General features: G+C 49.0%; 2 protein-coding genes, 1 long non-coding RNA gene and 1 pseudogene across 3 annotated transcripts; all 4 read right to left on the bottom strand.

Annotated features, from left to right (window-relative positions):
• Nucleotides 1-235: 235 nt before the first annotated feature.
• LOC149351657 (uncharacterized) lies at nucleotides 236-24,951 on the bottom strand (annotated as a pseudogene).
• Nucleotides 15,719-36,477, bottom strand: LOC149351656 (uncharacterized). The gene is made up of 4 exons (XR_016289502.1): nucleotides 36,046-36,477; nucleotides 24,910-25,133; nucleotides 24,141-24,412; nucleotides 15,719-15,816 (listed from the first exon to the last, which is right to left on the bottom strand). It is a non-coding gene; the product is annotated as an uncharacterized LOC149351656 (long non-coding RNA).
• Nucleotides 36,478-46,995: 10,518 nt separating this feature from the next.
• LOC149351655 (uncharacterized) lies at nucleotides 46,996-48,420 on the bottom strand. Its single transcript, XM_089577070.1, has 2 exons — nucleotides 47,251-48,420; nucleotides 46,996-47,160 (listed from the first exon to the last, which is right to left on the bottom strand). The coding sequence occupies exons 1-2, from the start codon at nucleotides 48,418-48,420 to the stop codon at nucleotides 46,996-46,998; spliced, it is 1,335 nt and encodes a 444-aa protein (XP_089433196.1).
• A 67-nt stretch (nucleotides 48,421-48,487) lies between these two features.
• On the bottom strand, nucleotides 48,488-55,748 carry LOC149351654 (uncharacterized). Its single transcript, XM_089575624.1, has 3 exons — nucleotides 55,546-55,748; nucleotides 49,740-50,391; nucleotides 48,488-48,505 (listed from the first exon to the last, which is right to left on the bottom strand). Exons 2-3 carry the CDS (start codon nucleotides 50,388-50,390, stop codon nucleotides 48,488-48,490), a joined length of 669 nt encoding a protein of 222 aa, XP_089431750.1. The 5' UTR covers nucleotide 50,391; nucleotides 55,546-55,748.
• Between the last annotated feature and the right edge of the window lie 5,200 nt (nucleotides 55,749-60,948).

The raw sequence follows: 60,948 nt of genomic DNA, 5'->3' as shown, positions 1-60,948 counted from the left end.
ACGCGCTGTAATTCAAAAAAAAAAAGAAATCGAAATTGAGACCGCGGGAAACTCCTCCCACCGGCAGCGACCGCCATAGTGAACGCTCGCGTGACGTTGCAAGGGCACAGGATGAGCAGCGTTGTCTGCTATTGTTGCTTGCAATGCGCGCAACGAGGTCTCTAGTCCCTTGTAGTTTCGTGGGCGATCGAAGTAGCAGTCGTCCCTCATATGAGTGACTGGTGTCGTAAAAGTGTCACACTAGGCTGATGCGGCGCCGATCAAAGGTCGGTGGGCCGGCCGGTATGCAGGCGCCGTCGCTGACGCACCGGTCTGTCACACTAGACCGACGGCCCCGTATCGTAGCAGTCTAAAGTGGGAACCAGAAGATTGTGGTGTGGGGGCTAGTTGGTGTGATATTCCATAAACTTAAAAATTAAAAAACTTAAAAACTTAATGGGAAACCTCATGCTAGCCACGGTGACATACGCGACGTGTGTACGTGCGCCAGCGAAGATGTGCTTTCATTCGGCGCTCGCGCATAGAACCGGGCGGCGAGGCAAGCGACACCGGTAAAAACCGCCGCACGACGGTGCCGCCGTCGCTCGGGCTTGTGCGGCCGTGCGAAAGCTTCACGCCCGCTCAAGCAATGCAAAATGTTGCCAGAACGTTGCCTCAATCACTTCAAATGTCAGAACATAAAGTTGTCTTAATGTAGCTAATGTCACCTTTCTTAATCATTAGGTAACGTTAAACGTTACACATTAACTTTAGTATTACATCTGGGTAACATTGATACATGGCATTATCCTGACGTTGGATTGACAAGAAGTGCGAAAAACGGTGCCGCTTAATTTGTGTCACTAGTTGGGTAAAACATACGCACGTCCTACGTGAAAAAAAAAAAATGACCCTCTGCATAGGTGAAGCGCAAAGAAACTTTCAATGCAATTTATCGCAAGGTGCCGATTTCTTTTTACAGAATTAACGCACGTAATTTACATAGTAAATATTTCCTGGGTGATCGAGTCAAACGACCATTCTATGCACGAAACACTGTGCCACAGAAACATTAAGAACCAGAAAACTCCATCGCGATGCGCACACATACACGAGAGAGACTCTCAGCGAGGTTATATCCCCCACATGAGGCCCTCGTTTTAGAGCCAGTGGCACTCGCGAGTCTAGAGAGGTTATTTTGTGGATATTTGAACTTGTAATGGCAAAAATTAGAAAAACAAGTGAGTGCGACTATGTTGCAATACCTTTTCTTAAAAATACATATTAGTCCGCGCTGCCGTATTTGTGCGAACATTTTGCAAATGCATTCGGTAAAAACGTACAGTCTTTGTCAAAATCTCTGTATGGTAAGAAGAACCCCTGTCCTCACCTTCAAAGAACTTTTTGATCTTTAGGGAAGCCGTGAGTGCTCTGTTATACGAGTGAGAATCAAACCAGCCTGGTTACTTTTGACAAAGACTGTACATGCTTCTGAGCCATATTCATACGTTGCTTTAGTATCCTCCAGTTATGCATTGATAGTCTCAGGAGAAGCAGCCGGATTCAATAAACTACAACACTAGTGCACTGTTAGCCTTTTCAGTATTATATTTCAAGTTAATGTTCACAAATGTTGTCTAAACATGGTTAGACACGTTGGCGAGATGTTAGTACCCAACATTGGTGCTAGGTATGCCCTTACTGTGATATAATTTTGGAACATCATGATAAAGTACCTCAGGTAACATTACAGCCACGTAACATTTTCTTGCTCAACGTTTCATGGCAGTTATATATACTTATAGACAACGTTGAGGCAACATACTGCGTCACTGGAGCTGAGAGGCGACGGCCTGAAAAACTGCGCTTGTTCTACCATATCTGAACAGGAAAAAGCTAGAAGAGCGCCTGCGTTTCATATATTTACACTTTAACCCCAATCAGCGGTGAACTTTTGCCAGATTCTTACATTTCCGTCGACGGCGAACTGCTGGCCCCTTTTCTGACGAGGCCTATTGCAAGTCTGCAGGATTCGTGTGTGCGATTTCGGCGATTGCGAAGGGCGAATTCACAATTTTTAGAGCATATAAATGGCCGATGAGCGTAGTTCTAGCTACAGTGACCTCAAAGCGACGATTGCTTACATCGCAGGACGCGCGTACTATAACTAGGGGAGAAGTGCCAATGCGACCTGGTCTGCAGAGCATATGCTGAGGGCAGCCGGCAGCAGTCGTCGGCGTCGACTGTGGACAACAAATTTGACCGTTTTCTTTAATGCAAATGGCCTCCAAATGCATTTTGTAGATAAAGCAATTTAAAATCAAGCGTTGGTGACATAGGAGGAAGCAGATACAATTAGCGGGAAAGCCGGTATTACGCGAAGCGTTCCCCAGGTAGGCGATCGCATCACCGCGTTTAGTGCACTGTTATCGCATCGTGTGTAAACGAATAAAACTACAATTTCCGAGCAAGAGCAGATAATGCTTAAGATAAGGAAGACACATCTTGCGTTTTATGCTATGCAAACGAGCAGTACTGTTTGTGCATAGCTGTGTAAACCTCGGCGCGGGGCTGCAGTTTTCGTAATCGTCGCAATCCTGGGGGAACTTCGCCCACGCACAATAAATACTAAATGGCGTACTATTATCTTGAAACACTCATTTCGCGAATAAATGACTTTTTTGCCTAATAACTGCAGCCAGCGGAAAAAAAATTGCCGACGATTACGTTACTTCCTAATGCGAAATTTGAACGCAGCTCATCAGCTGTTTCATCAGCAAGACATGTATGTACAATTACAGATAACTTGTTATTTTTCCTACATTTTCCTTCTTCAAGAAACACTCCACTAACAGTTCTTGACTGTCATGAAGGAAACTTTGTGGTCGGAGAAATAGATGGATGCTCGATATGCTCGACTTGCTACACCAATGCTTGGTTCTCAAAGACGAGGTCTACTCAAGTATTTCGAGAGGTTGACACAACTGTGGGAGGCGCTACGAGCGAGAGGAACGGGATGTTCTCTCGCGTAAGTGGTAAGAAATTCCTGCTTGTCTTTATATCTACATTAAAATACCCCCCCCCCCCCCCCCCCCCTGCCACCCTGGCAGGCGGCAGGTAATGGTTGATCGCGAGAGCTCGCTCACCGTTGTCAGCACTAACGTATACAGCCCAGATTTCTCTCTCTCTCTCTCAACACCCCACGTACCTGTAAGCGCGATTCAGGCGTCCACTGACCCAGGGAGCCAGTTATGCGCACTTCCTTTCCTTAAAATGATCGGAGTGTAAAACGTGCACAACGTTGTCAATGCCAACGCATGCAGCGCAGATCTGTCACTATACTGTCATTTAGCTTAAAGTACGATTGAGGAGTCCACCGTTCCAAGAGGGCAGTTATGCGCCTTCCCTCTGCTTCAGGTGTCCACCGAGATGTGTGAGACAGATACTGCGCCATTTCCTTTCCTCAAAAGTCAATTTACGAAATTTATTATCTGCTTTCCAAGCTCCCGCTCCTTTGGTTTCGCAGCTTAAAGCGGGACTAAGGTGTCCACTGATGGTTACAACGGACAACGGCGACAGCGACGCCGCGAAACGCAGAAACGGGCGCAAAGGGCTGCGCTCTAAAAGCGAGCAAGATAGCCTCGGGAGCAGTCGCGTGGCGCCGGGGCGAAATGAAGACGGTGACGGATATTCGTCGATGCAGGTCGTGAAACGTTGGGTTTTCCAGCGGCTTCATTTCGCAAAAGGGTTCCACCAGCCGAAAAGAATGTATATATTCAACTACGTTAGCGTAAAACAACAATTTACAGACGTCTTGCTCCCTTGGTGCCCAACACCGGAGCCTATTGTCTTCACGCACCGCGAGCGCGCGTCCTCCTCATCCTCTCCTCGCATCGCTCTCACGGGCACGGAAGAGCCGGCGTTCACAACTAAAACACGCACACATAGCTACTAAAGCGTGCATGCAGCTTGGAAGCCGTCGCATGCGGCACTTTTCTATGCTCCTTTCGTGCTGCAAGCATGATTGATTGATTAATGATTGATTGATTAATGATTGACTGATTGATTGATTAATGATTGATTGACTGACTGATTAATGACTGACTGAATAATAACTGACTGATTGATCGATTAATGATTGATTAATTAATGATTGATTAATGATTGCTTAATAATTGATTGATTGATTGAGTGGTTGACTGACTGATTGACTGATTGACTGACTGACTGATTGATTGAGTGGTTGACTGACTGCCTAACTGACTGACTGATTGAGTGGTTGACTGACTGACTGACTGACTGATTGATTGAGTGGTTGACTGACTGACTGACTGATTGATTGGTTAATTGATTGATTGTTTTACAATACCCCTAAGGGCCCTCGGGCGAGGGCATTACATAGGAGGGGGGGGGGCGATACAAACATAAAAATACGGCACGGGCACTTGAAATAAAACAAATAATGCGTGTCATAACGAAGTATGAAATAAAGCTGGTAAAGTATACAAATAAAACAACAAACAACGCATAAAAAAATACTCAGTAAAAGTATAATGCACATAATACAACAAAAATACAAAATCTTTTAGTCCATGGTTTGCTTTAACGAATGCTGAAAGGATTGTAAGTTAACCTCAGTAGCTATGTGTGATGGCAGGTTATTCCACTCTATTATGGTGCGAGGAATGAATGATTTTGCGCAAAGCGATGAACGGCACGTTATGCGTTTTGTTTTGTTATCGTGGTCACGGCGAATTTAGAGACTGCAGAGTGTGGCAAAAAGAAGTCACCGTGGAGGGTGGGATGATGATACAATTTATGAATAAGGCTAGGCGAGCGAAACGGCGTCGACATGTTAGTGGTTCCAACTAGGCACGTTGTTTTAATGCTGTGACACTGGTGAAGCGTGAATAATCTGAAAAGATGAAGCGAACAGCACGGTTTTGCAGGGATTCAATGTTGTTTAAAGCGTATTCTTGTTGAGGATACCATATGGCAGAAGCGTACTCAACTTTCGGGCGGATTAGCGTGATGTAAGCAAGTTTTTTTAAGTGTGAAGGCGCGTGTTTGAGATTACGCTTAAGAAGGCCGAGTGCGCGGTTTGGTGATGTTAAGATTGTGTTAATATGATATTTACTAACCGCTCCACTCGAATTCCTACAGTCTACTTCCTCAATAACGATAGCGTAGAACTTACAACAACTTACAAGTACCTAGGAGTTCACTTTCAGTCTGACCTAACTTGGCAAATTAACTTTGTTTTAGATGCTTTTACATTAACATGCTAATATTAGTTAATGTTAACATTAACATGCTAATATTAGTTAATGTTAACATTAACATGCTAATGTAACATGTTACATTAGCCAGGAGGAACACCAAGCCGTTACAGCATCAAGATCAGTTTGAAAGGAATGGCGATCGGTTTCATTAGTAATATTACGATTTATAACACAATCATGCGCGAATAACCTAATTTGAGACGATACACACTTGGGTAGATCGTTAATAAAAATTTTAAAAAAGCAGAGGACCAAGTACACTGCCCTGGGAGACTCCAGACCTCACCGGGACAGAATACGAGTTAAAATCATTCACAGAGGTGAATTGTTTTCTATTGTAGGGGAACTGTTTTGTCCACGAAATAACGTTTGGATGGAGATTTTAGTTTGTCAATTTGGATAGAAGCCTGTGATGGGGAACGCGATTAAAAGCTCTAGAAAAGCCTAAAAATACTGCGTTTACCTGTCACCCTGCGTCCACGTAAATCCAGCGAGTTGGGTGTCGCATGAATAACCCCTGCGAAAACCGTGCTGGTATTTGAAAATGATATCGTGCTTCTCTAGATAATTAATGCCTTGAGTATGCATTACGTGCTCGAGGAGTTTACAGATGTTGCTGGTTAATGAGATAGGGCGATAGTTGAGTGGAATAGTGCGGTCTCCAGATTTAAAAATGGGCATTACTTTCGCTGCACGCCAGTCATCAGGAATTGTACCAGATGATAATGATTGTGAAAAAAGCCTTGATAGAGGTTTAGAGAGGCATTTTTTAGTATTTTGTTATTAAAACCAAGGTGGTCAGAGCTACTAGTAATTTTTAGCTTATTCAAAAGGGCAAGAATGCCTGATTCACTAATGATAATTTCTTGCATGGAAGTGACGGAAGATGGCTGTAACATGGGCGAGGAAGTGATGTCTTCATGGGTGAAAACGGATAAGAATGCGTCATTAAGAAGCTGTGCACACTCAGTTTCAGTGACTGGTTCACCGTCAGTATTAATTAGTACTGTTTCGGGGTGGGAACTCTGATTGATGACGCGCCAGAATCTATGAGAGTTATTGGTTAACATGGTGGACAGGTCGTAACTGAAGAAATGATGACGAGTTGTTTTAAGCAGTGACTGCAGATGGTTGCTTGAAGCAGTGACTGCAGCTCTCTACCACCATGCTGCAGATGGTAGACAGCTTGCATGGCGCAGAAAACACTAGATTAATCGTGTGCCTGCTGGCTATTTTCTTCAAATTGTGCGAGAGCTTATGGTGGTACGGGATGACGTGCACAGGACTCCTGTCTTGCTGCCTATCACGCTGTTTCTTGGCCTTGAGCTTTTGCAGAATGCCTTCTGATACACTGGAAATCACATTTGTTGGATACCCTGCATCCCTCAAACGCCTCACCTGGACCTCAAAGCTTTCAATCAATCAATCAATCAATCAATCAATCAATCAATCAATCAATCAATCAATCAATCAATCAATCAATCAATCAATCAATCAATCAATCAACTTTATTCAGCATTTTTTGTCCTGAACAACAGAAAAGAAATGCTAGAGTAGGAGCAAAAAGCTACAAACGCAGTAGCTTGACGGGGCTCCCACCCCTAATTGACAAGGCCAACAGACTGTCACGTTATTACATATATATATATATATATATATATATATATATATATATATATATATATATATATATATATATATATATATATATATATATATATATATATATATGCAAGACTTAGAACCAGCGAGAAAAAAAAGTATGCAAAAGAATGTACAGTAAGACAGGTGCTATATCTGAAATAGTTTTGATGTGAGAAATGAACATGTATCTGTGTTAACTCGTCGCAGACTATTTATACATATTAAGATTACAATTCAACGCACAGAAAATAAAACAAACATATCTAGCAGGAAAACAAAAAAATTCGCGTCAGCAGCTCCAAAGGGCCAAATACAATCGGGTGTACACAAGTTCACATAATAGAAGCAGGAAAATAGACGATGACAAAAAGATACAATACATCCGCAGTACAAAAGCAGTTTGTGTCGGAAAAACATAATTAAACCCATATGTCTTCAAGAATAAGGCATTTCTGTCAATTGTATTTGCTATGGTTATGTACATCTATATTTTTATTTTGTAGGAAATTCAAATATGTAGGCATGTGGTACTGCAGCATGTGCCGACCCTGATTAGTGCGGGAAGAGGGTATAGACCAGTATTCTCTGTTTCTGAATATGTAGGGCACTTCTAAAGGTCGATGTAAATTACATAAGTTGAGGAAAGCTTCGTTGTTAGTTTGAACACTGTGTTTGTACTTCATAACAAGGTTAAGTTTATGTATGTGGTGTATAGGGAGTACATTAAACGAAGCAAAAAGTTCTCTTGTATGGGCGTCATATGAGGCATTTTTTACATGACGAATTGCTTTCTTTTGTAATAGCATCAACTTGGTAAGGTTGTATTGAGTTGTGTCCGTCCATACAAGACTGCAGTAGTTAATATGGCGAGCGAAAATTGAATTATAAAGGATTAACTTAATTTTAGTCGGAAGCGTCGTTCTAAACTTACACAGTACGCCACAAGCTCTTGCCAGGTTTCCTTTGCACAGTGCTCTCAGCTTTTTGCCAAGGCTGACTGCAGGCTGTTACTAACAATCGCCCGTTTAACAAGCTTGGAGTGGGCGCTATCCTAAGGAAGGGGGGCTTTTCTTGAGCGAGGGTTGTACATCCAACAGATGCGGCGTTCTGAAAAATAGAGGCATAAATCTAGGAACTTGATGTGGTTGTTCTTCACTGGCTCAGAAGTAAAATAAAGGCCACCAGATTTATCTGAGTAAGTAAGTAAGTAAGTAAGGCCACCAAATTTACGCCAAGAAACCGCGTGATAGGCAGCAAGATAGGACTCCTGTGCACGTCATTCCGTACCACCATAAGCTCTTGCACAATTTGAAGAAAATAGCCAGCAGGTACAAGATTAATCTAGTGTTTTCTGCGCCGTGCAAGCTGTCTACCATCTGCAGCATGGTGACCAAGACAAAAGAGCGTGATGATTGTGGAATCAAACATGCGATGCAATCAATGAACTGTACCACGGGAGTCGTGTACGAGATTCCGCTTCTTTGTGCTGGTTCCTGCATAGGGCAGACTGGCAGATGCGTAAATGAACGTTTAGCGGAACATGAACGGTGCGTGAATGGTAATGTGGGCGGACATCTCGCGGACCACTGCAAGGAATGCAGGAAGTGCTATTGCGAGTATCACTGCGGATCGGACTGCGACTTCAAGTGCGAGCCTCTGTTTAGGGAGCCTGAAATTAGGGCCAGAGCGAGGGACCAACGCCACAGGGAGGTGATCGAGGCCTGGCTAATATCCAGGGGAGGTGACTGGTGCGCATGCATACCATCGATTGCCTTATCTAAGCAAGAAATTGGGTATCTGAACGGTAGCATTGGTTAGCCCCGCCTTTATGCTTTTAGGTTTGCCTTCGCTGGGTGTCCTGTTTTCTCGTACTGTTTTCTCTCACTTCATTGTCACTGCTTTTACTATGTTTTTTAAGTTTTTACTTCTGTTCTTGCTGGGGGTCTCCTGTGGTACTATTTCGTTGTTTTGCTTTTACTTGTCTCACTCTGCGTTTGCTATGCTTAATGACTTCCGTGTCTCAGCCTTTGATACGATATGACTTCCTGTTCTGTTGTTTTTCATGAGTCATCCGTTTTTTGAGCAGCTGCACACGCCTTCCCGCGATTTTCGGGTTGTATGTTGTACCCGCCCTCTGTGATAAACGTCTGAGTGGTTTTGATGCTGGTTAGACAATCTTATGGCGATTCATTATCTTCTTGGCCATGTGACGGCCTGTCTGTATTTAAAGCTCTGTCGTTTCCAATAAAATTTCAGTCGTTAGTTGAGAGTCAGTCCTGTTGTTTGTGTCTTCTCTTCTGTCCCTGTTTTTTTTTGCGCTGCATATACTCTTACTTCTAAGTGCCATCGATTTATGTTTCCTCAAAAAACCGGAAGACAGGTGCCACGAGCAAGTCCACTTTCCCAATGATCACTAAGCTCGCGGACTATGCTGAAGGCTTCCGAGAATAAAACACGGAATATGCATTTTATTTCTCTAGGCTAAAAAAAAATGCTGAGGCTCAGCTTGGCTAAGCCTGGGGAATGCGAAGCATATTAGTGGCTAGGCTTGGTAATACATGGCTTTCCTTGGTTGAATACTTGGTCATTTTAATACAACCACTAGAAGCCTTCGTCGTGGGGGAAGACAACGGCATGGCTACAGCGGAACGCCGACTAACCCCGAGACGCGCGTTGGGTGAGCGCCTGGATTGCCACGGAAGCCGCGTCTGCCTGCCCGGTGGAGCGAGCGTTTCACCTACACCGAGTGTGAACGCGCGTTCGAAATGCGCAGGTGTGGCGGCTAGGGGTCCCACGGCGACGGCGCGAGGTGGAGGCCGGCTCTCTCATCCGATGTCACGTGGTGTGACGTCACGGTGTCACGTGGCGTGACGGCTAGGGGTCTCACGGCGACGGCGCGAGGTGGAGGCCGGCTCTCTCATCCTATGTCACGTGGTGTGACGTCACGGTGTCACGTGGTGTGACGTCACGGTGTCACGTGGTGTGACGTCACGGTGTCACGTGGAGATCGCACGGCGACGGCGTGAGTGGTAGCTCTAGCAATATGCTTCGCAGAAAAAAAAAACCTTTTGAGCGACCACCGTCCTCCACGGTGGTCGCTCAACGCAGCTAACAGCGCGCAGCAGATGCCGCAGGGCGAGTATGCTCTTGTGATTTCAGCAATCAGAAGTCGCCAGACGAGCAAGCTGTTCGCAAAAGTAAAGAAAAAAATTCTTTTTAAAAATATATTCCGCGACCAAACCAATCGAAACTTTGGGGAATAGTAATTTTACCTGTTGGGAATTGAATGCAATAAGCAAGGTAAATATCTAAAAATCGAATTAAATGGTTGCACATTTCAAAGTTAGGGGGCGCTTAGTAACGAAATGTCGCGCTTTACGTCACTTTTGCCTAAAACGCAAATTAAACAATGAGACCAGTATACAGCGCCGTCGAACGCACATGCGCCGTTTCAAGACACTGAAGAGGCCCTGTACACGTTTCCACCAGAAAGGCTCGCCAACACTTTTCAAATAGTGCTCCTCTTTCTACAAAAATAAAAATACGTTCCCTTCATTGAATGTCGAATGTTTTCCCATTTTCTCGTCAAGCTGCGTGCGCAGCTTTTTTTTTTTCCACGGCTCTCCTTATGTCTTAAATGTACAAATAAACTTGTTGGCTTAAATTTTTAAATTTCTGTCTTGAGTACAGTCATGAGCTGTTGAAGTGAGTTTAGCACGGTAGTTCATCTGTTTCAAAGTTCATTAGCTTCTATCGGAATACCGTTTATTACGAAATGATCCTGACAAGTTCCGATTAATTTGTCATAATAAGACTGTGCTGAATTTTGTTTACTACCATACTACAAACAGTTAGCCGCCGCATTGGCTCAGTGGTTATGGCGCTCGGCTGCTGGCCCGAAAGAGGCGGGTTCGATCCCGGCCGCGGCAGCTGAATTTCGGTGGAGGCGAAATTCTAGAGGCCCGTGTACTGTGCGATGTCAGTGCATGTTAAAGAGCCCCAGGTGGTCGAATTTTCTGGAGCCCTTCACCACGGCGTCCCTCATAGCCTGAGTCGTTTTGGGACGTTAAACCCCCATTAACGAAATCAAACAAACAGCTGCACGCCTAATACAAGACACGCACGATGGAATCTGAAGGTACTAACAACCAAGGTCATCCAACAGAAATCGCACAGCCGCGGGGGCATGTAAAAGCACTCGACAATAACCCCATTGAGATCTGATCGCGCCATAATTCATTTTTAGTGCATTCTCAGCATGTGAGAGGACTAATACTGGAACTGAACAGGAAATAAAAAATGGCTGAGGCTTAGCTAAGGTTAAGCCTAGTCAGATGCGAAGCATATTGATGGCTAGGCTTGGTAATACATGGCTTTCCTTGGTTGACGTTCATCCCGCTCTTCATCGGTCTCTGTGGCACGCTGAAGCTTTCGCTTCTCGTTCAAATCAGCCCTGCTTCTAGGCGGCATCCCAACACCTGGCCGCCTCGTAAGTGCCCGGAGAGCGAGGCAAGCTCAGCTTTCTACCGCTGCTGTAGCGTCACGTGGTCAGCTGCAGCGCCTCTGATGTGGAGCCTCCACCGCCGCGGCCGACCGCGCGAGCCAGCAGCCCATCTCTCCTCTGCTGTGTCGTCATGTTGTCACGTGGTCAGCCGCCGCGCCTCTGATGTGGGGCCTCCACCGCCGCGGCCGACCGCGCGAGCCGGCAGCCCATCTCTCCTCTGCTGTGACGTCATGTTGTCACGTGGTGTCACGTGGTCACGCTAAAGGTCAATGGTAGCTCCACCGCCGCGCTCGATGGGCTGTAGTGTAGCTCTATATGCTTCGCATAAAATAGCGAAACATTAGTCGTCGCGGATATCCTTTCGGTGAATTAGTAGCGGCGGCGCAAGCCGTCTATGCCGCGGAGACCGCGTGTCGCACAGCGCAGCCTATTAGAAGCTAAATAAGGCATTGATCCCTGGCGTTCGCCTCAACTCTGGCATGTTGCAGTTAAAAGCCGAAGAAACAACGCAACTCTTGGAAATGCTCCAAGGTCAGCGATAGCTCGCACGTGTCTCATCAGTCAGCCAAAGACCGCGGAGCAGCTTATAAATCTATGAAGCAACACATGTGTTCACGCGGCCAGTCGGGAACTTTGGCGGAACGCTTGAAGATAGCCTGAGATAACGCTGCCCTACTAACACCTAAAGATAACACCCAAAGACTGTTGCAGTCGTCGAGGTGCTTTGTGTACTACTCGTTGCAACTACTCCTGCTAAATGTAGTTGCTTATGGGGCACACATTCGACGAGTCTTGTATCCAAGTTGAAGAGGGCTGTTCCTGTCGGGATACCATTCTATAACCCGCGCCAACATCTTGCGTGTATTGACACGGTGTAAGGCTGACATGTGAGGCAATAGCGTCAGTAAGGCGGCAGGGCTAGTTGGTGTTGCACGTTTAATCGAAATACGGCGCAGGGTGAACGAGGTAAAGAACAAACACCAGTGCCTCTTAAAACCGATTATTGGCAGCATCGAAACACGCAGCCTTATAGCAACTGCGCCGCCGCGGTGGCTCAGCGGTTATGGTGCTCGGCTGCTGACCCGAAAGACGCGGGTTCGATCCCGGCCGCGGCGGCTGGAATTTCTTTGGAGGAGAAATTCTAGAGGCCCGTGTACTGTGCGATGTCAGTGCACGTTAAAGAACCCCAGGTGGTCGAAATTTCCGGAGCCCTCCCCTACGGCGTCTCTCATAGCCTGAGTCGCTTTGGGACGCTAAACCCCATAAACCAACCAACCAGCTGTTGAGGTCTGCCGCCGACTTTACCAGTGCCGACGTAGTTGTCGTCCCTGTAGTCTTCAGCCTAGCCACAGCAAGTCCAGTACGACTGCGCCAGTTAAACTTCTCTGTAGTCGCTTCCTAGCTCTCACCCGCCGTGCTCTCACCCGCCGTGCTTCCTAGCTCTCACCCGCCGGAGCCCTTCACTACGGCGTCTCTCATAGTCTCAGTCGCTTTGGGACGTATATCCCATAAACCAAACCATAAACCAAACCTATAGCCACTGCGACACGCTAAAGTATACAGGCAATTGCACAACAGCTCTCTTATTTTCTTTTACCAGTTTCCGCATCTGACCACTTGCCACCGCGCCGCCTTATCGCGCGTTCCCTTACAGCAAATCAAACTCAGCCGCGTACAACTTTGCCGAGGCGTCTCTGACGCATAGTCGTTTGTTCTGTATATACGAGGCTTCTAACAAGAGTCGCCCTTTCGTCTTTGCTTCTGTCCGAAATCTTTGCCCCGTCAGGTCTTGGCTCACACCGACACTCGATAACATGCGCGACCGAATGCGCGCATTTATCCTCATGATTCTCAAACTTTTTGGCGTGCTCTCTCAGGGTCGAATGAAATAAAATACTGCTGCGCAGCGATTACAACACAGGAAAGAAAATTACACCACATGCACACACGCACATGCGTCGTCGTTGCGCCCCAGTATTTTCAGCCATGCACCAACTCGCCCCACAGAATGTCATTCTAAAGTATCCCTTGGGGTCGTTCACGCGTTGCCCCATTTCCCATATATATAACAAGTCAGAGGGAAAACATAAACCACTCCAATTACGTAGCGGACATAAGTAGTCTCATGCTTTGTCTAGCTTGGGGCGGAGAAAACTTGCTAGCGACTGAGAAAACTAACGGTACCTCGTGTCAATTATCCACCTTCTTGAGGTTGTGGAGGAAGCCTTTGTGCAGATACGGCACAACTTCATGTTTGACCGTGGTGTGCGCTTCCTCGGGCCTTGTTCATTGAGAACCGCTTTTCGTCTTTTGGGGAGCATGTCGGCTACTGCAGTTAACACCATACGACGGAATTAAGCGTGTTGTCAAACGGGGACCAACCTGATTGTCTACACTGGCGTGCATCTGATGAGGACGCGAACTTAGGAGCGTAGACTCCATGCATAACTACGCAGTTGTTCGTTTCACTACCTTTTAATATGCCGAGTCAAAAGACAATTCCTTGCTGGTGCTGGGACGATAACCCAACACAATTTACCCGCATGGAACGCGAGTTTTAGATGTAAAAATTGCATCTCTTCACTTCTTAGCAGCTCATTTCTAAACGCAAGCTCGCGGCCTTGTAGTTTAAAAGGCAATAAACTTTGAGCAGTGTTAGCTTAAAAAAAAATTGTGAAAATGAGAGTTTAAAATGATCAAAAAATTATCCACGTATCTAAGAGTTATGAAAGCTGGTCCCCATAGAAGGCCTGCGCCAGAAAAGTTGAAAAGATATCGCGCGAAATAAGGGCTAGACAAGACCAATACAAACACCCTTACGCTGAGAAAGATGTTGTTGGTCAAGGAAAATAAGTGGCTAGATATGCCAACCGGTAAAAAAATTCAGTCTATCCTGTCGTCGAGAGTTGCTGTAAACATGAAATGCACTGCAGGAAAAGCGCAACGTATTCTAGGACGGCTCATAGATAGTGGTAGCCGTGTTCGAGTCCTAAGGATTCTCCATCATCAGCAACTTTTCTTTTCATGTTCAGCATTCTCGGCCAAAAATTTTGAGTATTGGAAAACTGAAAGGAACTGTTATGTAAATGTTGGAGGCAATGGTCCATTTTTCCGCTGTGTACCAAAGTCTTTCTGTAACAGTGTTTTCATCGCTCTCATCGAGCAGTTAAGACTGCCATAGAAGCCAATGGGAAACGCTTTTGACGGTAGTAAATATGTTAATAGTAAGAAAATGGAAGTCTGCCGACGGGATATCTGCAGATATATTGATTGTTATAGTGAAATGTAACAATGCACCAAAAAATTGCTGTCATAAACTGGTTCCCGTTCAGAAATGATTTTGTCCAGAAATGTTGGGTATTTTCAGCTTCTCTTAACGACAGAGCACTCGCCTTTCTTCGCCGTTTTTTGTGTAACCAGCGCTCGCCACGCGCCGAAGTGGGAGGGGCGCCAGCGCATGCTATACACTGAACGCTATAGGGACGCTCGCCTTGGCCGGACGTCGACGCAACTTCAAGAAATGTGCTCGCGGTCGTGCAGTAGAGCCCCCGGAAGTCCCCCACTACGGCACTTCATTATTCTCCTTATTATTTTTTCACTCCTTTCTTCATCACATCCCTCAAGGCCCGTTTGAGGTGTACACTGAGAAGTGAGCCAGTTACTGCGTCTTTCCTTTCCTCAAGGCCTGTTATTCGATTAGCGGTCTTCGGAAGCATATGCGGCGCAGTACGAACGGACGACGAAATCGCAACAGGGCCTGTATTCGCTAAGCTGTCCATATAAAATTGGCCATTTCGCGTCCGTCTAGTCCTAGGTCATTGGTCACTCGCATATACCCGCGGCTTTCAAGCGCCTGTGGAAAGTGACCCGGTCATTGGATGGTTGGCGACCGGACCTCACCATTGGATGAAACTGGATGCAGTATGCAGCCAATGGTGAGGTGCATCGCAGCCAGTAGTCAGGTCCGGTCTCCTGCTGTTGACTGAGCGCTGCGACGCACCTCACCAGTGGCTGCATACTGCACCCAGTTTCATCCAATGGTGAGGTCCGGTCGCCAACCATCCAATGGCCGGGTCGCTTTCCGCAGGCGCTTGAAAGCCGCGGGTATATGCGAGTGACCAATGACCTAGGACTAGACAGACGCGAAATGGCCAATTTAAAATGGACAGCTTATGGAATACGGCCACAGGTATCGCGGACAGTAGCGCAACAGGCTACCAGTTAAACGCGTGGTGCCAATGGCAGTCAATAAATAAAAAAAAAGAAAGCAGTGATGGCTGAGTGCTCTAAAGAACCGGAAAGCGAAGCTTGCCTGCTTGCACCGCCAGCGGTTGGAATCCAGCTCTTGGCTAGAAGATGTCATGTTTTACGCGATATCTCGTTCGGTCGAAAAGCCGTCGTCGTGACCTGGGATTGAGAGGAAGGCATCAGAAACGTGACGGTAATATTCCCAGAAATTTCAAATGAAAAAATAAATTCGCTGAGATTGGGGTTCGCGCCCAGGCCCTGTGAGTGACAGGCGGGCACGGAACGCACATGCCACTAAGTGTTTCTTTTTTCGTTGATTGCATGGAAATATTGCCGTAAAAGAAAATCTGAGTATGCTTATAGAGCGAAACATCAGGCTGTGTAATACGAGCTCACCATGCCACCACACGTCCTAAACTTCCCAAACATCAAAATTCTGGGAGGCACACACATGCATTTAGATAACCAGCAAGGCGGCTCTTCCAGGACAGCATAAACTCCTCGCACCAAAGCACACTGCTCGCGGACCAAATATTTCGATGACCGCGGTGATTATGCGTGGCGGTCCATTATACAGCTTTTTCAGAGACTAAATAGTCCCATCAACATAAATAGATCACATGACACAACAGTTTTTCTGTCAGGTAAAAAAAACGGACACTGCAGATTGTAATTTAAATGTCCTTCTTAAGTGTTCGCTGTAATATATAGCAGAAAAACATAGAATCATTATTCAGAATAGAACAATGGTCAACGGTCTCTGGCGTATTGCACAGGCGGCAATTCACCGTGCATGGCACAAACATCGCCTTAGTTTTTCGGAGTATCGATTAAGAAATGTGTTCGGCATGCCGTCGGGCCCGTGTGACGATTTTACTTTCATATTTAGCAAGAGTGAAAATATCCCTTCACGACAAAGCTCTAGGTCCGGTATTGCAGCTGTAAGGGCGAGCTGGACAACGTTCTGAGCTTGCACATGTGCGGCGCGAGATCCAGCAAAGGTGAGCTGGAAAGTACCGCTGAATTCATTAGCAATACTGGCGAGGTCATCAGTTATGCTACCATTAATTTTCAGCTGTTCCACATTTCCTTTAGTTTCTGAGAGGAAGCGCCAAAACTTTTGAGGGGACCCTTTCAAAAAATTTGTTAAGGTTTGTCCAAAAAACTTGCTTCGTGCATTCCTTAATTTTGTAAGTAATTCGTCCTTAAGAGCAGCCAGTTAGCCGAGAGCGTTTGCCTTCCTTTTCCGTCTTCGTGCAATACGGCGGTTTAAATTAATTATATCGCGATTAATCCACAGATTGCACGCTTTGCCATCTTATAACGTAATGGGACAAACATACTTATACAAGAGAAAATTTAAGCTTTAAACTTATCCCAAAGGTGTGAGACATCTAAGCAGCCTTCAAATTCAGACAAGAAGAAATGCAAGTTATCAAGAATGGATTCGTCGTCAGCAGCTGAAAAATTTTCGAAGTCTGGCGAGAATTCCTGGTTTTCTTTCTATCTAATCCCACATTTACGTGAACAAGCTTGGGGTCCGAAATTCTATCTGTATTATTAACTGAATAATTATAGGATAAATTTTTAAGAAAGACAAGGTCAAGAACCGACTGCGTTGTTTCAGTAATGAGTGTTGGGCTGCCTGCAATTAGCATTAGGTCACGAAAAAATATGATATCAAAAGGAAGGCGGGCGCTATCATTATCTTCGGATCCCGAGACCGCAAGTCATTGCCAATCTATGCCACGTAGGTAGTACGCTGCCATTGCTTCCAAAACAATACAGCACTTCTAGGAGGGCGGAAAACCACGCCGAGCAAAACCGAAAGATTTTGAAAGTTTATTGTGCACCATAAGCCTTCATGACCTGGGATTCCTTCGAGCTGAATAAGACGTGCGTCGTTTTTTTTACTGTGATAGCCACCCCCCCCCCCCCCCCTTTCGCCCCTCGCGATCACGTCTGACCATTTTGTGGGGTGGTGGAAAATTTTCGGAATGTAATATTTGATGAAAGCCACGTTTCCGTGACAGCTAAAATGTGCGGATCATAAGCAAAAATACTGTCCTAGAAGTTTTCAGACTTATTAGCAAGACTTCTTACGTTAAGTAGAATAATGCGCAGCTCTTTCTTTTTGCGTCAACGTGATTCACTGTCTGACTTGGCGCGGGATAGTTGAACTGGCTAACTTCATCCCACAGATATACAGTATCGTCCACGCGTAGACAATCATAATCTAATGTAATCTTCTTGGCCTGGTCTTTAAATTGTTTGCCAAACTTCCAGGCTTCTGCAGACACCCTGTATACAACAGGCCTTTCGCATCCCCTTCCAGCCCTCCTTAACCTGCACCGGGAGAGACAAATCATCCGCCTGTCCAGTTCATCAGCTGGGCGGTGGATACTATCATAGACTCCCTACGCACCCATATCTTTCCCAGACCCACCGCAATCGCCGATCTACCCCCCTAACCACCGCCTCGCACCCATTCCACGCAACATGTCCGCTCACACACACGCAGGCCGCCGCCAGGCATACGCATACAACCAGAAGCCACCCTTGGACGCTGCGGCGGTGGCCTACACGGACGCATGTCTCACGGAAACCTCGGGCTCCACAGGAGCCTTCTTTCTCCACCCTTGCCTCTCTACAACCGGTCCATACACCTCCCCACCCTCCACGTTCGCCCTAGAAATACACGGGATCGTCGATGCCATCACACACTTTGCCACCTTACCCCCCGCCCCCCAATACGTTGTCTATACAGACTCGCAGGCAGCTCTGCGTGCCTTCCATGAAAGAGCCCTCCCTTTCCCTACCCGATCGGTCTGAGATGCCGCCCTCATAGCATTAAGCCGACGACCGATGATCATTCGGTGGATCCCTGGTCACATGGGCTTCCCCGGCAATGAGCTGGCTCACCAGCTTGCCTGCGATACTGTACACCGGGCGCCGGGGATCCCATGGATGAGCCCACCGGCAGAGCAGGCGGTCATGGCTTACAGACACACTGTCGACGAATACTACACGCAGCAAAAATTGGACTAAACTGATTTACCACCCAGTCTTACCGATCCGTGAAGCTCGCATTCTTCGCCGAATACAGTTTAATCTCCTACGTACACCAGCCAAACTTTATCTGTACCGGTACACGTCCACACCTCAGTGCCCAAACTGTCCACACACATATGCAGACATAGAACACTGCCTTACGCAGTGCCACGTAGCCTTCCAGTCCCCCGCCTATCCTTCCCCCCCCTCCCCCCCCCCCCCACCGTGGCCCATCTTGCTTGCCCCCTGGATCTGAAACTGCAACGCGCCCTCGTCACCTTGGCTCAGGACCTATTGAACGCCTAACATAAAGGCTGTTAATAAAAAGTGTCACATCACCACCACCACCACCAGATGTTAGAGCGTCTATTTAGCGTCACTTTGCTGTAGTGATTGAAAGATTAGTCTGAATTTTTCAGTTTATGACAGTTTCGTAGTGCTTCCATTTTCTCATTATAATAAAAAAAGTTAAGTATTACCGGTCTGTGTTTATCGCTCTTTTTTGCTCCTATCCTGTGTATTCGTTCCTCAGTTTTTGTCGCGACTGCCAAGTTTTCTTTGGAATATGTCGTCCAGAACCTGCTGCCTCAAGCTGCTGATAATAATAATAATAATAATAATAATAATAATAATAATAATAATAATAATAATAATAATAATAATAATAATAATAATAATAATACGTTATTGCGCCAAATATTTTTAAAAATGTACAGAAATCCAGCCTGCCAAAGCCTCATAGGGCTTGAGTGGCAGAGCCCGACAGGCAGCAGAACCGCGCAGACATACACACAGGCAAAAAAAAGCACATTCAAAATAACGGACATCAAATTAGTATGGTAGTGAAAACAAAATAGACAGAAGACTCATGTTTCATGTAAAAAAAGAAGAAAAAACCTCATCGGATTAAACTGAGAGGAAGAAAAACCAAAATGGCATGACAATATCTCAGATCAATGCAATAAATACAGCAGTAACCAATGAAATGAAAGGATTTACTTGACAGGTGGTAAAGCACATGCGTATGACGTCGTAAACCCACTAATTATTGTATCGCAGCATCTTTTTTATTTTATATTTAGTTTTTGCCCGGCGAACACTTGGAGGTAACCTGTTAAAGTGAAAGGGAACGTAATAATCTCTTACTCGCCTTCTATATCTTGTAGACCGTCGGGGAATACAAAAAGGTTCCTTCGGTCGAAGAGACAGTGTGGGAACATACGGAATCTTATAGTTACTAAACCAAAAATGTTTCAGGACGATCGACAAAAGCATTTGTTGGGCGAGTTGGTGTTTTCGATGATCCATAACTACAGCGCAAACGACAGGACAGAGATGAAGAAGGGACACCACACAGCGCTGACTCACAACTCTGTGAGTCAGCGCTGTGTGGTGTCCCTTCTTCATCTCTGTCCTGTCGTTTGCGCTGTTGTGAGTCAGCGCTGTGTGGTGTCCCTTCTTCATCTCTGTCCTGTCGTTTGCGCTGTAGTTATGGTTCAGGACGATCGTCTCCATCAAAAGGCGATCAAAATCAGGTAGAGAAAATACCTTAAAGAGATCAGAATTGGAGGGAAGGCCTAAATCATAGCCAATATTTTTTAGCAAGGATCGTAGGAGAGAATTAATCCTGCACTTCCAGCGAACAGCACAGTGACCATAAATCGTTATGCCATAGCGCATTACGCTATAACGAAGGGCGTTTACGATAACTTTGCGTATTGAAAGCGGCATGTAGTACCTGATGTTGTAAAGCACACAGGAGACGGTTCGGAGCTTTTTACAAACGTGGGACAAGTGATCATTCCATCAAAGAGCCCTGTCAAAGTATACTCCTAGGTATTTCACTGTATTTGTATAGCTCAAGGGTACACATTGACATTGGGAACAATAAGATCCGTGCAAGACCAGGTGATGGTTTAAATCTACCTTGTTCATCGGGCTGTGAAAGCATATAAGCTGAGTCTTAGAGCTGTTAACTTTAATTAGGTTGTTTGAGAACCAGTCCATTGAAATTGTTGCTGCAGCTTGAAGAGAAGAAATTGAGTCAGAGTAGTTCAGTGATTAGGTTACGAGTACAGTATCGTCAGCGTACTGATACAGGCCTACAGCAACAAAGTTTCAAAGATCATTCACGTAGACGTTAAACAACAGGGGACTAATTATGGAACCTTGCGGAACGCCAGCTTTAATTAACAAAGAAGCGCTCTTCGCCCGCCCAATGGAGACGTATTGCGTTCTCTGCAGTAAAAAAATTTCCAAAAGCGAAAGAAACACTCCACGGAAACCTAACCTGGACAGTTTACACAATAACACACTGTGACACACGCTGTCAAAAACCTTGCTGACATCCAGAAACAGAGCACACACCACTTGATTACGTTTAAAAGATCGATTTAACATGTCAGAAAAATCCTGCAAAAGCATTTCTGTCCCTTTACCTTGTACAAAACCATACTGACACGGTGACAGGATTTTGTGCTTATCTAAAAAACTTGTCATTGTAAACAGCAGATGTTTTTCTAATATTTGAGTCAAACAGGGCAAGACTGAAATAGGACGATAATTCTCATACCTATTATGTGCACCAGCTTTGTGAATTGGGGTAACTATAGCCGCTTTCATGCTCGCCGGCATCATGCTACTTGAGATAATGCTGTTGAACAGCGACAGCAGCACGCCTTTAAGTATGTCGAACATGGTTCGCAGATCATCAACTGAAATGCCATCTATTCCCACAGATGTATTGCGTTTAAGACCAAAAATAATTGAACTGAGCTCATCCTCACCTAGCAAAGGTAGGTGTGCAGATTCAACTGTGCTGTTCTTAAGAGTACAAAATAAGGGATTCTGTTGCGCACTGCCCGAAACTTGCGAGAAGAACCTGTTGAATTCATTAGCTATTTTTTCTTCATCAGTGCCGAAATACGAAACAAAATTTTTACCATCATTGCCATGCCTTTTGACACCTCTTAGATTATTAATCAAAGACCGCGTTTTTCTAGTATCAGAGCCTGCATTCTTGAACTTGTTACGAAAATGTACTCTTTTAGCCTGACGAATCATTGCATTTACTTTATTTCTTGCAACCTTAAACTTAGACCGTAGCAGGATAGATGCAGGTGCCCTTTTCGACTGGGCCCAGAGCAAATCTTTTTCTTTTATAGCTGATAGTATTTTTAAGGTCATCCATGAGTTTTCTTTATTGCGCTGCCTGATTTCAACCACGCGAGTAGCCGCTTTCTTAAACTCTTGTAGTAGTTCAACAAACTTATCGTAAATTTCTATCGGAGACACGTTTTCCAGGAACACTTCCCAATCGTATTCCGATGCCAGTCGGTAGAAGATTTTGGGATCACAGATGGATATTTCTTTTTTACCGCTATCTGCTGTTGGAGGGTTCGATTTCCGGGCTAAAGAACAACAGACCAAGTAGTGGTCTGACAGTTTTGCTTCGACGATAGCAGATTGTAGGGCAGAATTCGGAGCTCTTATATTTATGTGGTCGATGCAAGAGACGACAAGTTGCCCCGACAGAAATTCTTCTCGCGTAGCTTTCTGGATAGTTGGTTGCAGTCCCCATTTTGATAACAGATCAAGATAATCTGAGACCAGAGCCCTAGAAGGGCGAAAGGTATCTATGTTAACATCGCCTATTACACAGATACAGTCTTCATGCGAGTGGACCGAGAGGGCGTTGTCAAGTTCGGCCAAAAAGAGCCTGCCGTTGAAGCAGGGGGGTCGGTATACTGAAGAGAGTATCAAAGAGAGAGCTGGCGTGCTCATACGCAATGCTACTACTTCTGCTTGCTGGAAGTCAAAATTTAGCTCTGTGACAGTCCAACTGTCTCTCACAAAAACTGCGACGCAGCCCCCTTTTCTTGCAGGTCGGGTACAAGAAATTGCTTGGTAACCTGGTATTGCATACTGATTGAAAATATCAGCTGAAATATTGATTTCCGTCAGTACAAATACGTCAGATGTAGAACGAAAAGGTGAAGTTAGTGCCATGAATTCATCCCAGTGCTTTCGGATACTGCGGATATTAACGTGCGTCGCGCGAAAAGCAGGTCGTGCGTCACTTATGAAAAATTTTGTTACTTCGGAAAATGTTGTACATGCAAGAAATTCGAGATAGCCCATGCTTAGCAGATCTTATTCAGGTCAGACATCTTCTCAATGCGGATGACAGTCTTCACTTCTGATTTCTTGGCCAGAGCTTTGCCGTTACGTGTCCAAACAAATTTGTACTGTTTTTCTTTTCCCTTAGACCTGGCCAATCGGAAAAGCTCCCTGTTTGTCCGTGTCAAATTTTCTTTGAAATACAGCCGAGGGTGAGACTCATCCGTAGGCAAATCGCGAAGCTTTTTCCATAGAGCAAACGCCCTATTTCTTTAGACGCCACGTCACGCATCTGCACAAGGATAGGGGGAGACGAACTGTCCTTTTTCGGCAGTCTGTGTATTGAAGCAATTGTATTCGCTTCAAATTCTGTAAACTCTAGTGCCTCAGCTAGATTGCTCATGAAAGAAATTAAATTCTCATTAGGGTTGGTTGGGAGGCCATGTATTTCAAAGTTGCATCGCCTGCTGTACTGTTCACGATCATTAACTGCGCACCTTGATTGAGCGACAACACCTTGAGCGACAGCAGTCTCAGAAATTGATTCCACTCGGGCATGTAGCTGAGTTAACTAAGCTTGGTTCGCTTCTAGGGTAGACATAACAGAGTCATTTATTAGAAAGGAACTCAATTGACGTTTGGATTTCAGTGACGGTTTCAGCCATCTTTTCGCCTGTTACCTTAAAATTGGAGCAGTCCCTCCACTTTAGTTGTGAGAGCTTCAACCGTAACTCTCAGTTGGTCAAGCTTGCTGTTAACTGCAGAGAATTCATGACCAAAAGAAACGTCACTATCATCTGATGGTTTATGGTTTATGGGGCTTAACGTCCCAAAGCAACTGAGGCTATGAGGGACGCCGTAGTGAAGGGCTTCGGAAATTTGGAACACCTGGGGTTCTTTAACGTGCACTGACATCGCACAGTACACGGGCCTCTAGAATTTCGCCTCCATCGAAATTCAACCGCCGCGGCCGGGATCGAACCCGCGTCTTTTGGGTCAGCAGCCGAGCAGCATAACCACTGAGCCACCGCGGCGGCTTCACTATCATCTGAGTCTGAGTGATTGCTTGCACTGGATTCGCATGATAGGCATGTCCAGGTTTCACGCTTAGCAGTCGACATTTTTGAAAAAGCATTTTTCGTGATAGCAGAACAGTTCTTTCCAAAGTGAAAGCAATTTTTGCAACGAGAACAAGTCAAACACTTTCAGCCCACGTGTTTGGAACAAGTAGAGCATGTAACAGGCATTTTTGCAGTCAGCGCCGAAAAAAAATACAATATATCCAGTTACAGCAATTGGCAAATCAAACTCACCTGCCAAGAGCGAGAAGCAGGGTTAAACAAAGAAGCGGATTGCCGCTGACTGCGATGATGCCTGGGTGTTGACCAGTTTATATAGCTGTTGGCAGACACCACGTGATCCTCCACCCGGCTTCTTGCATCCGGGTGCTTTGGGCTTGTCGACTGCACGTGGATGACAACCGACCAGGTGGACGCATGCGCAACGGGACAGTCCTGGTGGCAGCGTCCGAGATCGCCGTGCGGGCGCAGCCGCCCCTTCGAAGATCGCGGTACACCTGATCGGCCTGCCAAGAGCGAGAAGCAGGTTTAGACAAAGAAGCGGATTGCCACTGACCATGCCGCTAGTGTCCTCAGTTTCAGTTTCAGGGATGCCAAAAATAATAAGGTTTCTGCGTCGACTTCTGTCTTCTAAGTCATTGATCTCCTTCTTTTGTCGATTTGAGATTACCGTCCTAAAAGAAGAAACCTCAGCTGTGCTATTTCTTGCGTGTATTGCGCAATGATCTTAACCCTATCATTTAGCTCTGCAAGTTAAGTAGCGACGGTTGTTTCCAGAGGCGACTGGGAGGCAGAGATGGTTGCCATTGACGCTCGCAAGGTCTGCAAGTTCTTCTAAAGGAGCTCAATTTTATCGGGTTAAGGATTTGCCTCAACATCACCGGACAGCAAAATCAGAAAAAGACCATGCTTCATCAAGAAGTGAAAAGCAAACAGCCGGGCACGGCAGGACAATAACGAATCTGCCATCGCTACGGAAACAAAGGATGCGATCGACACGAACCTGTGTGAAGAACAGGAAAGTGTCCACCGATGTGTGCTTCATGGACACGCCGTGCCCTCTGAAGCCTTATTCGCCCAGGTGCTGACCGTCAGTGGTGGCGCTGAAGTTGCGGGGGTGGGATCCAGGTGCTTCACGGGGCCGCGATTGCCAGGCCATAGCCAGGTGTCTTGATTGCTGATGGTGACGTGCGCTGGCGCAAATTTGATGGTCGCCCAGAGTGTGACCTGTGTGGAGAACAGGAAAGGGTTCACCGATGCGTTCGTCATGGTCCCGCCGTGCCCTCTCGCAACGTCGATGTGTGCAGTTTAAACAACGTTTCTGCAGCAGATGAAATACACATTCGCTTAACACGTTTTAAAACGCTAATGTCAAGAGACTTCAGAAAAGGTTGCCGATACAACGGTATAGGAAACGAATACTCAATAAGTACCTGAGTCATCTGCCTTCTGGAGAGGATATGCAAGTAATCTAAAGAAAAGCGCACAGTGGGGAAATTGAAGGAAACGCCATGAAGGCCCCTCATGAGCCTGTCCAGTCGGTGCTAACAGGAAAGGCAAATGAGCACTAAGACGCCTAATAAGCACAGCTACTAAAAAGGCTGGTTTGCCGATTTGAAAAAGAAAAACTGAAACAAGCTGCTGCACGAAGAAGTGAACAAGGCCTATTCCACCAGGTTCTAGAGAAATAAGTAGGTTGTCACGAGGCATGGGTTCCCATTGGGAGCGCCATACGAATGTAGCGAATATTCTGTGCATTACCTGCCCTTTCTTCCTCGCACAGCGGAGAACCAGCAGGGCATAGGCAATTAAGTTTTGCAAATAACAAAATATTGCAGACTTGAGCCCGAACAAACAGGCAGTTCCCTACCTATTCAAGCCTGGGTTTGTCACCTCATGCACATTATCTGTGAATTCCAGTAAGCTCCACTGTTGCGAATTTGGTGCAGAGGAACCCATAGGCACTGAAGGGCGTCGCAGACCCAGCTTATGCCACAAAAATGATTGGCTTCGCACCCCAGTGACCCAACCAAAATAATTTGTATTTAAATTAAGAGCCGCACCTGATACCTCAAAAACTGTTAAGTCAAATTTAATTCCTGAAGTGCACTCTTTTTGTCAGAATAAAAGAAGGCGACATCATCAGCATAGGCTAGAATCTTAATTTCATATTGTGCTGTAGGGAGAAACTATGCATAGTTGCGCTGTTAATAATACCGAGGCTAATGAGTTCAATATGTAGGGCAAACAACAAAGGCGATAATGAACAGCATTGGCGAACAGATGATTTCAATGGTATAGGTTTGGTTAGCTTTTAGTTAAGGGTCGTTTGTTCAAGCGTGTTAGAGGAGCACCAAGTGAACGCGTTGTGGAGCGTATGATAGGCAAGTGTGTTGGAGATGTGTACCGATGATATATAAAGAAAAGGCGCTATCGCGTCTACTCTTAAGGTGAAGGTTAAGCGTCCTCCTACTTTCTTCCGCTCCCTCCCATTCGGACTAAAAAGTTCGAAGTGTTTCGTATAAAATGAAATGAACGGTGGCGCAACGACAACGGCCCAAGAAAAAGATAACACATGCGCACACTACCGACTGTTTATTGGACGGAAAGGAGGCGTATTTAAAATACCCATCTCAAGCATGTGACAGCGCATTATCGCTCCGAACCCAACCAGTGACAGGAAATTAGCACAAAACAAGACCGCGCACATGTAATCACAGAACCCTTCGTATCATCTGCGCATAAAGTAATGGATTCTGATGAATGGTTTTCGAAACAAAAGAGAGGAATAAGTAATTTCCTTACCAAGAACAGTGTCGAGCAATCGTAGCAAAAGCATTGTCATACACTCGAAGAAAAAGCAATCAGAAACCTAAAGAAAACTAAAAAGAAAAGAAACGCTAACACAAAATCCACCACAGAAGCAAACAAAACCCATTATTTAGTGCAACAAACGCTATACATGAACGGAAGGAATCTCGAGCAGTACGTGACTTCATAAAACTTTCAATTTCATTTCTTCAGAGAGCTACAGAGGTGTCGTTAACACAGGTGCTTCCCTTCTTTTTATTAAAAAAGACATCAAATATTTCACGCGCCACCTGATTGCGACTCCTGTCTAGGATCCTAATACTGCTAAGCTCTGGCTCACACATGCATTCTTCACAGTGGGGTGTCAAATTCGACCCATCTCCGTTTTCTAGCGATTTCTCATGCTCCCGTGCTCTGTCATTGATGCAGCGACCCATCTGGCCTATATAATCCTTCCACACTTAAGTGGGATTTCGTACACCACGCCTACGGTGCAGGAAACAAAAGGCCTGCCATGCCTCTTCGCGCACTTGGCCGGGAATACATCCAGCACACTCGCCCCTCTAAAATCTTAATATTAATATCTACAGCTGCAGGCTGTTGTTGTCTGGTAGTTCCCTTGTTGTCTGGTGCTTCCCTTGTTGTCTGAAGGGGGATAAGATATTTTCTACGGTGTTACGGTGCGTCATTGGTTAGTTTTTGGTATCACCAAGAAGTTGTTAACGTATCTAAAAATTGGCAGGACTGGACCGCCGTGAAAGGAAGAAGCTAAAGCATGGTCAATAGTTGATAAACATATGTTACACAGCGCTGGGGCAACACAGGAACCGATACAAATGCCTTTTTTCTGCACATACGTTCCTGTTTCAAAACAAACTACCGTGGACATGAGGTAGAATTCAAGTAGCGACAAAAAACCGTCCACTCTTAGTCCGGCTGAATTCTGAAATGCAATGGCCCCATTAGATTCAATATACTCCCATACGGATTCGAACACGTTTACATGCGGCACTGAATAAAATAAATACTCGACGTCCACATAAAAGAAGTAAGCAATAGAAGACCGGCCACCGCGGTGGCTCAGTGGTTATGGCACTCGGCTGCTGACCCGAAAGACGGGGGTTCGATCCCGGCCGCGGCGGTCGAATTTCGATGGAGGCGAAATTCTAGAGGCCCATGTTCTGTGCGATGTCAGTGCACGTTAAAGAACACCAGGTTGTCCAAATTTCCGGAGCCCTTCACTACGGCGTCCCTCATAGCCTAAGTCGCTTTGGGACGTTAAACCCTTTAAACCATAAACCAATAGAAGACTGGTCTTTAAAAAAGCTGTCACCTCTGCATAATTCTTTGTGGGGAAGGGATCTTGACTACCAGTACTTTCAAATGCTTAAGCAGAAACCTGCTCACCAGCTGCTGCCAAGAATCCCGCTCACTCACGTTGCATCCGAAAGGCATGTCCGGCTTATGAGTTTTAACAGTCTTGCAATCGCTGATAGCCTTGGCCAGCCTGGAAAGCTCCATATCGTCGCCCAACGAGATGGCTTTTGTTTTCTTCTTCTTCTCCCTCAGTGTTTTCGCTCTACAAGACTTCTTCCTCATCTGAACAAAATTCTTCATCGTCTTTGCTTTGTATAAGACAGCTGGAACTAAAGGAAAACCTCGTTCTTTGTCCGCTTGAAGTCGTAGGTTATTTTTCTCGAAGAACGAGACGATATGGTGCGGTCGCTCTTTCAGGTAAAGGTCCGTTTTCCATGATGTCTTCAGGATTTCACCAACACCATCCAATGGACACTTTTCCCGGTCCTCGCCGGCTTTGTCTGCCCGCTTCCAGTTAAGGGAGAGTAGTTCGTAGGCTGAGATTTTCGGTGGAACACTGTACTTCGGCCCTTCCGTTTGTGGGGGTTTAAAATGGGGGAGATAAATACGTTCTCCCCGTTTAAGCGCGGCTGACATAGTTCAAAACCGCCCGGACCCCACCCCGTGGTCGCGTACGCTACCGAGCGCACGCCGACCACGGAGGGCCGTGCTCTGCGGGAACAAAGGAACGACACACTGGCTGACACAAACAAGGCATTTATTGCTATAACAACAATAACGCCAGCTAGCAACAAAATACACTGAGGAATCGAGGATGTCCGACTCACCAGCACGGTTACGAGCGAACGTTCGCCCACGCTAGGGCAAAGGGATAAACTCCGAGGCCGAGCGGGACGGGCTCGGCGGGAGCAAGTTCCGACCAAGAGGCGCCCGTCGACGAAGAGCGGAGCGGCGCGCGGAAACGTCCGCTTGCTATCCCCGGTGCCGAGCAGAAGAGACCCCGTCGCTCCCCTCGAGCGCGCAGCAAAACGCCATCCGTGGCGCTGGTGTCGCTGCGACGCGAGCGCCCTCCCCTGTTAGTTAGAGTAACCAAACTGAGAAGGGTGCGTTGCGGGAGAGATAACTACAGGGAACTAGAGCGTTGAGGGAAAGCGAACGCAGGGGACGAAGGCGTCCCCACACGTTAGGGTAGCAGCAACCTCAATTGGAACGAAGGCGTTATTAAGGACTACCAGGCTCCTAGGCTTCGCGGTCTGCTTTTCTGGCTTTCTCGGTAGAGAAGTGAGATTACGCTACCACAAAAAAACTCTGTGGTTTGTGCTGCAAGACGTCTTAGTGCATTCAGTTTCTTTGCGGCGAGCCTCTGTGGCTCGAGGGCATAACACAATACAGGCGTCCAGCCATAAAACAATGTTACCTGCCTCCAAGGTTCAGATTTCAGAATGCGGCAAAGCCACTTTACATGTCCAATGGACCACTTAGGCACACCAAAAAGGGCACCCACTTCATAGGAAACCGCCGGTCCTATGGAGATTAATCTTGCACGGTAGGTAGAAGAACGATGTGAGCGATGAGCACCTGTAGTATCGCGATAGAAAGAAACGCGAACAGCGCGTACGCACTCCGCTGTTCGAATTTATTTTGATCGCGCTTTTACCTGGGTGGTAGAAAAAAAAAAAGACGTTAGAGTCGTCCTAGAATGCATCAGGGACGACTCTCGCGCCTTTTTGCAACCACCGAAATAAAAGTGTGATGAAAAGAAATGCGAACAGCGGAGCGCCTAGACTCCGCTCTGTTCGTGTTTCTTTCCATCACCCCTGTACTTGAGCATAGGAAGGACTCGAAGACATAACAGGACCCACTATACAATAAAGATACTTCAGAGTAACGGCCTGTGGGTCGAGTTGGTGCATGGTGTACGACGAACGGATGCGTCACAATTTTGATACGAAAATTGGTTCTTGAGGAAAGGAAATGGCGCTGTAACTGTCACATCTCGGTGGACACCACCACCACGCCTTAAGGGAATAGGTAAAGAGTCTGCGAAGGAATACAAGTGAAGGTGCATATGTGGTTGGTTCGAATCCCTGTCGAAAGGTAGCTTCCAATTTGCCTAGCATATGTAAGTACATGCAACGGGAAATCGTATGACACCACCCGGGACGCTGTACGACGAACGGTTGCTGACAATTTTGGTACGAATGTAGTGGGGGAAAATGGCTCCACACTGAGGTCCGCCAATTGGGTGGGGGTATATAGACTAACTACATGTATATTAGTATCTGAAATGCGGTGCTCGGCTTCTTGTGTGCGTGCTACGGCCGGTTGATGACGTCACCCTATTCTTCTTCCCAGCGCTGGGATTTTCTGTACCATCTGCGAGTACATGCACTAACATGCTAATACGCGCCGCCGGCTTTTCTAGTAATGGGACTAGTGATGCTTTCGCAGTAATAAACGATGCACAGTACACAAAAGCTGTTCATTTTGCACCGTGAAAGGTTAACGCCGATATAAGGTTTGGGTCAATATATGACGACGTTTCGGCTTCCATTAGGAAGCCTTGTTCGTTGCGAAATACGCTTAAGAAGCGCCCTTTAAATACGTTTCAATAACCATCCAAAGGAAACCGGCCATGCGGAAAGGCCATAAACCGTGGAGGCCGGTCATCACATAAAGCTCACATGTACGCCCCTCGTCATTGCACATTGGATCCACACGAGACAGAAAATGACTGAGCTGTCGCCACCAATGTGTTGGTGATGTTTTTAGCTGGTATGTCCATTTACCTAACCACTGGGGACTCGGCTTACTTCCGACAGATGACTATCTGTCACAATTCACGAAGACGAAAAAAAAAACGTCCACGAAAAAGCCGAGGGAAAGCAAGGAAGGTAAAACTTGATTAGTTGAAGCCTAAATGTTATTTATGGAAGAGAAGAAGACAGCGGCGAAGTAGCGGGCAAATAGTGCGTGCGCCAACGTGGCGGAGGGCGGAAGAGATCGAACGTCACGAGGACGGCGGCGCTAATTCCCGTGCCGTGGAGGCTATCCTGACCCGGGACAGAGGATAGGAAGACGGCTCTGCACAGGTCGTTGCTATTAAAAATGCCGACCGGACATGAGTGTTCAATCTCTCACGGAAAGGCCCGGTGGCAATTGACGCGGAATTCCTCTCTAGTGTGCGAAGCAGCTGTAGCCTCGGGCGTTTCTTTCTTCGATAGTTGAAATTGAAAGGGAAAGTTATCAGCTTCACCGGTCGCTCTACGCCGTTGGTCACTCCGGCAGGAGTTTTGCGCTCATTGTCACTGTTGCATGCACAATTACGCGAATCGAGCTGCAAATTTGGAGGTGAATATTTCGGAAGACGCGTGCGCAAGGAGAATTCTACCAAACGGAGTAGTCAAGGAATTCGACCTCCTCCAAGTTTTCATTGTGACATGCGCTCAGCTGCAGTGCATAAAAAAAGCTAATTTATTTTAGTTATTTAAAAGGTTGATTCGACAGCTCTCTTTTCTGCCCACGTGGTCGCATAACCTGCATGCAAAAACAGCTTTCTTGTTCTAGCCATCGTTGATGGTTTTAAACCCGGAAAGTCTAATTTCGGACACCCTGTATAGTGTGCTGAACAGATCGGATATGGGACCTATAGCACTTGTATAGGATGCAGGACGTAGAGTTTATATCGCTTCTATAGGACATATGGGTCCTACGGGAGTCGGGCAAAATCACGGCTTGCCCGACTCCCGACGAACAACAAAACACAAACGCCATCCAAAACGCCGATTTATGTTGGGCCAAATCGCAGCTCTAAAAAAATAACCATCCCGAATGTCCGTGCAATACAGTAGCAATACAAGCACAACACTTTGTATGACACTAGCGCAACGCGGTATTTGCGTCCAAGCGTCTCAAGCGACAACGCGACAACAGAAGTTACAAGGAAAGGAATAAGGCGGCGTTCGGACCGAAACGGCAACGTGCTAGCCCCAGCTCGATGCAGCCCAAGAAGGCTTCATCCGTTACAGCAATTCGTGCACACGCGCTACAATGCACGAAGGTTGCGGCGGCTCTCGTACGCACCGCGACATTAAACGGACACCGAAGACTACCCTATCAACATTTTTTTTTTGGTTAGTAAAATCCGATAGTTCGGCATTTCTAGGCTTTGTTGCCACTTGTCCGGTGGCGAAAGACGTATGTATTACTAAGAGATTAGAATGCGAAGTTCAAAAACTTCTTCCCGCCGCTCTGATTAAAACTCAGGACTCTGATGACGAAATAGCCGACAAGTGACGTAAAATGGCATACACGGAAACTCTATGATTGCTGGCAGCGAGCGGTGCAGCATAGCCAAAATGAAAACTACCGCCGGCAGGATGTTGAAGGCCACTATCAGCCGTCGTCGCTTCGTTTACGTTTGCACCAGCGTTACGATGGATCCCGATTCCGACAACAAAGTCCTCTCAAAGAACTACACTTTAGCGACCTCAACCCCGCACAGAGGAGCTATGCTTTTGAGGGCTGAGCTAGGCGGCGGTTTTGGGGGGATAGTGCGAGCGCCGAGGAGTCGGCGGCGTCGCCAGCAAGCCAAGCGCACCTGCCGACGCTGCCGCTGTCACCGCCGAGCCACCGTCACGACAGACGAGCAGAGACTGGTACGGAGGAACATATTTAAATTATCTAATAGTCCTCGTGCCACTAGTTATGCAGCAAAGCGTCTTGGTACGTTGACGAAGCGAGCACACCGCGCTGTGCGTTTGCTAGCGTGGGGGCGCGTGCAACATTACCTAGCCAGAGGTGTTTTCCTTGTCGCAGGTGCGTGCCGCTGCACGAACTTCGTCCGAGGAGCTCTTAGAGGGACGCTTGGAATTCCTCTGCTGCTCCGCACATGTAAATCGCGGCACGTCGAAAACGAAACCACGCGGACGCAAAGCACAGTCTGGCACAGCCAAGAAACACCAAAACATACCGAAACTCAGCTGGCTGCCTGTTGCGCTGCCAAGTATAGGTTTTCTTTGGCTTCCAACATTCAGGCTTTCTGTTTCCCGCCTTTCTCGTGCAATAAAAGTGCTCTAGCAGTTTCAGGACAAAGCTTGTGCACTTCAATATCCAAACGCGTAACCTTCATGCAGGTTTGTCAGCCTGGGAGATCCGGAAATTGTAACTGTTTCATCATTTATTTGTTCATTTATTTATTTATTTATTTATTTATTTTGTTTATTTGTCCTCAGGGCCCAAGGGCATTAGAGAGGGGAGTGGGTGAGTCAAAGTAACATAAGACACAAAATAGCAAAAGGAAACAGAAAACTAAATGGACATTATAAAATAAACATTCACGACTGCGCAACAAGATAACAAAGTATAAAATCAGCAGGAACCCAACAGAGCAGTACATGTGTTTCAAAAAAAGGAAGAAAAACTGAACAAAGGGCAGTAAAAATACATTGTTAAAGATTGGAGCAAAAAATGTTAGTGACAGCTGCACGAAAAGCCGTGAAATCCGTAATTCCAGCATTTGCACGAGGAAGGCGATTCCTACAGTTAGAAGAGACTGAGAATGAAGGAGTCATGGCAATATTTGGTGCGACATGATGGAATTCCCACCTTGTGACTGTGATAATGAGCTATGAAGTGTAGGAGGGTTGTGTTAGGAGTTTCTGCCTGAGATGTAGATTGTAGTGAAAAATCCTATGAAGTAAACATAACCGAAATACTTTCATACGTTCCGTTAGAAGAGGCAATGACAGGGAGGCCGTCATGGCAGCTATGCCAGAAGTGCGATGATAGACGATATAAAGCGAGATGCGCGATTCTGCACACTTTCCAGGTGAGTGATGAGTGAAACGACGCCTGGGTCCCAGACAGAAGCTGCAAATTCCAGTATTGGACGAACCATTGCTTTGTAAAGCAGGCGTTTTAGTGCGCTAGGACAACTTCTAAGGTAGCCAAGCGTATGGTTAGCATTATTAACTACGTGATGCACAGGCAGTTTCCATGACAAGTTACCAGTTACGTGAATACCTAAATATTTGTAGGAAGAGCGAGATTTAAAAGCAGCATTGTTGAGGTAGTAGGTGGGAGCTGTTGTGCTGACGCGGGTGACAGGCATATGCTTACGCTTATTAATGTTGAGCTTCATATTCCAATGCTGGCACCATTGGGAAATGCTGTTAATATCGGACTCTAAGATAGAGACGTCACTTTGGTTGTTAATTTTACGATAGACAACGCAATCATCCGCGAAGAGACAAATTGATGAACTAAGATTTGCGGGCAAGTCATTTATGTATATGAAGAAATGGAGGGGTCCCAACACTGAACCCTGAGGCACACCGGAATCACGTGGGGAAAACTGAGAGTCAGCATTATTAACCGTTACGAATTGAGATCGATTAGCAAGAAAAGAGTGCAGCCACGAAAGCACGTTAGCATCTAAGTTCAATCTGCTCAGATTAATAAGAAGTAATTCATGCGAGACTTTATCAAAAGCCATAAAACAGTCTAGGAATATGCAGTCTTCCAGCGATCCACTGTCAAGAATCTAATGGTGGTCATGAGAGAAACATGAAAGCTGAGTCTCGCAGGAGAATGCTTTCCGGAAACCACGCTGAGAATTACTGAAGAAAGAATTAGCTTTTTAAAATTTTGCGAAATGAGAAAAAATTACGTGCACTATGATCTTACACGGAATGCAGGAGAGTGATATTGGACATAGCTGTTAAGAGAGCGTTTATTACCAAACTTTTGCAGTTGAATTACTTTAATAACCTTGAAGTCATCGGGTACGCAGCCTGTATCAGGCGACTGCTCAAAAACTTTAGTCAGTATTATAGAATAGTACATCTTTTTGTTTAACAGAAATTTCGAATTTATGTTGTCCATTCCGCAGAATAAGGACACCTTAAGTCTTTAAATTATCCGTAAAATTTCTATCGTGCCAAAAATAACTGGGTCCATCAAAAAAAAAATATGTGGTGGGATATCAGGAGATATGGTAGCGATTGCATTGTCCGAAAAGGACGAAGTAAATGTGATGTGGAATGCAATACAGAGGCAATTCGTCCGCAGGAAGAGCTGCACCATACGGAGATCTGAGAAGTACAGCAGAAGCGTCTTTCCTGTTGACTACACCCCAGAATTGTTTTACGTTATTCATCAGCAACGAGGGCAGAGTGCGGCTAAAGAATGAGTCGTTCGCATTTTTTAAGGCCGTTCTGTATGCTGCCGCTGCACTCAAATATGCCTCCCACCGATGCTGAAAATTCGATCGCTTATCAGAACTAAAGAGACTTTTTTTCTTGTTAGCAAAATCTTTTTATGGACTGGATGACCACTTAATAGTCCTCACAGTTCTTTGCAATTGTGCTTGCGAGAGTGGCCGATGGCGGTGATACCTGCATCTCGGGTCTTGATCTTTTCTACCTTACAGGAGCTTTGTTCTCAGTAAAAGGGGTCTTTTTGTGGCTAGGAGCTGAAATTCTGACCACACAAGACAACTTAAGTTTCTCCTCGGTGTCTCTTTAACACACCGAAAAAACGTGCGACGCACCTCCAAGCACAACGTGATGCAAATGACAGTGCTGCAGGCGCCACAACTACTAATGCCAAGTACCGCTCGCCAATGGACCGCCGCTGTAGAGAGCCAGGAAAGATGCCGCTGGGACCTTGACACTCACGGACTGCGCACTAAGGGCCCCACCCGGGGGAGGGGCTTCGTTTCCAGTCAATAAGGATGTTTTTACTGCTACTGCTACACTCTCGCGCTGTTATAACGCCACTGTCTCCACTCTTACCTGCCATGACTGCTGTTCGGCGGAACTTTCAGCCTTTCAATCGACGCGGCTTGCACGCTATGGCAGGCTGACCGATGAAAGTTGACTGCAAGTTGAACAGCAGTTCTTTACATGCACTGCTTACAAGACAAGAGCGCGGTAAGTCCGCCACGACAACCGACTGCACTGCAGCTTTTCGAAACAGGGGGGTTCGCTCGGTGGCGGATGGTACTCACCCTCACGCTGCATATCTCCCTCCTCTCCGCTGGGTCTCCGGTGTCCGCGCTCACTTTTATACCCTCGGGTCGTATCCCAGCATGCGCGGGTCTCCTACGGCTCGAGTCAGGGGGTCACGGTCCGTGTGGCCAACACACTCCGACATCCCAGGGACGCCGGCTGGGATGCTGACGCCACGGCGCTGGCGGTTTGCATCAGCCAGTTCCGCGGCTGCAGCGGCAGCTCGCGCCCGCCGTTTCGGCGTGTTTCCGGCACTTGTGCGGTGGCGATATGAGTTGCGCTGCGCTGCTTAGCTCGGCACCTTGTTCGACAGGCGGCCAGCTGAAAGAAGTATGGTTACAATAACTCCTGGCACAAAAGCGCTTAATTCTCTCGCCGGGCCGCTTGCTACCGTCTGGCCGCGGCCGCGACAAACGTATGCTCAGCGCGCTCCCGGTGAAGAACTTGCCCAGCATGCGCAGTAGCGTAGCACCTGGGTTCCCGCGCCAATTTCAAATCCATTCAAGGGTGCTCACGCCTAAGCAGTTTGCAGCGACGGGAAAACATTACATCGATTTGAAACTTAATTAACTGCTACCAGGTAGAAACTTCCACACCTCTGTTATTGTGTTCGCGTTGCAAAAGAATAGATCGACCTGATCCCAGCATTACCTGGTTTACACACCGTATAGGGTGCGCTACCGGGGGCCTGGGCACGCCGAGTCAAGTTTGGTCATTTTAGTTTGGAAACCACTTTCGCTCGCGCTGTCCACTACGCGGCAATCAGTTAGCAATTCCTGACCGACATTTCAGTGCGGATGTTTACCCTTGGACGTGTGGACGACGGTGAAGGCAGCAATGCGATGTCATCATTTGGCAAGTTGGAGAAATGCGGCGTCTATTTTCGGGCAAAAATGCTTCCTGGTTCAAAAACAGCGACTGCAGCGGCTATAGTTCCGATAATTTGTTCAGACTGCTCTTGAAGACTGTGGTTTTCCGCAAGGTATCTTTCAAGGAAGCTTTGGTCGTCAGTGTGCTATCCTGTTGTCAGTTGCCATTATTTCTGCGTCGCATGAGGCTCTGCTCAAATTGACCGCCGGCAAGCCACATCTCTCATGTAACAATTGTCTTCCAACTTAAACATACAGTGCTGAGAACATAATTTACTTGCTTAATCTGCTTCCCAACGTTTTTTAGATTTCCCGGCTTAATTTTTTTCTTCATTTATTTTCATTAACTTGAAATTTTTTCCGGACTTCTGTTTTTTTGCCTTATTTAATTTCTTTATCTTTTTCTGGAGACCCTATAAAGGGATATTGCACTGTCCCATAAACTGGGAAAATAAAAATATCAGACATATCAGAAATGTACAGGGTTGGTCAAAAGTTTCCAGGCCAGAAGGTCTGCTTTCGAGCGGTATAAGTAGGCACTTACTACGCCATTAAGACTACCAATGCCGTCAGAGGTGAAAACGACCCTTCTCCCCATCACGGAGATTTTAAGCCTCAAGAGAGGGGTGTGATAAATGCACCACTACCTTGTCGAAAAGCAGACCATGTAGTCTGGGAACTTGTGGCTACCCCTGTACATTTGGTCACTACTATGTGTGTAAATTGAAAACTCGGTATTTCTTTGATTTATTACAGCACAATAATAAAAAAAGCTCACAGCCGCCGAACTAGTCAAAGCAGCTCCCATTTAGATAGGTCCCAAACACGCGCATACCAGCAGGAACTAAATATATATAATGCCAGAGCATCATCTCCCGATGCTCCCAAAACAAGGCGAGGGAACTTGTAGTATATTTTGCCATCCAGAATAGGTGTAAGCACGAAATGCATTAATGTCTTCTTCCGCACAACGCAACAGCTCCATAGAGCGCGCGCCGTACCATGCTGGGGGGATAGTTATATGGACTCTTGTTATTCTTGGCATTATAATCTCCATATTTACCCCGGCCACCTCAGAATCTAACCTTCGGCTGAAGCTGATGCAGTGGTAATTTTTTTTTGTTAGAACATTCCCTAGAACACTATAAGAATGCACCTTAATGCGCTGGATGCATCCATGATTGAACGAAATGCCTTATTCTATATTTTCGACAAGGACTGTCGGCATTACGTAACGCGGGAGCCCGGCGAAAAGCGTCGGCTCCGGCAGAGAGCTTGGTGGAAAGAAGAAAAAGCAGTGGGACGCGGTGGTGAGACTCCGGTATCCCGATGCGATCATATTCGCTGTTGTGGACGTCTCCCCGAGCCACCTGATTCCATCCTCGCGTAGCACTGGTCCTGTAAACACAGCACGCGGGAAGCCATGATGCCGGCTACGCGCAGAGCGGATGAACAACGCCTCATCATTATGGCTCGACTACCCACCATGTGTTCCCTCAACGGCAGTTTTAAATTAAGGCAACCCGAAAGGCAGTGCGTGGTCCGGCTACATTGCTCCTCCCTGAGTGCGCGCTTCCATGATGAGACCACCGGAAAAGAAAGACGCCCGCCACGACACCCGGAGACGTCTATAGCCGACTTCTTTCTTCCACGCGCCTCCGCTGCGGCGTAACTGCCACCACATGTGCTCCAGCCTTTAGAATGTATAGTTACAGATTACTGGTATGCTTCAAGACATCTGTTAAAAATAATGATAACATCTTAGCGGAAATCACGAAGCTGGAAATAAACAAATCTTGTCACCGTTCCCGTCATAGTGAAATGTGGAATGTGCCCACACCACGAGCAAACTACTGCAAAGAATCTTTGTCATACACGCTCCCCCTCTTTGTTAAATCGGTCGGAGCAAGAGACGTTCAATCTTTTTTCTAACTGTAATTCTAAGATTAAGTTATTTCTCTCGTCTTTACCTATGTGAAGTGTGTAGCATGTTTTTAGTCTTTCCTAGTTAACGTTTTTTTATGACTATTGTTTATGTCTATTCGCATTCATTTTCGAAACTTGCTGTGTGTTGAGTGACTGCTGAAAGGTTGCTAATATTTGTGTGTTCCTTTATTTTTTTTTCTTGACCTGTCAAACACTTGTGCCACAATGGTATCTGTATGACTGCCAACTTTTAAGGGGGCAGGACCCGCGTCAAGCCGTTGTCACGGCTTTTGTCCTGTCTCCTCCTCTAAAAAAGGAAATAAAAGGAATTGAATTGAAATTGAATTGAAAAAAGTGACCCTATGGGAATGTAGCACCGCCAGGGAGGCATCCCGCTAAGCCTGCAACTAAGCACGGAGTCGAGTTGCTGTCATTCATCCGCACTCAGCTCCTTGTCGGTGGCGAGGGTGCCGCCGTTACAGGTGTTCGCCTTCGGGCGACCAATGGACCAAGCAACAGGAACACCCTGGTCAGTTTCCTGTGCAGCCGTATGCTCCTGATCAGCTAAACGCCAGCAGCTTTAGGTTAACTGCGCGCCCACTTGTCGGTGAGGAGGCGACCAGAGTAAATTACCCTTGCGGGAGATTTATCCCTGTGACACAGCCGAGGAAGACGATGAAGAGAGGAGCGCATTGCATCAAGTTTGTATTTACGAGCGTACGTTGTTGGGCTAGTCGGTCAATCATGGTGAATACAAGGGGGGGGGGGGGGGGGGGGGTACTGCGCACAAAAAGACAAGGACAAGAAGATAACACAACAAGCGCAGCATTTATTTGTATTTACCTCCACAATTACATAATCGCTACCGGCAGATTCTCTTGCTAATGGTGTCCAAAATTTGCGCATTGCAAAATCTCTCAGCAGCTTTTTCTTGTATCCAATTGCCTAATCGTTTCACCCGTTTATTTTTCCAATTAATGTTTATTTCAATTTATTTTATTTTTCTTTTAATTTATGATTTCATCTTAATTTCTCTGAATTTTCACCCAAAGTTACATCATTAGCTTGGCAATCAAAGTTAAACTAGTAGTTTGGCCACAGTTTACCTTCTTTTGGCTCTCCACACTGAACCCTGGCCAATCCCTCGTCGTGGGTATGTGCCATGCCACCAAGGCAACAACAACGACTTCAGCAAGCTGGTAAAGCCAGCCAGTGAGCGTCGTTGACTCTATCCAAAGGTAGCGCCCAAGACGAAGCCCCTTTGATTGGACGAAAAAAGGCGGAAAGACGGCAGAGGCTATTTAAAGCACCCTACATGGTCAGCAGCTGCTTGGCTCCCGCTAGCTGCCGGGCGTCTCCTGCTACTGCTGAGGCCTCCCGCTCGTAGGGGCTTGGTCCTGACATCCTGCCTGCAGCCCAGATCATGACCTCGTCCTCGTGCAGCCCTCTGGATACACTATAGGGACGGTCGCTAATCCCCGCGGCCACTCCCGGAGCCCTCCTGGCATCGCAGCTGCGCCAGTGTGGGCTGAGACTCCAAGATTTTCCTGAGGCACCTGGAACAAAGCGTCTAGTCCCTGCTGGAGGAACACCAGCAGGGACGCCGACTGCTGGATGCTGCTTCTTCCCTGGGGCTCTCCAGGCCCCGCAGCCCTTCCCCGCCTCCTTCGGACGCCCGCTTCTCCCCCGCCTTCACCCGGCTTCGGACAAGAGCAATGGACTTCCTGAAGGCTCAGAAGCCCGCTCTCCTCCGCATCCACAAGAAGGGCGAGGAGAGGAAAGTGACAATTATCCCACTTCGCCCTTCAAAGGGGACCCGGGCTCCAGGTGGTCCATCACCTGGCACACCACAGAATGCCCTGCAGCCCTTGGAGGAGAGAACTACCACCACAGCCCCTCCCCCACCATCAAAGGCATCTCCTGGGCTTCCCCTCTTCCTCTCTTCCTCTTGGTTTGCTCTCTACGGAGACCAGCGTGCCTCCCCCCTCCTACCTGAGACAGTGCATAACCTAGCCCGCACAGTCCTTTTCCGGCCACGTTCCAAGACCAGCACCTTCCAGAGCCGATGCAAGTTCATGATGGCAACAGAGCTGACCTGAATACCTGTAGTCGCCTCTCTGAGGGTTACCCCCTCCGACAATACCGTGGCTGTGGACACAGCTACCGCAGAGGCACCGGCGGCACTCTTTGAGGTCCAGTGCCTGGCGGGGGTGGCAGTTAGATCACGGCCTGCAGCAGAGAGGAGCTCTTCCATGGGCCATGTCCATGGCGTTTGTGTGGACGTGGGGTTCGCAGATTTCCCGACAGCACTGGAGGCTCCTTCCCCTATCACTGAGATTCAGAATTGCCTGGTCACTCCAGGAGACCTACATCCGCCCCAACGAATCCCATATCCCTAAGTAAGTGGGCTACACAAGCAAAACCTCCTGCCAGTTCATCACCTGTACGGCGGACCCCTGCCTGGAGGCGAGCCATCCTTCCGGACGTTCGCGGGCTGCCATCTTCGTCCACTGCACACTTGCTCAGGCGGAGGTATTGGTGAGTGATGCTCTAGTTGCCGCCGTGGAGCTTGTCTGTGTTAGGGTAAAGCTTGGTCGAGCTGACACAGCTGTGTGAAGTGTATATGCCGAATGCTTGCCGCAGCTGCATGGTCAGTATCACTGGTGGCGACTTCCTGCTCTGCAGGGACTTCAACGTGGCCCATCCGCGGTGTTCCAGGCCATCCGCCTGTTCCAGGCCATGGTGAGGGCGCAGTTTTCCTACCCTCCCGCCGGTCCAGCTTACCAGTGAGCAGCAGCTGGCTATCGAGCGCTCTCAGAGGGCGGCCATTCGTCTCTGCCTGAGCCTACTTCGGCGCTCCCGAATACGCCAACCCAGGGGGAGGCGTGCGCCTGGCCAATGGAACTGCTGGCCTGGCTTAACTTAGCTTCTACAAAGCTTCTAACTTAGCTTCTACTTAGCTTATAACTTAGCTTCTACAAAGCGCATTAAAAAATTCTTGGTGGACAATATTAGTGAAGCGGCGTGCTTTAACATAACAGGCATACCGCAACTTTATTGAGCCCCTTTCCGAGCCCCTATGAGGAAAATTACATTTGACAGTTCAATATAAAGTCAGAAATGTTTTTCAAGAAATCAGAGAGGGTCGAGCGCAAACTCTGGTGCGTTTGGCATGGGATGATCCCTTTCGCAACTCGTTCCACCGGGTAACTGACAGCCACTAACAAGCTTTTGTGGGGCTGGCTCTGAGTGCTCGCCTTCATTGGAGCAGAGGTTGACAGCCATGGGGAGTCTGCTGACAGTCGGTAGCGGGACTGGAAAAAAGCTGGAGAGTGCGTTTGGCGTGGAATGACCCCTTCCGTAACTTGCTCTAACATACACAGGAAGGAAGATATTACACAATCTGGGAGCATGCGTTCATACTGAACAGGCAGAACGCAAGGCAGACATACCGATGGAAATTAGGAAAACAATGCATTGCGATATTAAAGCATGTGCTGCCAGAATAACACGAAGCAAGGATGGAGGGCTCGAAGTATTTAGAAAGGAAATACGGCAATCTGGACGGAATAGTATACACGGACGCTGCATATTACCGAGATAGAGGGGCCGTGACAACAGCAGCGATGGATAAAAACAGAATCAGAACGAGCGCCCCGAGACAAAACACTAAGAGGAGGCGGAAGAAACAGCTATCGCGCTTGTAATCGCACAAACCACGCGCAAATATTCATCACAGGCTCACAACAGGCATGTGGGAATTGCGGTAAAGGTATTAGGACAAAAATGAAGGGACGGATATCTGTAAAATGGGCGCCTGCTCATAGCTGCCTCCGTGGGAATAATGGCGCACACGTCGCCGCCCAAGATCTTGCGTGTGGGCCTCACAGGAAAAGGCGGTAGGGGACCGCGAAAATCTTACCACATATAGGGAAATACTACAAAATTAGATTAAGTAGGAGAGACCCTATACCTACAGAGCACTGGACAGTGAGTAAGGAAGAAGAAGTATTTTGAAAATTGCAAGTCAGCGCCTTTCGACATACAAGCAGACTGCTCAAAAATTGCTCTGGCGACCAGTACTGAGGGGCTGCACCCGAAGATATATCGTTCTCAATAAAAGCTTCTCTCCTCCCCCTGTGTCGAGTTTCAGTGTGGATCCGTCGTGCCTGTATGATTTTAGTGCTCCTACCGGATGAACCGATGGCTTGTTCGCGCCAAGATCTGTTCAGTGGTGGCGCCCGGCAGCACGTTCTACTCATTACCACATGTGGGGCGGTTCTTGTACCTGTTTCGGGCCGGAAAGAAACCGAAGTGTGCAGGTCAAACTGTAGGTATGAGATGCCACAAGAAAAAAAAAAAACATCCAGTACACTTTAGTGAAATTCGTCACCACTGTAGATGCGGCCGAAACCGGGTCGCTGAGGAGGAGAACGGACTTTATTCCCAGAGAAATCAGTTTGAAGAACCTCTCAGCGCATAATTTCAATCGTGAGATTACTGGTCATAAGACTTCTTTGAGATAGCCATGCACGCCGCCTGCAGTGGCCACCGCGCGTCGCCGCGTCTGTTGTGGGGCGCAGTCATCTATCACAAGAGAGATTAACACCACTCATAGCTCGCTTAGCCTCAGAGAGCATCGCCTATTTGTTATCCTGGAAAAAACATGTGAAAGCGCTCGGGAAGCGTAGAATTAGCGCCTAAATTACAGCCTTTCTGTTTGAAAAATTGACGGACGATTACGATAGTCCGTAATGCGAAATTTGAGCGCAGCTCTTCACACGCCACCTGCCACCAGTGGCAGGTGACATTTGAAATGGCATGTGCGTAAATCCGTCTCGTGGGGTAAAAGCCACAAGAGGGCTTTAGTGTCTTCTTTTTTTTTTTTTTTACGGCGGAACGAATCCCTAGCCCGTCAACACAACTGGTCCAAGACCCTTTTAAGCCGAGCACCAGGCCGGTGGAAATCTTGTACCCATTAGAAAACCGGTGGGTACCCGGCGGCTATGGGGATCAAACCCGGCACCTCCCGAATGTGAGGTGTATGCTCTAACTTTTTGCAGTTAGCGACAAAATAAGTGTCTGCTTGCAGAGTGCACGGTTGTATTGTATCTACTGCCATTGGCTACAAATCAGCGCCTATGGACCAGCAAAGAGGGAAATTATCTATGCGGCAGAATAAAGGCAAGCCTGGTGGACATGTGCATGGATACATTAAGAGAATTTACTGTAGGAAAACATAAGAGTGAAAGGCAGGATGAGGAATAGACTTTGAAAGAACCGATTACGATAGTTGATAATGCAAAATTTGAGCGCCGCTCTTCACACGCCACCTGCAGCGGCTGTTAGGCTGCTAGCTACCCTCCGGGTTCTTCCCGTGACAGCCACCTCCAGGGTGGCGTTCCACTGCGCTACTTTGACAACCGGTTACGCCGACTACGCAGACGACAACGCGGAATTCAGGAACGGGCGCCAAAGAGCTGCGTTCTATAACAAATGCACAAGCTGCATTTTATATTACACTTCTCAGATTCTTTTGTTATTATCCCAACAAAACAGTCGAAATTCGTGTGCAAAATTTCTTTTATGCCAGAACTAGCCCACTGCCCTCTAATCAATGCTGGAGCCTCTTTAGCGGCTGGTTCTGTTCCTATATGAAACTTAGGGAGAAGCTTCATGGCCAGCGGATCTATTAAAGGACCATGTGACCACTCAGAATGTCACTGCAGCTTCGCGTTTTCAACGAGTCCGTTTAAAGGCGTTGGCTTTATTTTTTATCATCGTGCATAGAACTGTTCAAGATGGAAATGGAAGGAGAGACTGAGCAAAATGAATTGTGATACGCAGGCTGGCGCAGCTACTCTTAACACGCCGCCGACGCCCAGTGGCGACAGTGTTCTGCTATTCTTCAGCACGCCATATTGGGTTCGGTGTCGGACCGCGGCTGTGGCGGTATTTCGAAGGAGGTAAATAGAAAAACATCGGCGCACATCCAATAACATCAGACGGTCTGTACCAATGAGTACCTCTGCACTACGGCGCTCCTGAGAGCACAGTGCACAGTGTTCTTTCGGCACGAAAAAAAAAATTATGACGCGAACAAATCACTCTCCCATTTTTTCCCCCCATCATCTTCTTTGGCATATTTTTGGCTTCATCAATTCTGTGACATGCTACATGTGCATGTCACAGTGTTCGGAGAAGCTTCTTCCTAATAGGGGTCTCCAATGAGCATGTTTAACGAGTGCAACTGCCTCGATTAAAGGAAACGTAAAGGGAACTCAAGTCTCCCAAGTGTTTCCCTCTTGCGAGGATGACCGCATCTTCGTTGCAGGAAATTTTCCAACTGGTACAGAAAGGATGACGGGGGTGGGCTGTTCGGAAAAAAAAAAGAGCCGTAGTGCTAGCCCTCAGACTAATGTTGATTTCATCACATCTGCTATTTAAGCTGTTCCACTTACAGCTTCGACAAAGGCAACAGGACATGAAACGAGCCCTAAAGCTCGTGCAAAAAGGCTAAGGTAGGACAGCCTTCGAAGAAGGATCGTCGCGCGGACCTTCGCCTCTTTTCGCCGCCGTCTGTCGCCAAAGTCGGTGCGTGGTAACACAGACGAAAAAAGAAGCGTCCACCTAGCGCACGGCAGAGGCAGGTGCTCTCCTGGCGCCTTTCTTCCGCCTCTTCCCATGGGCTAGGTGTCGCCATCGTTGGGCACGTAAAATCAGAAAATGAATTCACAACCAAAACAACGCCTCCGCTCAGCACGCGGCGAGGAGAATAAGGAAAAGGGACGAAATGTCGCTATGCATTTATTTTTTTTAGCGCGAAAGCGCTACTTCAATAGCAAAGCTGAAAAAGGCCTTGCGCTGCTGACCGCAGCACAGCTGAGGCAAACATTTCATGGGCCCTACCACTGTTCTAAGACTCACTGTGACTATTCGCCATTTTCTGTGGGGCATCTGTCCGTCATCGGTGGCGTGATAAAGATCTGCCAGCAACTGACAGGTGCCCTCACTGCGGCGCTGCACCGGACATTTGTGATGTGCGGCACCTGTTGTGGACTTGCCCAGCGACGGCCCCTATTAGAAAACGGCTCCTCAGGGAGGTCGGCCTGTGGTGGAACCGCGACGGGGACTATGTGAAGTGGACTATGGACAATCACTTCACCAGCAGCCTATGCGACTACCTCGCCGAAATTGGTCTACACTCCTTTTAACTTTCTGTAACCTACATTCCACTCCCCCTTTTCTCAACTTATGCCTCATGGCAGACTTCTCGAATAAAAAAAAAATTCTACGTCTTCTTAAAAATGAAACTGTGCGCCACTTACGCTACGGCGTAGGGCGCACAGCAGCGACGGGTACGGGGCTGTTGCGCAATCGTTGCCGAAACGATTGTTGCGTTCGTAAGGCCTCTGAGCGCAGACAGCTCCGCGGGTGTTTTAGAGAAACAATGGACGCCATGAGCGGACGTAGTTTTCATCGTCGTCACAAAGCCACAGATAGCTGTGTCGTTTCATCTCCTATTCCTTACGGCATCGTGAGTGGTCGACGGCCCCTAAGATTTCAGAGCTTGAACCGTTGCCTTAACAGCCTGTGGCTGTAAACAGCAAGAGTGCCAAACTAAACCAGTGTATGTTTTTCGAGCAAGAGCGTGTAAGATTTTTTTTTTTCGGCGTCTGATTAGGCCATTGAAGAGAGCTCCCTGCGCGTTCTGTTGTTCGCATCGCGGGACAGTTATCAGTACGTCGCGCAAGCCCATAGCAAGTGCATGGTAGCGTGAGAGCTGTGGACGTGTTCGCAATAGTTAAGAGCCCGTGTTTTGACTCATCTGAGTGAACAGCGCAGGCCTTTGCGTTACTTGTCCGAAGTGGAGTGGGGGCCCACCATACACCGTCAAGCCCCACCTTCCCAAACATCAAAAGTATGGGAGGCACACGCATGCATATAGATAGGGTTGCCAGCTAGGCGGCTCTCCCAGAGCAGCGTATACTCCCCGCACCAAAGCGCATTGCTCACGATACGAATTGAAGGGATGCATCGGGTGCTTTCCTGCTTTGTTTATTTTTTTTCCCCAAGCGAGCAGGGCGAACGGGGCCTTGTTTTGCAGCATCCAGGGGACTGTGCGGCCGGGGGAGGCGGGAGGGTAGGGCTCTTTCAGCCCAGCTGTTCTTCAATGTCGGCCCAGTCGAATCCCGCCTCCAGGAACAGCGCGTACACTTCGTCCCAGTCGAGTTCAGGCAAAGGATCGTCGTCGAGGTCCATGACTAACCACATGGACGTGGGCTCCGTGCCGTCCATGGGGTCCATGGAGTCCATGGGGTCCATGGGGTCCATGACCATGGGGTCCATGACCATGGGGTCCATTACCATGGGGTCCATGACCATGGGGTCCATGACCATGGGGTCCATGACCATGGGGTCCATGGGGTCCATGGCCTCCGCGGCCTCCGAGTCGCTGTCCTGCCTGCGCCGCGGACGAGGTGGCGGCAGGATAGCCAGGCTGCCGTTAGGGAACTCGTGCTTGTAGAAGCAGGCACCGCCAAATGGGCACCGCCCGCGGCCCTGCCTGAAGTAGCGGCAAGGCTTCTCCTTCATGGCGGATTTGTAGTCGGCGATCAATTTGTCTTTCTCTTCGCCCATGTCCACCCAGTAGTTGCTCGGTGTTACGAAGTCTGATGGGACGCGGCATTCAGGGCAAGCCCGGACAACGTTGGTGTCAAATACCCGGGAACGGCGCCAGTGGCGAATACAGCGGAGACAGAACACGTGGCTACACCTTTCGAGTAATCCGAAGCGGCGCTCAGAGGGCTGCTCCCTGTCCACTACCACGTCCAAGCAAATCCCGCAGCTTTTGCCGGCGCTCCGCTGCATCGCGAACGCCAGCTCCATCTCTCGCTGGTGCTGGTCAACGCACTCCTCCTTATGCTGCATGCGTTGCTCCTGGTTGAAAGGATGGAGTCGAGGTTCATGGCAGAGCTCGCATACTTGACGGTGTAAGTAGCGGCATGTGCTGCCAACGGGGCAGCCTTCGTTGGCCACCTCGAATGGACAGAGTGGAACGTCTTGGATCAAGGGGGCCCTGTCACCGCCCTCCGCCGGCCGACTCCCTGCGGATGTGCTGGGTAGCCAACAGGCACCAGCAGCCACTTCCGGCGACTCGGCCGAACTCGAAGCGCACGGCATCTCTGAAGTCGGATCGCCGAGCCAGGCGGCCGTGGTGCGAACAGTCGGTGGCTCGGGCTGTGGCGCGCGGCGGCCGCCCGACGGGTTCTCTGGTAGAGCCGCGAGAGCACCGCGCCAGGCGTCCCCTTCGACCAGGCCCCCGGGGTTCGGCGCCCAGCGGCCCTGACCCGAAGCCGGACTGTCCGCCTCCGGCAGCTGACCGGCGCGAGGCCCAGGCGGTGCGTGGTCGAAACGGCACTGTTCGCCGTACATGCAATTACCTCGCAGGAAGTAGCGGCACACGTTGTCCATCGTGCGCGAAGGAGGGCGGTGTGCGTACATACACCGACGACTACACCTGCACACGCCGTCGGTGAAGTACCCGCAAGGCACCCCCTCGGAGCCGCCTTCTGCCATCGTGCTGTTCCAGGGCCTCGGAAGGGGGGCGCTGAGATCGAGGCGCGTGCCATCGTTGATGTTGCTCTTAGTTTCGCACTTCGGCCTGTGCAGTAAAATAGCTTCACGGTGTCACATCGCGCTCCCGACGTTTTCCGAGTGCCGATGTAGGCACACCTACATGCAGCTTAGCGCCACAATAGTTAAACCAGCTTCCAATCACTTGCGCTGTCCAGTCATATGTGAGCGCGGCCACAGGGAGAAGACGACAAAGCAATGTCGAGAGACGGCGCCAAAAGAACGTGCCTCGAGCAAGAGAAAAAGTACCAGCGAAGAAAAAGAAACAAACTCGAAACTTTGCCCTCCATTTCACAAGTGCGAAGTTTGTTCGCCACTTCACAAATGCGTTCATTCCCCGTCGTCGGTATGTGCCATGTCACTAAGGCAACAACAACAACAAGTGCATGTGTTCGGCGCGAAGTGTGAAGACTGTTCTTGAGCGGTGGTGTGCTTGGACGTCACGGACATGCGTTACGGTGGCGAGCAGCTATTGTTTCGAAACTATTATTATGGACAATCGCAAAACGGATCGTTCTGCAATAGGAGTGCGGATCTAGGGATCCTTAGTTTTTCTCTTTGTCTAGTGATATAAGTTTCACCAGGTGAAAGAAATGCAAAATTTCCAACAACGCTTCAGTTTTTAATATGAACGAACTAAAAGTAAAAAAACCTAGTTTTAAGAGACTCATTACCACCAAATTACTTTCCAAGGATATCTCATACGCAAAATTTACACACAGTAAGGATTTACAAAAGGAACCGACAATTGAAGAACACGTGGAAATGGCAGAAATGGAAGTCATGCACTGTGCTGATAGAACCAGGAAAAATATTAGCGCTTAAACGATGAATCCCAAACTTCTTTCGGCACATCAAATCACTTGGAACGAAATGAACCGCTATTCTACGGTGAAGCTTTGTTTCTGCTGCTATCGGTTGTGGGCAATTCCTCTGCGCGGGGACGCACAGGCAGTCACTCGAGGCAGGACTTTGTACAAAGGGTTTATTCTCACATCAGGGGGGCCGGTCGTCGTCGTGGCAGCTGGGTCAGGTGGTCCTTTCGCAGGGCTGGTCCAAGAGCGAGAGAGCGCGAGCCTTCCCGGTCTCGCCTTATAAAGACTTTCTCCCAGCCTCGCTCCCCCCGCCCCCCCACTCGGGAAGAAGGGGTCCGAGGCTACCCGCGGTGAGCGGCGCGAGATTTGACTTGCCCGCGAGCAGACCCTACATCCCCCCCCCCCTCAAACGTCCGTCCCGGGGTCCGCCAGTAGGCGTTCGATGACCTCCGGGTCCGGGTCCATAGAGTCGTCGCAGGGGGGAGGGGCGCTCGCCGGGGGGCCGCTCACCGCTGGCTGGACGGGCTCCTCACGAGCCGCCTGGGGGAGCGAGGCGCCTGGCTCCGCTGGGGGCCCTGCCGGCAGCGCCCTCCAAAGCTCCTCGTCACTAAACACGGCCGGGGGCTCCTGGTCCCTCTCCTCCAGGGTCAGGCCGCGGAAAGGCAGCGGCACTTCCTGGAGGTCACCGCCGCGAAGGGGCTGCGCCTGGTCCCGCCACCTGGACCGCGCGCAGTAAGAGATGGCCGCTCCGTTGGCGACCGTGGTCCAGGTGGCCACGTGCCGCAGGACCCTGGGCCGCTTGGGTTGCGGCTGCTCGGCGGCCGAAGCGCCGGCTGGGTGCTGAGGGGGGCCCTGCGCCTGGTCGTCACTGGCCCTCTTGCGTTGTCCTGCACCACTGGGAGGTTCTCTCCAGTGGTCAGGCGCGCGGTTAGACTGGCGGTGGGGGCCACCGCGGCCGTGGAACCTGCGCCACTCGCGCGGCTCCTGCCGCCAGCCGGGTGGCGCGCCTTGATGGCGGCCACCGTTCGACGGTGGTCTGCCTTGCCTTCTGGAGTCCGAGCCACGGGCGTCGGTCCGCTGGAGCTTCCTAGAAGACATACTGAGAGGGCGAGAGCACTGCGAGTGATAATTGATCGAGGGACACGGGTGCTACCTGGTCCTCAGGTTGTAGCGTCGGTTGCAAACCGCACCGCTACCTGCTCGTCCTCCCGGGGGTGAGATCGCCGCATCGCGCTGATTTTCCACCGCTTCGCAGCCATCGTCCTTGCGAAGGTGGAAAGCCTTCAAATCAGCGACATGCACCGGACCGGCGGTTTCGCCGTTTGTCAACAACCGCAACTGGTAGGTGAGCGGCGTAGTCCGTGCCGTAACTTCGTACGGCCCAGCCCACTTGTGCGCTAGCGACGCGGCGAAACCGCGCGCTGCGTTACTAAGTGGGTGCGTTCTCTTGAGTACTAAGTCGCCCGTGTTGAAAACGACGTGACGGCGACCTTTGTTGTACTGATCCGCCTGCTCCATGCGCGCGACATCGAGGTTTTCGCGGGCTGCGCGCTGCGCTGCCTCCAAGCGCTCCCGGAGCCTTGCCGCGTACTGCGAAAGCGGAGGGGGCGCAGGCCCCGCCGCGTCGAGTAGGGCATTCTCTAGCGGAAAAGCGATCTCTCTCCCAAAATTCAAGTAAGCAGGTGTAATACCCACTGACCTGTTCACGGTTGTCCTTGTAGCGAACGCCAGTTCGGACAGCCGCGCGTCCCAATCTCTGTGCATGCTGCTCGGTCGTCGCGACCAGCATGCTCTTCAGATTTCGATTCACCCGCTCGGTTATGTTGCTCTGAGCGTGGTAGGGACTCGTTCTCCTGTGGCGGATTTGAAGCGCCCGACAAGAGTCTACAAAGACTTTGCTTGTGAAATACGAAGCATTGTCTGTAATCAGGTCGGAAGGGAAACCGAAACGAGTGAAAGTCTCCAACAGTTTTTCCCAGATTCGTTCCGACACAAGCTTCCTAAGGGGGAAAACCTCAACCCACTTGGAATAGTGGTCCGTTATCACCAGGATGAATTGGTTTCCGCGCGCGGACCGAGGGAGGGGTCCCATGATATCGCACGCGACCACTTGCCACGGGTAGTTGCTAACTACCGCCTTCATCATGCCAGCGGGCTTGCCCGCCCGCGGCTTGGCTACCTGGCATACCGGGCAGGTACGGGCGTATCCCAGCACATCCTTTCTCATGCCTGGCCAGGTCGCGACACGGCATAACTTGTCGTAAGTCTTACTGCCGCTGCCATGGCCTGCCAGCGCTGAGTCATGGAAGTACTGCAGGAACCGTTTCCGCAACGTTCTCGGGACCACGACTCGGAAAGGGGATGCTATCGCCTCTTCCTCGTCAAGTTGGGGGATGTAGCGGAGCAGCAAGCCATCATCGCCCAGCAGATACGCGTCGTACTTGCCCTCAGCGTTCCCGGTGCAAGCTGCGCTGCTCGCAAGCTCCTTCAGCACCCGCTGGCAAAGACCGTCTGCTTTCTGGGCCTCGATCAGCTCTTCTCTACTGACCGCTACTCCCCAAGACAGATTTCTTTCTGCCTCGCTCCTAGGCAGGCGAGCGGTCGCCGCCACGAGCTGCTGTGTTTCCCTTCCGTCACAGCACCGTGCGGGACCTTTGTCCGTCTCCTCTCTCTCCAAACCGGGCGCGACACTCCCGTCCGCCCTCTCCTCCTTTCCAACAGCGGTGACGCCGCTTTTTACAAAGCTGGGCTGCGCCTCTGAAGCGCTTTCGCCAGCATTCCATGGTGCGCGCGATAAAGCATCGGCCACCTTGTTCAAGCTGCCCCGGCGGTACTCGATGGCGTACGCGTAACGTTGCAACGTCAGCGCCCATCTCGCGAGTCTGCCTGCGGGGTTCTTGAGCCTCTTTAACCAAGACAATGCCTGATGATCTGTCTGCACGGTGAAGACCGCTCCGTCTAGGTACATGTCGAACTTCGACAATGCGAACATGATCGCCAGGCATTCCTTTTCGGTCACGGAGTAATTCCGCTCCGCCGATGTGAGCGTGCGACTAGCGAACGCGACAGGGCGCAGTTTGCCCTCGTGTTCCTGTAACAAAACAGCTCCAACACCGTAGTCACTAGCGTCTGTCTGCAAGACAAACTGCTTGTTCAGGTCGGGGAGGCGCAGACTAGCGGTATTCGCTATCGCGCGAGCCAAGGCAACAAATGCGTCACTCTGTTCCTTGCCCCAGACCCACTTCGAGCCTTTACGCAACAGCAGGTTCAGCGGCCTTGCAAGCTCCGAACAGCGCGGGATGAATTGCCTGTAGAACGCAACCATCCCCAAAAACCTCTGCAAGCTTTTCACATCCATGGGGCAGGGGTAGTTCAGAATTGCCTGCAGTTTGTCATCATTCGGTCTCAGTGTGCCATCATCCACGACAAAGCCCAAGAGGTTCACTCTCTTCGATGCCAACTGCACTTTCTTTGGATTAATGGTTAGACCGGCACGTCTCATTCTATCGAGAACGGAATTCAGGTGAATGAGGTGCTCCTCGAACGACTGTGAGAATATTACAACGTCGTCGAGGTACGCCATGGCGTAGTTGAACCTTGCATCGCCCAGCACGATGTCCATCAGTCGCATGAACGTGCTCGGGGCGTTAGACAAACCAAACGGGAGTCGAGTAAATTCGAAGAGCCCGCGGTGGCAGGTGAATGCGGTTTTCTCAATGTCACCTTCGGCCACCTCAATCTGCAGGTACCCTCTGCTTGCATCTAGGACTGTGAAGAACCTCGCGTTCCCTAACGCGTACATCACAGCCTCGATCGACTGAAAAGGGTACGCAACCGTAGGCGTCAGTGAGTTGAGCTTACGATAATCAACACACAGCCTGACCGATCCATCTTTCTTCGGCGCTAGAACCACTGGTGACGCCCAGGGACTTTGTGAGGGTCTCACCGCACCGGTATCAATCATCTCGTCAAGGGCACAGTCGAGAAGCTGCCTCTTATGCGCACTTAACGGCCTCGGGTTACACCTGAAAGGGCGCGTATCACCCGTCTGAATCTCGTGCTGAAGCAGGTCGGTTCTGCCCGGTTTCTCCGTGAAGCAATCCGAAAACGGGAGTAAAGTTTCCGCGAGCCTTCGGCGCTGACTACTGGGTCCTGAGAAAGACGCAATAATCGCTTCTAACGGGCCACCGTCTCTAAGCATCTCGAGGGAGCTCACTTGCCTTTCTGTCGCACAGGTGTGGACAACCACCTTTTGTGCAGGACAGCCGGGCAAGGATGCGCTTTCGAAGGGAATGAGGGGGGCGAGCTGGCTGTAACGATAGCCATTCTCCCCCATGTCGAGCACAATGCCTTCGCTCGAGAGAAAATCCCTTCCCAGAATTACTGGTATCGACAAGCCAGGCAGATAGACGAAGCGATGTCTCCGCTTTCTGCCGTCAAAGCGCATCATAAGACGCACTGCTCCCTTTGCCTTTGCCGCCCCAGCTGCTAAGCTTAACGGGGTTTCGGCCGGTCTGACACGGATGTTACCTATCCGGCAGGCCTCGTACACCTCGTCACCGACCAGTGACAGCGTTGAGCCCGTGTCTACGAGTGCAGAGTAGCATCGACCCGCTAACTGCACTAGCATAAAAGGGCTTGAGCGCGGAACGACTCCTTGAGCTCTACAGGCGAGCGGGACAAAGGCCTCCCCGTCGCCGGCGCGGGAGTTCTTTTCCTGACTAGCGCCTTGACAACCATGAAATTCTCCCGCTGACGGTGAAAGGTCGGTGCTACCAGACATCACCGCCAGCGCCTGGCGTTTCCTTGCATACGCCTAGCTTGGCATTCGCGTGCCACGTGGCCGGGCTGGTTGCAATTCCAGCAAAGCCGGTCATTCACCCGCCGCGTGGACGGAGGACCCCTCGTTCCACGAAGCGGTTGGGGACGGCTCTCCCCTTTCTCCGCGCATTCCTGACGCTCGCTCGGCGCGTGGCCTGTGAGACCGGCACGACGCCGCTGCTCGAATGCGTACGGGTCAAGCGCGCGAGGGACAACAGGGGGTTCCGCCTGCCTTTCTACGGCCATTACCTCGGCGCGCCGAGCCCTCATCGCGCATTCTCGGCCTCCATCCCATGCGCATCCCGGTTCTAGCGATTCGGCCGGCCTGGGGGGCGGCTGGTAGCGCAGTTCGGCGAGTAAATCCGCCTGAACGGTCTTGGCCTCCTGCGCTTGGGCCTCGAGGTTTGTAAAACTGCGGCCCCGCAGATACGGCTTGAAGCGTGGATGGCACTGCCTGATCACACGCGCAACCTGATCTCGGTCGGTTGCCGTCGGATCTGCCCTCTTGTACAGCTCTTGCATTGCGCGTACGTACTCGAGGAGGCTTTCCTCTGGGTGTTGGGTGCGCAACGCGAGCTCCTCCAGCATCCGGCGCTCATAATCAGGCGGCAAGAACTCGGCGCGGAAACGATCTTTGAAGTCCGCCATCGACTGGAAAGTCGGCTGGCAGCGCCTCCATCGCGCCGCGCTCTCGACGAGTGCTACAGGCAGGACCTGCCCTAGCATTACGTCATCTGGGGCGCCCAGAGCCGTCTGGTAGTCCTCGAGTTGTTCTAAAAACTCGTGGACTGATTTCGCGTCCGTGTACCCGGAAAAGGAGGGGACCTCCATATTTATCCGCGGGCGCGATGCTGTCGCCGATGCTACCGATGCTGCGGCCTGGTTGGCGCCAGCCACCGAACCGAGCTGACGGGCTAATGCGGCAAACATCTCAGTCACCTGCCCCATTACGGCCGCCGCGTCGGCCGTCTCACTACCGGCTGCCCCGCCATCCAAAGCCGTGGCTGAAACATCCTTTCTGGGAGGCATAGTTCGCGCTAACTGTCCGGCCGCACCGGCTAACTGCTCATGGCAACAAGAACATTCACATACACAACAATCTATCTACAAACACGCGGAAATACACAACACAAAACGCCCGAAAACTACATAAATAACACAAAACCCCTAACAAATTTACAACACTACACAAGTCGCTACCCCGCGAACATTCCGCCTGACCCGCTCCTTAACCCTATCGGTCCGGCGTGGCCCCGAACAAAGAGGGCCTGCCACGAGTCTGGCTGCACATCCCAAAATCGGCAGAGAAATCGTCCACAAGGTGTTAATTAAAGCCGCACGCTGGGCGCCATTATTTGTGGGCAATTCCTCTGCGCGGGGACGCACAGGCAGTCACTCGAGGCAGGACTTTGTACAAAGGGTTTATTCTCACATCAGGGGGGCCGGTCGTCGTCGTGGCAGCTGGGTCAGGTGGTCCTTTCGCAGGGCTGGTCCAAGAGCGAGAGAGCGCGAGCCTTCCCGGTCTCGCCTTATAAAGGCTTTCTCCCAGCCTCGCTCCCCCCGCCCCCCCACTCGGGAAGAAGGGGTCCGAGGCTACCCGCGGTGAGCGGCGCGAGATTTGACTTGCCCGCGAGCAGACCCTACACGGTTCACCATGTGACCACATATCCGTTCATATAACCAAGCTGTAGTGAAAAGCATTGTTTTTTCTAATGCGAAAATATCTCTTATTTCATGACTGGCGTGTACAGGACCTGTAGGCAGAGTGTGCCGGCAGAACGTGTCGACAGAGCGTGGCCGCTCGAAAATGACCATTCGAAAACATAAAATCGCCGGCACTGCGTTTCGAACATAGGCCATCTGCGTGCGAGGCGGGCAAGCAACGCATACGCCACAAAGGTTTTTTTTTTATTGCATGGAAAGTGTCGAAAAGGAAAATCTGAGTATGTTTATGCCACAAAACGCCAGGCTGTGTAATACAAGCCCACCACACACCTTCACGTCCCCACCTTCCCAAACATCAAAAGTACTGGAGGCACACACGGCGGCAGTTCACCGTTCTTGGCACAAACATCTCCTTAGCATGAAGCGATGCCTTGACGGACAGCGTCGATGTGCGCAGTTTAACGAAGAGCGAATGGTCGTTGGGTCAAGCGCGTTAGAGGGGCACGAAGTGACCGCACTGCGGTGTGTACGACGGTAAAGGGTGTTGGGGACGTGTACTGATGTTAGACAACGAAGGCTTGCAAAAAAAAAAGTTGCTGACGTCATCCAGTGGTCCCGTGATAAGTATCACGCGAAAACGATGACTTGCAAAAAAAAAATTGGCTGTGGCTTAGCTAAGGTTAAGCCTGGATAAGCGAAAAGCTCTCGCTGCTTTTCAGCCAACTCCCAAGCTACCACTGCTGGGTCGGTGTTTCTACGCCGTCCGACTGCTGCTTCCTCTTCTCCTTCCATGGCGAGTGTCTGCGTCTATGGGCAAGCGCGCCTCATACACCCCTCCCTTCAAATGTGCACTGCGCATGGCTGCGGCGAAAGGTCAAACGGTGGCGAGGATGGCCGCCTCTTCTACGGCCGCCGCCGCTGCTCACGCGTTCTGTCAACGCCTTGCGAAAGAACCTTCTCCTCTTGGGACGGCGGCGGCGACCGCGCGGCAGCGACGAAGGGTAAATCGGTGGCGAGGAGGAGAAGCGGCAACGCTCAGACGATGGAGTCAGCGCGCGGCGGCGACGACGGCTGTGGCCACCTGCGCTCCGCGTGACGTCGCTCGGTTTTGCGCATGCGCAGCTGTGGCTAAAATTGATCACGGCGCACGCCAGACCCGGTGTTGACGAGCATGTGAAGCTTTTCGCTTCAAAAAAGTTGCGGGCGTTCAAACGCAGATGCTTTCGCCTTTCTCCAATGCAGCAGGCTGCAGTGCTCTCTAATTTTTTTCTCTTTGAAAAGGTGCTCGTTATATTTCGCTAACGTTTACGCCAACATCAATGCGTTCACGGAAAACGGAGCTTTTATACGCTTCAGAAAGGGGCGCAAATGTGAACTGCAGGTATCAGCACCACCGGCCTATTTCATTAGCAAACTGCTGCGGTGACGTCATATATGCTTTTGTTTTCGGATCTCTGTGGCTAGCCTAGACCGCCAGCTATTTCCAGTCAGAGCTCAGGAGGCTCCGAATGCTCTCTCCTCCTTCATCAACGTCCCGAGCTTGCACTGATTGGCGAAAAAAATATTACATATTCAACTCCATATTTCTTAGCAATAAATATTTCTTTTGCTGCCAGACGAACGTCACAAGGGCCGCAAGAAGATAAACGGTAAATTTTTACGAAGAACTAAAATCGGATGGATTTGCCCCAGTGTCCGTATATAAGACAGGAAAAAGCAAAAAACGTCAAGCGTCTGTGGCGGCTCAACACACAGTTTTTCGCGCTGTGGGCGATGACGATTTTGCGACGAGCAAGCCGATTGGCTGCGCTTTGCAAATTGTTTTTGAGAAATAAAGGGCTCCCTTTGCATGATGAACGAAAGTGCTTTGTGGGACGGTTTTACGGTGCGAGCTGTACGAGCTGTACGAGGGTCGTGGGCCGCAGCTTCACGGCGCTAATACCCACTTTCGAAGGGGACGCTTCTGAAATCACGGTCGCCGTTGCGGCACCGTGCACTCGACGCCGCCCGCCGATCGAGTGACACGATCATGACACCGCCGGCTGCGAAGCATCGTGCGTAAATACACACACGTCTCATCACATTATTTTTGCGCGAAGAAAGCTGTTATCAGCCCGTCGTCTACGTTTTAATTCCTATAAAAGCCTGCTGCGGAAGCGTATGACGAGAACAGCAGCACATTGCACTAATAATTGCAATACGTTCGATGAAGCGCGACTGGGCTGCACTTAGCTCTTCAGTGCTTAGTATAGACCTTTTCATGGCTGTCTGTGTGCCGTTCGCTGGCGCGTCTAGATCCGCGCCCACTGACGGAAAGGAAGATTCTCGTCCACTGGCCACCGCGATCGTCGGCGGTGAAGGCCTCCCAGGCACTGATCCGCTTCTTGCGAACTTCTGGCCTGCATGATAGGCTGTGATTTTACCACACGCTTGCTGACTTCGCATACTGACTTCATTTTCCTGTTACTCCCTTTTGTCCTTCATCTTCACATCACCTCATCCCTTTCCACCAGTGTAGTGTAGCAAACCAGTTTCGCCATCCGCTTAACCTCCCTGCTTTTCCTTCTTCTCATCCTCTCCTTCGCCGCCGCGGTGGCTCAGCGGTTATGGTGCTCGGCTGCTGACCCGAAAGACGCGGGTTCGATCCCGGCCGCGGCGGCTGGAATTTCTTTGGAGGAGAAATTCTGGAGGCCCGTGTACTGTGCGATGTCAGTGCACGTTAAAGAACCCCAGGTGGTCGAAATTTCCGGAGCCCTTCACTACGGCGTCTCTCATAGCCTCAGTCGCTTTGGGACGTTAAACCCCATAAACCAAGCCAAACCATCCTCTCCTTCACATTTGCCCTTATGAGCGCAGTCATATTTAGACTGGGCTCTCCCAGCAGCTTCCTGATTAGCGGATTTCATACAGGTATTTACTGCACATGTGTAGCACAGTCCAACACGCTCGCGCGCACAGTCAAGCTGTAAACAGGGAAAAGGTCTATATAATCCGCGTATGTGTAAGGCTGAACCGCATTGAAACGATCCAGCAAGATAAAAGTACGCGCGAAAGCAAGCGTCCTTCGGTCGAACGTGACGGCATTGTTATAGCAGGAAGCTATCGAGCTTGGAAAGTGCAAGGATGGCATTTGCTTTGCGAAACAAAAGCTCGAGATGTTAGATGAAGAGAAATATAGTGGTGCACTGATCAGAGCCAGGTCGGAAAGAATAACAGCTGGCGAGGCACCGACTAAGCGTGCGCTAGACCTTAAAAGGATCAATAAATCCGGAACCAAATAAGATCAGCGAAAAAGAATATAATGTATCGGTCGCCAGCGATGCCACATCAGTTGAAAATGCATTTCATAAATATTTCTGTGGGCTTTTGCCCATCACCCCGTAAACAATGACCTGTTTAAGACAGAACACTTACGCTTATTGCCAAAAGCAGATAATGGCAGGAGAGACACTTCGGAACAACCGTTCCTGAAGTCTCCAAAGCACAATCTTGATCGTGGTAAATCACTAGGACTAGACGGATTGCCCACTGTGTTTACCCTGAAATGCGAACTAGTAACGAAAGGTTGGTTTGGTTTATGGGGTTTAACGTCCCAAAGCGACTAAGGCTATGAGAGACGCCGTAGTGGAGGGCTCCGGAAATTTCGACCACCTGGGGTTCTTTAACGTGCACTGACATCGCACAGTACACTGGCCTCGAATTTCTCCTCCAAAGAAATTCAACCGCCGCGGCCGGGATCGAACCCGCGTCTTTCGGGACAGCAGCCGAGCACCATAGCCACTGAGCCACCGCGGCGGCCCTAGTGACGAAAGGTTTCAACGAAGCGTTTGATGCGAAACTCCTTGCACCATCATTTTTCTCATCCCGTACAGCTCTCATCCCTAAAACAGATGACCGAGACAAGATAAGGCAAGTTAAATCATACCGTCCGATTTGTCGCACAAAATGCCGATTATAAAATATGTATGGCAGTACCGGCCTGAAGGCTACAGCGTTTGATGATGCATATTCTTGGCATTCAACAGACTTGCAGTATGAAGGGGCGCAGTGTCGTCATGAGTATTCAGTAGGCGCGCTGTGTCCTAGAGGCTTGTGATGCTACATGAGCACATGTCGCGATGCTACGAGTAAATGTAGAAAAAGCTTCTGACCCTGCCCCTCAAAATATTCTTTTTTCCCTGCGAGATTAAGTTAACATTGGAAATATTATATCCACGATGGAGGGAAAATGGCTTACAGCGATTGCACAACGCATATTAATGCGAACATAAAGGTTGTAAATAGAATCCAGGTCGAATGATCTGTCCGCTAAGGGTGCGCTCTGTTCCCAGTGTTGTTTTGTATTTATATTGAGTCATTCTGCTTAAGTATCCTTCAAAGCAACCTCATCAGTAGATTTCAACTGCACAGGGAAGTAAGTGCCTCGTGTCCTGACATACGCTGACGATGTTGCTGTTTTCTACAATAATTATGAAAATAACTTGGTAGTTGTCAAAAGGAAAAAAAAAAAAGAGTTTTCTGCGAGGCAAGTGGGAGTGCGGTGAATCGGGGAAAGTGCTTGGGATTTTATTATGGCGAATGACCGCGTGCCCTGCGTGTTTTCGCCAACATATCGTGGACCATAACCCCACACAAGTACTTATGTGTCTCTCCTGAGTTTTATTGTGACAGTGAGCCCTATTGGTGAAGCAAGGCTGCAGAATTGAATAGAAAACAAAAGCATTGCATGGGCTGACCCTGCCAGTATTTAGACATACCAACAGTCAATAATATTTTCTAGGCCAATAAACTGTAATAGTAAAGCATGTATGCACTGTTCCCGTCTGAATGTGCAAAAGCTGCACAGAGTGTTTGCACTGTTTGTGTGGGGCTTCCTCTTGTCAGCGGTCAAGCCGAACCAACCTTTTTCGGCGGGTCCGCGATGCAGATCTTGGTTTATGCCATTCGTTTGCCCGACAGTTAGTCAACCACTTTCTTTTCTTTAGGGATGCGAGATTATCTTTTTTACGAGCTGTTATTCGATTGAGACCGGGCGGAATTTTGCCTGAATGTGTCGTCACAGTGCACTGTATTGAAGGAACTTTTCCGGGATATTGAAGCTAATTGTACAATTCTGCCATCTTGTGTATACACACTTTTTCTCTGATTATCTGATTCGAGTGACCCTAAA

The sequence above is a fragment of the Amblyomma mixtum genome, chromosome 3, assembly GCF_055824585.1.
Source record: "Amblyomma mixtum isolate Tamu chromosome 3, ASM5582458v1, whole genome shotgun sequence".
Lineage (NCBI taxonomy): Eukaryota > Metazoa > Arthropoda > Arachnida > Ixodida > Ixodidae > Amblyomma > Amblyomma mixtum.
Note: the sequence above shows the minus strand (reverse complement) of the source record. Positions and strands in the feature narration are given on the sequence as shown.

Excerpts from the sequence above, each read along its gene's own strand:
- LOC149351655 (XM_089577070.1), bottom strand. The coding sequence starts at position 48,420 with ATGGCAGAAGGCGGCTCCGAGGGGGTGCCTTGCGGGTACTTCACCGAC. Across the intron at positions 47,161-47,250 it reads ACCCCATGGACCCCATGGTC|CCCATGGACTCCATGGACCC; the intron begins ATGGACCCCATG and ends GACCCCATGGAC.
- LOC149351654 (XM_089575624.1), bottom strand. The coding sequence starts at position 50,390 with ATGTCTTCTAGGAAGCTCCAGCGGACCGACGCCCGTGGCTCGGACTCC.